This window comes from Triturus cristatus, chromosome 5_1, assembly GCF_964204655.1.
Source record: "Triturus cristatus chromosome 5_1, aTriCri1.1, whole genome shotgun sequence".
In the NCBI taxonomy this organism is placed as follows: domain Eukaryota; kingdom Metazoa; phylum Chordata; class Amphibia; order Caudata; family Salamandridae; genus Triturus; species Triturus cristatus.
In genome coordinates, this window is record NC_140587.1 from 981,583,510 (window position 1) to 981,655,598 (window position 72,089).

Here is a 72,089-nt window from a genome sequence, read left to right on the forward strand (position 1 = left end):
TCATAACCATAGGAACATGAGAGAGTATACAGTGTAAATAATACAAACATTTAAAGGAGATTCTGCAAATGTTGGAGTGAATGTTTTATTATGTTCACCCTTAAACCTTTGGCTCAGAGTATTGATTACAAAAGCGAACTGGGATCCATTTTGGATGCCCTCTAATTCCGTGATGGCACAAGATGGCGGTTAGGAAAGTTTCTATATTCCGCCCCCATGCTAATCAATCAACCATGTGCCGCCCCCACAGCCTTATGGCAGCAGGATCTTCATATCTGCATATGCATATGGCCAATATTATGAGTGCACACCAGCCCTACTGCAACCGAACCATCAACTACCACCCCATTTCTACCAGGTACACAGACAGATTCTACCTGTGAATAATGCCAGTGCTCCAAGTATCAGTAAGTGCACCCTGCCACGGGTCTTCAAGGGGAGTAAATGCCATCACCCATGGGCGTGCAAGCATGCACCCTCATGGAAGAAACACCTTCCACTACCTCTTCCTGGACACCCCCTGCTATGGCCCTGACAAGGACACCCAAAGCCCACTTCCCAGAGGCCAGACAATGGGGCATGTACAATTTTTACCCAAATATGACTTTAATTTGCACCTTTATGGCTGATTTAGTAAGTTTTCAATGAGTACCTGGATAACTTATACATGTTGGGCCTGATTCACAAAGAGCCTCTGCAGTTGTGGCGGAGGCTCCACAGTTGTGGCAGGGTCTACGAACTCGTGGCAGAATCTCTGCAATGAGAAGCCGCAGTGCAGAGAGTCTTCCACAAGTGCAGAGCCTCCGTCATGACTGCGGAGCCTCCACCAGGACTGTGGAGCATCCACCACAACTGCGGAGCCTCCACCATGACTTCGGAGCCTCCACCATGACTGCAGAACCTCCACCATGACTGCGGATCCTCCACCACAGCTACGGAGCCTCCACCACGACTGCAGATCCTCCACCATGAATGCAGAGTCTCCGTCATGACTACGGATCCTCCACCACGAATGCGGAGTCTCTGTCATGACTGTGGATCCTCCATCACGACTGCGGATCCTCCACCGCGACTGCGGATCCTCCACCACGACTGCGGAGTCTCCGTCATGACTGCGGATCCTCCACCACGAATGCGGAGTCTCTGTCATGACTGCGGATCCTCCACCACGACTGCGGAGCCTCCACCGCGACTGCGGATCCTCCGCCACGACTGCGGAGTCTCTGTCATGACTGCGGGGGCTCTTTGTGAATCGGGCCTGCTGTACTTTTCAAGCGTAAGACATTTGAATTCATGAAAAAGGCTGATTCATTCTGATTTTCATAACCTTAGGAGAATCTATTCTATTCACTGTATGCAGCAAGCACGCCTAAAGAAATATTTAATCAGTGCAAAAAGTTCAGAGTGCGCATGGTTAAGAGAACTACGGTATATGATTGTTTCCTTTTAATTCACTTTTTCCAACAATTACTTGTGACTTCAATTGGACCAGTTCCTCCACCCATCCGCTGGTCTGTTACACTTTCTCCAAACTTGCCACATCTGTTTTAACTGGACACGTCTTGGATATGCATTCACAGATATTTTTGAATCAACAAGAAACGCGTACTAAATATTGGTCAAAGGACTTGCCTAGGAATTGCATGCTTACTCCCATGAGACACCCACGCAATGCACTCTGGCGTTAATTAAGATAAAAACTGCCAGTGGGTAGGCTACGCGTGAGAACTGTATACGAGGCACTTGCGCATTGCATACATTTACGTATTGCTTTGTGAATCCAGCTTAAACTAGCACATAACGTTCAACTTTTTTCCAGTAGTGAGTGACAGTTTTGTCAGTAAAAATCATTTGCGAGTCTGCCTTATTGGGGCTAGGGTGTCGACGTCAATACAGGTCTTTAAGGGCACTGTTACGAGTCCTGAACTTATGTGTGCTATCCAAATGGATTCTAGGTGATGGAGTCTTGTTTTTTTCCCCAATTAACTCATTAAAGAAACTCACCTGAAAGCAATCATTTGTCTGTGAAAAGTTGAGGGTTGGAGACAATATCTGGAATGAAGTGGGCTCCCTAAAGAGGTAACAAATCAATTATGAAATCTCCACCTTAAAGTTTATTCCTCACTTTGAATATATTGCCAACCCTTTCTCCACAAAATTAAGATTTTCTTGGTTCTCCCTACCTGTCCGTGGCATTCCCAACACACGCATCTCCCACTACCGACCTCTTATAGCAAGGTTTATTTCTTCATAATATTACATCTTCGTGGTATAATATTATAAGGTAAATCAAATTACGAAATTCCTGGCATTTGTAAATCGAGTCTTTGCTCTTTTTCGAACAAGTCAAATGAGCATAAAAACATGGATTAATATGATTAATTCAACGTTTTTCTTCTCAGTTTGTGGTGTGTCTATACCTGAATAACCCTTTTTTCTGCTCATAATGTTTTTGGCACACCACTATAAAGAGTATTGAACTTGTTCCACGCTACTGGGGATTATGGGAAATTCGGACTGGCCGGAATGCACGGATTATGATTTTTGGTCGGTTGCCCTGACTGAAATACTCATGGGCATGGCATTAGAGCTCTGTAATTAACCTCTGCCAGCGCATTGGCTTGTACTGTAGCTGGACAGCCTCCCGTGGGCACGCTGCAGCCATGTCATCACTAATTGAGACAGCCCCGTCATGGTCTGGGTACTCCAGCAAACAACCTTGTTGGGTATGAGCACTGCCAAATATATAGATGCCATGAATGAATGTAGTGCAGAAAAATAAACTATTCAGGTGAGGAGTCTATGAGGCTTGAAATAGAGGTGGTGGAAGACATAGAGGCTCGCCGCCATGTTCACACATCTGTCATCTTTGCATTACGTGTCAGATAGAAGTGGTCAGCGGTCTCCTAAAATGCATATTATAAGCTAAAACGTTAAAGCTGCCTTCATTTATAAAATAATGTACCACACTAGTGAACACTATAAGTCACTGACAAGAATTAGGTCGCGTTATTCTTAAATTCTAGAGGCACACGTTTCTAAAAAAAAATCAAAATGAAAAGGAGTTATTATATCCTCATCACAGTCCTCACACCAATGGGGTATGTTTATTTAGCTATTTATGAAGCGCAAACTAATACCCAAAGGCATCTAGGCGCTGAAAACCAAGGGTGAAAACCAAAAACTAGCAGGACTCAATCCTCGCGTTATAGAAGATGGACTAACGGGAGAAAAGCCGGGTCTTAAAGCTCCTCCTAAAAGAAAGCAAGTCAAAGGAGTGTTTTCAATTGGTCGGGAGACAGTCCATAATCTAGAAGTGTTAGTAACAAAACTTTTGCCTTCCCCCCAGTTTACAAGCTTAAATCTACGAACCTCCATCAGCTTCAGAGACAATGACCGAGATTTCTCGGTGGAACATGCCAATGGAACTGGTCAGTGGCGTAGCTAGACCCATGGCAGCCCGTGGTGCCCCCTGCACTTGCCGCCCCATGGTTGAGTGTAAGAGCGGGGGAGTGCTGGAATTTCCTCTGCGGCGGCAGTTAAGAGTGGGGGGTGCTGGGCACCCAAAACTCGCGCCCCGTCCTTCCTTATTGCGCCACTGGAACTGGTGCTTTAGGTTTTCTGGTCCGTGGTTGTGGAGGGCTTTAAAAGCAAAATCAATCCTTTTCTCCACAGGGAGTCAGTGGAGAGATTTAAGAGCATGTTTAGCTGAATAATGTCTGGGAATCCCTAGTGGTAGTCGACTGGCTGCGTTCTGAAGAACCTGTAGTTTGTTAAGAAGACCCTTCTGTAAACTAACAAAGAGAGCGTTACAGTAGTCTAACTTAGATAAGATGAGCGCAGAGACAACCATTTTTTGAAGATCAAGAGATATAAAAGGAAACATTTTTTTTTAGAATTTTTAATGTCAAGAAAATAGATGTGGTAATGGCATTTACCTGATGTTTAAAAGACAAGGTTGTCACACATAACTCCCAGATTTTTTGCCTTTGTCACTGGAATAGGGAGCGACCATGAAGAGGTGTTACTACTGAAGAGCAATACTTTGAAGCTGTGTCCTGAATATTGTTTGTGACAGAAACAATAATCTACGTGTCATCAGCGTACGACACCATCGTGAAGCCAAATGATTTAATAAGCCTGGCCAGAGGGGTGAAATTTAGATTGAAAAGAGAAGAGCTCACTCATGTATTAGCCTGACCATAACTAACCCAAAACCTTTTAAGAAACAGTCCTTCTGAAGATACAACAACAAGGTATTAGAGGCAGAATCAGATAGACAAAGTATTAAATGTGCATTCCAAAACTACCTCACGGAAAACAAAACAGGAGATACATCGGATCTCACAAGATGGGTAGCACTAAAAAGCACTCTTAGCAGTGAGATCATTAAAATTAGGTCTGCCATGAACAAGAACACTAACAGTATTCTTGAAAAACTAGACAAAGAGGTTTCTACTCTGGAAGAAAAACATATCATAACTAGAGAAACGTCTGTTTTGAATGAATTAGTGAAAAAGAAATACGAGTATAATAAAATAATAGGCAAAAGGGCAGGGGTTTGGTTTAATAAGCAAAAAAGTATCAGACTGTGTGAGTCTAACAAGGCAGGAAAGGGCTCAGCCTTCTATTTAAAGTTTAAACTACAAAAAAATATGATTACGAACTTATTGGATCAGAAGGGAATAGCTCACTCTGACCCCGACAAAATAGCAGAAATCTTTAAGGACTTTTATAGCACATTGTATAGCAAAAATCAAGACCTGGGAACCGTCAAAGCCCAAGACTATCTAAACAAATGCAACTTACCTACCCTTTCAGAACCAGATAAAAATGAAATTAATGGCCCAATAACTGAAATCTAAATTGGCGACATGATAAAAGCCCTGTAAAGTAGGGAAGGCACCAGGGCCTGATGGTTTTAATGCTAAATTCTAGAAGTCATTCTCCTCGGCTTTGATTCCCCCTCTTCTAAGCATGTTTAACGATTTTAGTGAATCCGGCAAAATTAATGGAACACCTGCAGAGGCTATCATAGCTATGATACCAAAGGATGGGAAGGACCCGACATATCCTAAAAACTATCGACCTATATCACTGATTAACATAGACTGCAAAATCTATACAATGATCCTCTCTAAACGTTTCCAAATACATTTACCCAAACTTATTACCCCTTCACAATTTGGATTTTTAAAGAACAGCACTCTAGTGATAATACTTGTATTTAATGCCACGCAATGGAGACAGCCAAAATAACTAACTCACCAACAGTTGCAATCACGTTGGATGCAGAAAAGGCTTTCGACAAAATCGACTGGTCTTACCTTCAAGCAACACTCGATAAATTTAATCTAGGGGACAATTTTATCCGCATGATTATGGCACTGTATTTTAACCCTTTTGCTAGAGGTAGAGCAGAGGGTTGCCTCTCCTCCTCTTTTAAACTAGAACAGGGCACTAGGCAAGGATGTCCTCTTTTCCCCTTCTTGTTCCTGCTAGTGATAGAACCATTCCTTTATCAATTTAGGACCAACAAGCAGATTACTGGAGTACGCTTCAACAAATGCACTGTCAAAATAACAGCCTATGCTGATGACGTGTTAGTCATCTCCGAAAATGCGGTGGAATCCATAACTGCACTAATGACCTCAATAGAAGAGTTCTCTGCGGTTTCTGGTTATAAATTAAATAAAGACAAAACAGAAGTAAGACTCCTAAACAATTTTGGCAGCAAGGAAGTAATCGGTAACTCGAGCTTTGAAGGCAGCCAAACAGTATTAAATATCTAGGATTAGATTTTACAAGAGACCTAATTACAACCCTGTAGATGAATGAGAATGCTCTCATTAAAAAAAAATCATCGTTACTGGATGGCTGGTCACCAACATTTTTATACTGGTGGGGAAGAGCAGAGACATTAAAAATGATGATCACCCCACTAATCACCCCACACTTAGCCAGTGTGTTACCAATGACACTCTCTAATGATTTCTTGACCAAGATGTATAAACTGTTCAACTTGTTCCTTTGGCAAGGTAAGAGACCCAGAATTTCTTTGAAAAATCTTCAATTGACCAAAGAAAAAGGAGGTCTGGGCCTTACAAACTTCAGGAATGATCAAACTGCGTATCTTTGCAAACAAGGAGTAAACTGGCTACTTCCACACTACGACTACACTCCAGTACGGGTGGAGATAGAAAGATAAATCATTAACGAAATCCCGTTATCTGCTCTCCTAACCATGGATTTCTCTTCCATCCCCCATTCGAAATATATCTTTCAGAACACCAAGGGCCCGATTCACAGAATTATCTTAAGACAAAAATCCTAAACTTACTACTTTTGGTATTCACAGAATGCACTTACTACTTTTGGTATTCACAGAATGGATTTATGACTACTAACTTTACGTCCGCACTCGGGCCGGAGGTTCCGGCCCGGAGGTGGAACTTGCGGCCCGGAGGTGGGACTTCCGGCCCAGAGGTGGGGATTCCGGCCCGGAGGTGGGGATTCTGGCCCGGAGTTGGGGATTCCGGCCCAGAGTTGGGGATTCTGGCTGGTGGCGGAGATTTAGCCATGGCCAAAATCTCCACCTCTGGGCCTGAATCCCCACCTCCGGGCCTGAATCCCCACCTCTGGGCCGGAAGTTCCACCTCTGGGTCGAAAGTCCCACCTCCGGGCCGGAATCTCCGGCCCGAGTGCGGACCTAAAGTTAGTAGTAGTAAATCCATTCTGTGAATACTAAAAGTAGTAAGTGCATTTTGTGAATACCAAAAGTAGTAATTTTAGGATTTTGTCTTAAGTTAGTTCTGTGAATCAGGCCCCAAAAGAGCCCTGCTATGGCTGGATCAATTATCAGCGGTTAAAGTTAACAAATCCAACTTAATCTCTCTGTGGAAAAATCCGTACCTGAGAATTGATGGAATGATGTTTTTCTGGGAAAAATGGTCAAAAAATGGCATAAACCTAGTCAAAGACCTTTTTACAGGGAAACTATCTTTGCCTTTCTCCGAGCTTCAAACATGATTTGACCTAGATTCCCTAGATTTTTATACATTTTTAAAGCTAAAGTCACAACTCACGCTGTGTTCCATAAAACCTACCGACCCATCGATCCTCACAAGGATGCTACAGCTTCTAAAGTTAGGACACACCATTTCTAAAATCTACAAGCTTTTATCTCCTAAACCTCGCAAATCACACTTAAAGAATGGGATAAAATGGAAATCCGAATCTAACATCAGAGGCATCCCATTTGACTGCGTCAAGATACATATAACTCCCTTCTCAAACAAAATCAAAAAATCAATAAAAACAATTTGAAATAAAAAAAAAAAAGAGAAGAGCTAAGCAAAGAGCCCGGTGCAACCCCACATGGTAGTTGAAAGGCATGTGATGCATAGCTGTCAATTTCCAAAAATTGCTCATGCTCAGATAAAAAAGATTTATAAAGAGAAAGAGCTACACCGCCTATGCCAATTATTTGGAGACGACTTAGCAGTAAGCCATGGTCCACAGTATCATAAGCCGCTGAGCAGTCCTACAAGATCAGAGCAGCATTTCCTCCTTTGTCGACCGCGCGTCCAACCTCCTGCATAGCGGTATTGAAGACGAGTTTCATGCCGTGCTCACTCATGACCTGTACTGGGTAGAATCCAAGATATGATTATTGTTGATAAAACTAGTAAAGTTTTGATTTATTAATTTTTCCAGGATTTTTGCTGGCAAGGCCAACCGGAGGATCGGGCGGTAATTACTGAGGTTTAGGGAATACAGGCTGTCTTTTTTTTAACAAAGGCAGAATGGCAGACTTTTTCCAAATTTTAGGAAATATTCCTGTTTTTAAGACAAGATTGAATATTTCAGTGAGTTGCTGGGCAATAAGATCTGGAGCTAAGTAAGCTATTTTAGAAGGACAAGGATCCACCGGGTAGCCAGCTTAAGCTATGCCAAAAAGTTAAAGAACCTGACCATAGGAGGCAGGCTAGAAATTAGATAGCCAAGCTAAATTAGCTACTGATGGGCCATTTTATCCAGTTTGATTACCAACATCCCCTATGCTTTCATCCGAAGGACTGCAAATTTCTCAAGGAGGATGCATCGTAGATGCTACGTACATTTTCACAGAAAAAAGAAGCTAGAGTGTTACAAAAAATCTGGTCAATGGCCACATTTCTGATCTCTGGGGTTCTACTTAATTTCTGAACTGTGAAAAATATTTCTTTAGTACTATTATTTGCAGATTTTATTTTATCAGGAAAATAAATAGTTTTTGATTTGCGAATCAATTCTTTATATTCTGCGATCTACTTCCTAAATATTTCTTTCTCGGTGGTTGCATATATTTGTCTCCACCGCCGTTCTTGCCAGCGGCATCGCCTTGTTAGAAGCCTAAGTTCCTCTGAGAACCAGGGCTCAGCAGCAGTAGCTCTGTTTGCCGTAACAGTTTTTGAGGGCACTAGGTACTGTCCTGTTGAGCAAATCCAAGAGTAATAGTACAAGGATGTCGTCGCTGGATCGCAGGAAATAGCAGGTCTCCTATTTTCCAGTAGAGCATTGAATTCAATGGCATCAAAACTATGCTACTGGCACCGCTCGTACTTTCTGGTTGAAATGCTCATATTGCCAGAGGCACTGGGTATGGATAGAGTCAACAGAACAGCAGAGGGATCTGACCAGGGTAATTGAAGTACACTACTGGATTCTACAAATGGGCTGTCCATAAAGACGGCATCAAGCAGATGGCCTGCCCTATGAGTAGGGCCCCTAATAATCTGGTCTAACCCTACATTAGTCATCAAATCAATAAGGTCGCTTGATCTTTATCCTGCAGATTATCTAAATGGAAGTTGAATTTGCCTAACATAGAGCAGCCCTGAGAGTTGACCTTATACTCTAATAACTGGCCAAGAGTTTGTATAAAGTCTGCTCTTGTGCCCAGAGGGCGATAGATGAGAAACCTTGTGAAGGAATAGGTATGGATGAATTCAATTTTAAAAGAGAGCACCTCACAGTCGGGCTTAGATAAAATATCGGTGAAGATTGCCCTCAAATGATCTCGGTAGACTCTGGCTAATCCCCCTCCCTTTTTTCCCTCCCGATCTTTCCTAGCAATGGAGAAACCTGCCAGGATGGCGTCAATCATGTTTGGGCCAGATGCAGCATCTGCCACGATTTCCAGAACAAAAGCTAAGTCAAGAGCATGTGCCTCCACAAAATCTAGGATAGCCAGATTCCCACAATAGGCAACAAGTTACATTACCATAAACACATTTTTGATTGCTTAAAGAAAAGGCCATTATTCTCTTGTTATCTTATAAAAGGGGTCTCAACTACAGGTGCTATGTTGTCTGTCTCGTGCAAGGCAGGTGTCAGTCATTGGTATACACAGTTTAGTGTCAACACCAATTATATTTCCTACATGGCAGCAATGCCTGATTTGAGCCAGTGGTTGTCTGGAACTTTGTTCCGCTACAGATATTTACCGAGACCAAATGAGGGAAAAACATACATCGGAAAGACAGCAGAAAAGAAAAATGGAAAACCCATCACAAAGGGAGAAAACAGGGACCTATGATGGTGAGACAAATGGGTGGGAGTGTCTAGTAGTGGATAAAAGAGTGGTTTAAGACTGCCGGCCTTGGTATTCAGTGAGCCGATGTTTAATTTCACAAGCCGCAACTTCTTCTACGCAGAGCTTCGGCACTATCACTCTCTTTTACAAACTAAGCACAACATGGAAGCAACTGTGGTGGGACTCTCCTGGGAGTAGGATCAGCTGTCCTGACCTGTGAATGTCAGGGTGCTGATGTATTTCCTACTCAGAGTCATCACCACTATCAGGTAGACACCTAACTCCAACTTTCGCCCATGCCTTTCTGTTCATTGCAAACAATGTTGACTCTCCTTCAAGGTTGTACCACCTTCTTTAACAGTATATGTGGTTGAAGGATTCTATTAGCTGGCCTTATGCCATTTAGCGATGATATACCATTACCAAGCTATGTCGACTTTATCCATTCTCCCTCTTCTATAAATCACTACAAAAGTGCTTTGAAGCAGCCGCATGTGGTTTGAAGCACTTTACAAAACCCTGCAGTAACTTCTCATTAGAAAACCAACATGCAAGGTTTGCAAATGATGTAACTCGGAGCTGAGGACAGTCTTCATAGTAGAGAGTGCAATTCTTTTCTCTGTCATATGCAATGGTCAATGTGTATGTCTGCCTCAAGGATTTTTTATTAGCATTTTGTTGTCTTGTAGGCATAGGGGACTTTGGTAAAATGTAGTAATGAGTTATCCAGGGCTTGAACCCCTCCCAAGCGTGCAAGTTCACCTCTTCCTTATCAGTCATAACATGCATCATCCCCCTTCAAATCATTCAGGGGACCCAGTTTTTGGAGCATAAAGGCCGCAGTTAATTACAAAAACATGGATCATACATTTCGCAACTTACTGGTTGGTCATTTGTGACCCATGTTTGTTTGTTACATATTCCACTTCTCATTTAAACATTGTCCCAATGGTTCATCTCTATTTCCAGCTGACAGCACTGACCCGATGCAATGGCCCCTTCTGCAGTGTTTTGGTCTCTGCAGGTTCTAGGCTTACCTTGCTACCGACCTTGTGGGTGGCAGTCAGACCTGGCCAGGGCTGCAAGTGCCGTTTCGCTTCCCTGGACCCTTGCTGGCCACTCACCTGCTCCCCGAAGTCCCTGCCGCGTGGCATCCCAAGGACTATGATTGAGCAGCTCATCTTTTCTTGCTGTCATTGTGTGCTGTCATCTGCTCCCCCATGTCCCTTCCATGATTCATTCAAAGGGCACTGTTTGAGCAGCTCTTCTACCTAGGTTACTCTTTCTTCTGGGTCTCTTCCTGTGCCGCCTGTGCTCCACCTCGCCCTTCTCCACTGTCCCTATGGCTGTGACAACCACATTCCTTTTGGTGTGCATGGGTGGGTTCCAATGTGGTGAGGTAGTGGTCAATTGTGGCGAAGAGGGGCCCCTGCCCTCTTTTGACCTCTTTGGCCTCCTCGCCCTCCTGTCTCTATAGGGCGGTTCGCGGTTTCAAAAGTTGCTCCCAATCACTGCATGACTTTTTACGCTGGCTTGGCCCACAGTACTTTCAGTGTTCCCACTGCCAGTAGGGGTTCCCTGCGGGCCCTTATCAGGTCCAGCTTTACCTCCCCAGCCCGCTTCACGTCTCCTAGATTCATAGCAGGGAAAACAGGAGATCAGGTGCAGCTACATCTTTTGAGATGTTCTGTCCTTCACTTTTTTGTACCATCCCTAAAATGCATTCATCTCTACCACTGAGATCCAGCGGTGCTGCCTGTCAGGGCTCTTCTATTGATAGATATTTGAGAGAGAGTAGCCAAGTCACTGACTGAAAGCTATTGGTTCAGTGCCAATGCTCGTCTGTTTTCTTAACGATTTTGGGAGACTTTCGGAGGATGACAGGACATAGGTGAACGGAACTGTTTTCAGCTGAGAATATCTATCTCACTAAATATGACCTTAGTATGGGGCTCCATCTGCAGCACTTTTAACTCAAGTGCTTTGTGGACAATAGCTTAGATGAGCAAAAGGGAAAGCTTTCACATCCTTGACATCAATAGCCCTTTTATCTCTTGATGAGATAGCTTAATCGGGCTTCTTATCAGGATGCCAGCTAAGAAGGTGATCCGATGATAGATGAATTAAATAGACTGAAATTCCTACAATACAGTTCGTCCTTTGCCACACATTTGTGGTGCAGAATCACTTACTGATGCACATGTGATTTTGGTGCAGCACATGTATCTTTTATTGTGCATACTGCACTGAGGAAGAGGCTTAGATTCTCCCAATTTTCTTAATCTACTCACATACATTCTAGTGTACTCAACTCTCCTCCCTCTGTACGGCATATTGTCCAAGACTATCAAAGGTTGCTAAGGCCGAAGGGGGGGATTTGTGGCACAAGTGGCCCTACGGTGCAATAAGAGAGGCTGAAAGTTGATCACTCACCCACATTTGGATTATCTTTAATAAGCTATACTGGAAGCCTTGAATTTGAAGCCCATCATGGCAGCCTCAACCTTTTATCCTCTTAAGCAAGTAAATTCAGTACAATAAATTATGCAATACTAATATTGGTTATTTACTGTATTTGGCAAAAAGTGCAATATATAACACTATATAAAATCAATCATTATTACATTATTACGCGAAGGCTTGGGCACTTAAAAATCTTAAAAGAAGCTCTTGTATCTGAGAAAGGAATTTGAAATATATGCTGATTTTATAGCTCTATGGTGGAGTTGTATAGCATTAGAAAAAGAGAATTTCTGTAAGACAACAGAACATGTCTTTCCAGTCAACCATTCTTTGTTGTGTCAACAATAGTCATTCGAAAGTACATTGTGTAAATAGGGAGTAAAATAAAAATTAAGTCTATAGTTTGGCACAATGCGACGCAAAAAGTAGTGCCTATTTACTATCTAGCAAAATAGGCCCACGATCGCAGCTCAAAATTGCAAGGCACTGCCCAAGCGCTCATGCAAATGTTAGAAAATACACCCCAAATGCATATCCCCAAATCAAGGGCAGTAAATATTCTCAGGCCCGTTAATTAAAACAGGACTTTAGTTGTAAGTAAGTGACATTTTCAAGTAACTGTGGCTCAGTGTCATTTTACTTACTGGGAACATATTATCTGCCAAAAGTTGTCATTTGTACAGGAACAGTAAAACTCATAGCACAATACAAATACTTAGCATATACAACCTAGGCGACTACACCTAAAATAATCGTGAAGTCACACTATATATAGAATACTATTTATTCCCCAGTACACCATACATGCTTTATTCATCCCACAAACAATATAGTAAAATCAATGCAAATTGGTGAAACCCCGAGATGTTTTCATGATACAGTTTCAATTAACAGAAAAACTGAATAAATGCTGCATGCTTCAGGCATTTTTCTCTGAAGCCAAACTCCAAACCTTGTGCACCAGAGTGAAGGGTGAAAGTGGTCTCCAGTCTTGACATGTAACACACCTGATGTAGAACCAAGACTCCCAATTTAGTGAGCCAAAATGAGCTTGTTTTTTCTTTCACCCTTGTATAAATACCCCTACTTCAAAGTCAAGTTAATTAGGAAATTTAATGTCCCATAGTTTGTTCTCCAAATCTCCATTTTATAGGTGTCCAAATGATAGCATGAAGGGAGGAGGCACAGAAGAAAAGCTGCCCCATGTCTTTGGTATATCTAAAAATGAGGTTACTGATATCATGTGGACTAGGATAACCTTGAGGAATGCAGGGGAAGACAGGTCATGCTTCCTTGTAGCATATGTTATTAAAAAGAAGTTCAGTTTGGATTAATCAAGTTAAGCCTTAATATGTAACCCAAGGCCATATTAGTGAAGTGTGAGCAGAAGACATGTATCTTTCACTCTGAGATTTAGTGGGGTTATCTAGAGTTCTGCAAAGCGATGAACCATTAATAATTGACCTCCAAACCTTTAGTGTTCTCTATTTAGAAGTGGGGGAACTGCAGTTTCCACCAGTGGAATCCTTAGCTGCAGCTGGCCCACCAGGTCATATTGATGGCCCCGCTGCTCCTTTTAGGCTTGGCAGCCATTACTAGATTTCCCTGTCTGGGACCGCCATAACCAGGCAGGAAAATAGTAAATTTACCCCCAAAGCGTAGGGTGAGGACTCAATTTGTGTCAGTACCATTGTTTTTTCTGTTTCTCAAACTCCTACCTTGGGTATTTGTTTTTGAAAAAATGTCTTTGTTGGGGGGGGGGCAAAATAACATGCCCAGTTTAGTCATCTACTTCTTCAATTATTTGGGACAGTTTAATGAACCATTTGCCTCGGGAAAATTCTTGTGCGATGGCATGAAAGTTTCTGGCAAACCTGAATTGTCCCAGTCCTTCCGTTAGAGTCTCAGGGATTCATCAAATATTGTTGGCCTTCTGCAAATTTAGGTTCCACTGATATTTCATCTCTAGAACATTTTCAGAGCCACCTAATCTACAAGAAAGTCCTACTACACCAGCCATAAGCACAGGTCATCTATTTCTTAAAACCTTAAGTATATTGCGGGTACACCAAATGGAGAACACTCCCTTATAGGGACACTTTTTCAAGGGATTAGGGTGATTATTCCCCCTTCTGCCAAGAAAACGTCTTCTTGTTTGTTAACTTGGTCCTCAGCTTCTATGACTCTTAAGTTGATAATCATGGTCTTTCTTTGAATGCTCTCTCTACCAAACTGATCTTGCTGTTGTATTTTATTTCTTTAAGAAAAGTCAAAGCTTAGGATTTGTTGGCTAGACAATTCACTTTTTTCAGAGTCTTTTGCTCCATCTCTAGAAAAACTAAGAAACTCTCTTCCTCTATGGAGTATCCTGCTTTCCCTAAACATCCATAGCTTTGCATTGCCTAAAAGAATATGATTTACTCACTTCTTCACTTAGAATGCCTTCTGCTCAGCTCAGATGAGCTCCTTATTTTATTTGGGAAACTACATTGTCCAGTTTCTTCAACCCTCATAGTCAGATGGGTTAACAGGATAATACGCCAAGCCTAGCTTCACTCTCCTGGCTCATTCATTCAGGGGGGCAGCAGCTTTCAAAGCTTAAGGGGCTGGAGCTGGATTTAAAGGCATTCTAAGAGCTGCAGGTTAGTCCTCAGATTTGACTTTTAAACACATTTTTTTTTTCTGGTTTATATGCCTTAACATGTATGATGGGAGCCTCCATACTGTTTTCCAGATAATGTATGAAGGAAAGTCCTAGTTTAAATTGACATAGAGGTGAGTATTATTCCACCTCTGTTTTATTGTTCTAAGAGTTTCCAAATGCATTTGTATTCCCCCAAATGTGTTTAATAGTGTCCTATTTCTTTGAGTAGCACAATCTGCAATCTACTTGTTCGCTTTTATTACCTTTTTTCAGTCGTGTTTTTTCATTATGTTTCCATTCCTGCATGGTTACCACTATTGTTATTAATATAGAGAGGTAGGACCATGCTTGAGCTCATATTTGTAGGGGCCTGATGATGAATCCATGAGATGTAGGTTGTAGTTGTGCCCCTTGGATTGATGGGAGTAATAGGTTTTTCCAGGTTCAAGTGATGTGTTTCTACTCTTGCAATTTGTTGCTGCTATTAAAAATAAAAAGTAAGGGAGAATCTATAATTGTAGCCACCATTCTTAACATAAAATTGGCGCCTCTAAATGACTGTTGTCTTTCTTAGCTGCCCTAAATAGAACAATCATATACAGGTACACATACACACTAAAACCTGGTTCTCAGAGAATCTATTTGTCATTTACAAACATTGATGGACACTCATGGGTGCACACTGCCAGACAAAATCATTCTCTTTCAGTGTATGTATGAATTTGAGTGTCTGTAAATGCCTGTATGGTTAAGTCTGTATGTCTGGGTATCTAGGGGGCTGTGTTACTTGCGTGTGTGGGGGGACTGTATGGCATTTACTTTAGGTATGTGTTTCTAACACTAATTACGATTGTGTGCATTTGCTATGGGCTTTTCCTCTTAGTGCAGCCCTTGCTAATGGAACCATGTCATGATGTAGTCTCTTGACATAAAGTTGATATGATAATGCAGTGTTCACAGATATTAATAATGTGTCCCAGGTAAAGACATAGTAAAAGTACAGATCTGACTGCTCATCTGCAGTTGGGTGAATATGAGGCTGTGGAGGAAATATTTTTTATGGCAGCATCCATAGAGAGTTGTCATTCATTTTGACAGCACTGGACATCAGCATCTTAGTGCTCAATGCACCTGATGTGTCGTATACATGAGATGAAATATCCCATGATATGCATTATAAGTAAATAGCTGCACACTGAGGAGTTCTATGACCATATAGAAGAATGAGGTTGAAGACCAAATTACTTTATAAGGCAATGGAATTCCAAGCTGGCTTCTAATATCATTTTAATGTACAACAGAGGGTAGTTTATTCCTTATAGTACATGGTCACATCATCACCCTTCCCACAAACTGATTATATATGTTCCATAATCAGCCAATATAAAATGTCCTTTCCTCTGAATAACACAAAATGATAGTGTGTACATTACATCTCGTGCTGGAGAAACTTATCCCACCATTTGATGAGTTTACCCACCTAAATAAATGGCTGAATGATATCAAATGGCTTACAAACAGTATGTCTCTAGGAGGCAGTGGGGTCAGAAGGTGGCCCTTGAGTTTTTATCCACCATTTGTAAATTTGTGTAGTGCCTTCATCAGTTTGCCCAATGGTGACAGTTTTCAATATGAGGCGGAGATGTAAAAAGTTGAGTTGCTTGTACAAGGAGGAAATTTATTGTACACTGAACAATCACACAGAAATGCACTCTTCTGCAGTCACTTCACTACTACATCTAAATGTCTTACATTGTACAGTACTCTTCATCATTATGAAGCAGTGTCTTCATTCTCTACCTCCCTCTTTAGTGTACACTGATGTTTCTTGTAAACAGCCCTTCCTCATTAGTATGGTGAACAGCCCCATTTTTATGGCCCCCTTTCCTGTTCTTTTCTGTACACTTAGATATTCTGCAAAGCATACACGTCTGTACACCTGTATGATAGATACATTTATTGTTTGATTACTTAAAATCATTACAAAAACAACACAAAACAAACCCGCCCCCCTAAATAAATACCACATTGAACTAAAACCTTAATGTCCAAAGTAAAATTCACATCACTTATCAGTAGGATTCAAGTTAAAAACAAATAAGTTAATGGCTTTTGGATGGGACGACAGAGGAATAAGAACCCAAGGGGGTACTGGTGATCTCATTAAACTTAAGTTAATTAAGCTCTTCCTCAGCTTGCCGTAAAAGTCTGCAGACTAAGTTCATATATTTAGTTCCACGGCAAGCTAGTATCGACGAGGTACCCTCTAGCCAGCGAATCACTACTTGCCTGCTAGAGCGAATATTCAGCTCAATAAAAATTGATTTCAAATATTTTCTCCTTTGGTCTAAAGTGGCTATACATGCACATGTTAGATGGATTAATGATTCTTTTTTAAAGCCACATAGTCTGCAGGATTCCGTTTTGAATGGCGTTTTCCACTGGGGGTATAAATCCTTAGCCTCATGCACACCCATTCGGAATTTTTAAAAAACTCGTTTTTAGTTGTGAACTGAAATGGGCGGATAGATACGGTTGTGGCCTCAAGAATCCATATGTATTAATTACTGTCCACCCATGCCGCCGCTTAGAGAACTCTTGTTTGTCTGCCCATAGGGATTTCTTTTTAGCTGCGCTATTTACTGTTTTGCCAAAGCTTCCTCGATCCAGTCTTTTGTCCCATGCTGCTTGTAGAGCCAACTCAGCCAGGGACTCTCTCAGAAAGCTTCCCCAGGAGTTGATTGTTACATGATCCCCCTGGAGCTTAATTTCTTCCCAGCATAGGTTATTTAGAGAGTTCGTATCGGAGGAGCGGAGCATGTGGCACAGTTTGATAAAACAGCTCATTACTCGGAAATTCTGGTGCTGGAGGCCAAACTCCAGTCTGACCTGCGAGGGCAGACTGATTTAGGCAGGTCAAAAACTGCTTTATAGATCTTTGTCTGTAATGTGTTCAAAATGTGCACTTCTTTGCCACGCCATGGAGCCAGGCCGTAGGACAATTTAGGTAGTATTTGAGCGGCCATTACTTTGAGCAAATGAGAGAAATTTGGACTGTCCATCCTTTTGCGAAGTAATTTATATGCAAAGATTAAAGAATGCGCCTTTGCTGTTAGAGCCAGTTGTACACCTGTATGAGATTTACACACAAGGGTATATTCTGTTGACTGGTTGAACCAGTTATACTGTGGGGTGTTTTTCCACCCTTTTGAGGAGAATCTTATTCTGTGCACATATCTAAACACTGGAGATGGGATTAGAAAATGAAGGTCACTGACTACATATTGATGTCCAATTGATAATTTCTTTACAGTGCCAAGAATGCTAGGACATGTATTACATTTTCAGACATCAAAGTCACGGTCCTAGTTAGTGCTTAATTTGAGTCGGTGGTTCCAGGTGAGGCCCACTGGCATTCATATTAGGGACACTTTTTCTCCCTAGCAAAGAAAAAAACACAAAAGAGGAAAGAAAGGAAGAAGTTGAAATAGGAAAAAAACAATGAGAAAGCAGGAACCTGCCAGTGTGAGATAAAGGGGTAGGAAGAGTGTAATGGGTGGGTAAAAGAGGCATGAGGTGCAATCAAGACTATGCAACCTTGGGATTCAGCAGCCCTGGCATTCAATAGTGCCAACCACAGGGTTCTGAACAAAACTTTGGGCCCGGCACAGATTATTTTACAAATTACGCACTGGCACCTATTTATTGATGGATGAAATGCCAACCAAATACATATAGTCTTATTTGTAATCGTGGTTGGCCATTGTTGATATCCTACATTTGCTCATGAGATTTACTGATGAAGACACACATTTTCTTTTCCAAGTGTTAAATTCTTGGGAGTGCAGAGTTAAACTACCCTCGCAACAAAACCCTGAGTTACAAATTTTATTGCTGTAAGGGTCGAATATTTTGAGCCTGGCACCACAGCCATTGTTTATGAAAAAGCAAACAAAGAACTCAAATTCTTCTTTGTCCAAGAAACATTCACAACTCAAAAACGAATGGAATGCAACCTAAAGAAAGTGGTTATGTAATACCAGGCAGTAAGTCCTGAAATGCATCATTTGTCCATATAAGTGTGAGGTACCAGTAACATGCGAAACGTCTACTGCATTCCTACTAAATGTTTTCCAGTGAGTCACTTGTTGCACCCCCAATTTCCTAGTTCAATTTAATAATTTCGATTACAGTTGGAGGTTTGTGTCCTTCCATAAATTGATACATGAAAGGGAGTGTGGGAAGATTTGTGCCATTGTGGGAACTGAAATAATTTTCAGAGGCCATCCATGCAGTGTTTTATGACAGTTTACAATGGCATATAATTCTTATTATACAATGCACCTACTAGCTGGATATTGTTCTAGGTTCTAGGTTCAAAAGCGGTTATTTAACCTAGCCATATGTATCACAGCCAGTAGAGATTTCTGTTTCCTCTTCAGCTCTTCTAACAGTTCTGACCTTTTACTTTACATCATTGCATTCTGGTACTTGTTTTGCGGTTTCACCAATGTAATACCCAAGAGTAGTAGGTGAGAAATAAAGAGGCGGGGCCAGAAATCCTCCTCCAGACATGCACCAGTGCACCTGCTCCACTGTTGTGTAAAAATTGGATAAATTGTGCAGAATGTACTAAACACAATGAAACTATTTGTTATCACTGTTTTAACACAAAGTAATCATAAAATTGGAATATAAATATGTTTTATTCTTTTTTGCTACTATGAAAATATTTCAACATCACTGTTTGTAAAATACACATAATGCTGAGATGCAATGGAGCAAATAATTATAAAATTACTGTATCACATAAAGGTGGTGAATAGCCACACCAATCACCTCTGCTTCTCCCTGCCACATTTAAAGTGTGCGTGGAGATGTATTTTAAAATGGCAGAGCCACCACTAGTGCCGCCTTCAGCAACACTCTATTGGCAGGCCTGGTGCTTTTTCCCCTGGCATGCTTTATGTCCTGGTCTGACATCTAAACCACATTAAACCCCTACGCTTTCAGAGCAAACTCCATCCTGTTCAATAGGAACATTAGCTGCATGGTTCTTGAATATTGGCTTCTGCCGTCGAAAATCTATCGTCAAGATTTACATTAGCATAGACAGGTCATAATTACAGCATGTTATGGCGGACCTTCCTCCATGTATTATTTTTTGCCACCCAAAATGTAAATTGAGCAGTTTCAGAGTAAAATATCTAGAACAACTGCAGACTGCTTTCAGTTTGGCGACCTGGCTAGCATCATCCCCAAGACACTGCCTCCAATAACTTTGGATCGACTGTCAATCTATAAAATTCTAAATAAGGTCCTTCAACTAACCCTGTAATATAATAATCCTGAATTATGGTAACAAATTAGAAGTTTAAAGTTTAATAAATATTTTCATCAAATAAAATATTGTGGCGCTAAAAAGACGTTACTGTCCTATGGTAATAATTTGGTTCATAAAGAATAAAAAGTAAAGAGGGACACTATACTAAAACAGCCTTCTTAAAATGGAGTGGTGCAAATGTTTTGATGTCTGCTGGAATTCCTTCCCCGACACCCGGTCGGCTGTCCTGACCCCCTCATTAAGATGCGCCCGAACACTGTTTGGTCACATTCCTATATTTCACTATGGGAGCATGCATTACGGCTGTAAACCAGACGTATGCATGCTCCCATAGTGAAATGGGAGGTGCGGTTCATTCCTGCACCCCGTGGCAGGTGCCTGCCACAAGGTGCAGGCATCAACAGGGAGCACCTCGACCTCCAACCAGAGTCTGTGAACCAAAGGGGGTCTGCTGGGGGCCCCTACACATGCTTCCCGACATGGTTTCCATGTCAGACAGGCCGGCATGGAAACCATGTCGGAAACCATGCATTGTAATCTCAAGGGCGGAGAGGCCCGTCCTTGAGATCACTAGTCGGCTTCCGACTGCCGGACGGGCTCTCTGAGCCCATTGGAAGCCAGCCGGAAGGACCAGCCAGTTTCCTTTTTGATTGCCTCCATCATAATTAGGCACTCGGAAAGGAAACCGAGCGGCCCATAATGATGCAGCCGGGGGCTGCATTGTAATCAGCCCCAAAATGTGTATTTTAGAACATTTCAAGAAAATATTTGCATTAAAGTAAGGTGGAGTAATAAAAAATGGAGACAACAATAGGTATTAAAGATTAGATTTTTGTAAGTATGTGGACCAAGAGGCAGAAACAAAGGCCTGCATCCACGTTTTTTCCCATCGACTTTGATATTAACAAAGAAAAAAGTGATTTTGCACATGCAAGGATTCTGAAAACAAATCTGCCCAAAGGGCTTAGTGCAATTGCCTGCATTCTTAACATTGTTATGCTAATCCAATCAAATCAAATAGAGCTTGTAAGCCACACATGCTATGGTTCTGTTTGTTTCACAGAATAATTTGCCCAGCCCCGACAAAGGGTGTTCCACTGAAATTGCATATTTTGCGCAAACCTCTAGACATATGACCCCTAAAAAAGAAAATACTTGAATATAAAAGGTAATGAAGACTAGTGATCAAATTAATTTACAGAAAACTTGATGATATAAATTTGTGAAACAAGTGCTTTGTGAAGAAGACTTACAACCAAGAGAGTATTTGGGTCCTTGTTGATGCCACAGGCCGAGGAGGTTATTCCCTAGCATACTTTGTGGCATATTACAATGTAGGTGGGACCGACATCGACATGCCGTCGATTCCACCGACATTTCTAACCGCGGTCAGACCACTGCATTAGGATGCGGTCGGTCAGCTTCCCATAGGCTCAAGGAGCCAGTTGGGCAGTCGGTCCGATTGCATTCCCCACAATGGAGGTGCTGCCTTCTCAGGCACCGCCATGGAGATTACGATCAACCTTTCCGCCAGCCATTTCACTGAGATACTTCTGACATGAAAAGGCTGGAGGAAAGGTTTTTTTTGGGGCCCCTAGCAGGGCCCCTGGCCTGTGGCCTTCCACTATGCTCCCTTTACATCCTTGCATCTTGTGCAGAGAAATTTGAAAACATGACTCTTTGCATTGGGGCTTGTGCTGTGAACCTTTTCCGGGCCGCAGCACAAAGAGGCCTGTATCCGACTGCCTCCACGGAGTTCGGATCCTAATTTGTCAGGTGGGACCACCGACTACCTGCCTGGCGGTCCCGTTCCCGCAACAATGGCGGACAGAAGCTCATCTGACCGCCATCAAATTCGGCCCCTAAATTAGCAAACAGAGGCATAATTGGACATACTTAAGTGAGTGCAAGATGAATGTATGACATTACAATGCATACTAATACCACACATGCCATTACAACGCGGGTATTACTATACAAATCCCATTCTAACAAACTACCATTACAACGCAAACTTTTAGCATGCATATGCCTTTACCACACATGCCATTACACTACAAAGGTATGCGTGGTAAAGGCACACACGTGGTAAAAATGTTTATGGTAGGTAAAAACAAATATATATATATATATATATATGTGTGTGTGTGTGTATATACATATATATATCAAACCAAGCACTCACCTTTGAAGTTAAGCAAGCGGGACACAGCTCCGGGCACAAACAAAGAATTTATTGCAGAGAATTCACAGAATTCACAGCGCAGACCTTGCATTGCATGTCCCATTCAGGCAGACGCGTTTCTGGCCTCATTGGCCGTCATCAGTGCCGATCTCACAAGTTGAAAGGAATGTCTTGGGTTTGACTCGGAGACCACTCCCTCTAAAGCAGTCTCTCGACTCCTCCTCCTTAATGCAGGTGTGTTGCTTCTGCTTGTGATTGTTAGGTGAACTGCATGGTGGTTATCGTGGTCCATCGTGGTGCCTCATTAAGTAATGAGAGACTCCATACATCAGGTGATGCCCCGATTTACTGGCGTTAGACTATATTCCACCTCACAGCTCACAGGTAAGTTGTTCCAACTCTCTGAATATTACTTTGTTTGTGCCCTTGTCAGGCAGCCCGTGCTGCCTCCTCTCTCCCCTCGCTGCAAATAAACACCAGATGGCGATGACTTCGCTCGGGGGGGCGCCGCGTATGTACTCCTCGTACTGGAACCAAACTGTTGCTGATAATCGCGGTGCTCCAGACCGAGAGGGAGTGTCCCCGTCGGTTTCAGCGTACCAGACTATACATCAAACCAAGCGCTCACCTTTGAAGTTAAGCAAGCGGGACACAGCTCCGGGCACAAACAAATAATTTATTGCAGAGAATTCACAGAATTCACAGCGCAGACCTTGCATTGCATGTCCCATTCAGGCAGACGCGTTTCTGGCCTCATTGGCCGTCATCAGTGCCGATCTCACAAGTTGAAAGGAATGTCTTGGGTTTGACTCGGAGACCACTCCCTCTAAAGCAGTCTCTCGACTCCTCCTCCTTAATGCAGGTGTGTTGCTTCTGCTTGTGATTGTTAGGTGAACTGCATGGTGGTTATCGTGGTCCATCGTGGTGCCTCATTAAGTAATGAGAGACTCCATACATCAGGTGATGCCCCAATTTACTGGCGTTAGACTATATTCCACCTCACAGCTCACAGGTAAGTTGTTCCAACTCTCTGAATATTACTTTGTTTGTGCCCTTGTCAGGCAGCCCGTGCTGCCTCCTCTCTCCCCTCGCTGCAAATAAACACCAGATGGCGATGACTTCGCTCGGGGGGGCGCCACGTATGTACTCCTCGTACTGGAACCAAACTGTTGCTGATAATCGCGGTGCTCCAGACCGAGAGGGCGTGTCCCCGTCGGTTTCAGCGTACCCGACTATACATCAAACCAAGCGCTCACCTTTGAAGTTAAGCAAGCGGGACACAGCTCCGGGCACAAACAAAGAATTTATTGCAGAGAATTCACAGAATTCACAGCGCAGACCTTGCATTGCATGTCCCATTCAGGCAGACGCGTTTCTGGCCTCATTGGCCGTCATCAGTGCCGATCTCACAAGTTGAAAGGAATGTCTTGGGTTTGACTCGGAGACCACTCCCTCTAAAGCAGTCTCTCGACTCCTCCTCCTTAATGCAGGTGTGTTGCTTCTGCTTGTGATTGTTAGGTGAACTGCATGGTGGTTATCGTGGTCCATCGTGGTGCCTCATTAAGTAATGAGAGACTCCATACATCAGGTGATGCCCCAATTTACTGGCGTTAGACTATATTCCACCTCACAGCTCACAGGTAAGTTGTTCCAACTCTCTGAATATTACTTTGTTTGTGCCCTTGTCAGGCAGCCCGTGCTGCCTCCTCTCTCCCCTCGCTGCAAATAAACACCAGATGGCGATGACTTCGCTCGGGGGGGCGCCGCGTATGTACTCCTCGTACTGGAACCAAACTGTTGCTGATAATCGCGGTGCTCCAGACCGAGAGGGCGTGTCCCCGTCGGTTTCAGCGTACCCGACTATACATCAAACCAAGCGCTCACCTTTGAAGTTAAGCAAGCGGGACACAGCTCCGGGCACAAACAAAGAATTTATTGCAGAGAATTCACAGAATTCACAGCGCAGACCTTAAATTGCATGTCCCATTCAGGCAGACGCGTTTCTGGCCTCATTGGCCGTCATCAGTGCCGATCTCACAAGTTGAAAGGAATGTCTTGGGTTTGACTCGGAGACCACTCCCTCTAAAGCAGTCTCTCGACTCCTCCTCCTTAATGCAGGTGTGTTGCTTCTGCTTGTGATTGTTAGGTGAACTGCATGGTGGTTATCGTGGTCCATCGTGGTGCCTCATTAAGTAATGAGAGACTCCATACATCAGGTGATGCCCCAATTTACTGGCGTTAGACTATATTCCACCTCACAGCTCACAGGTAAGTTGTTCCAACTCTCTGAATATTACTTTGTTTGTGCCCTTGTCAGGCAGCCCGTGCTGCCTCCTCTCTCCCCTCGCTGCAAATAAACACCAGATGGCGATGACTTCGCTCGGGGGGGCGCCGCGTATGTACTCCTCGTACTGGAACCAAACTGTTGCTGATAATCGCGGTGCTCCAGACCGAGAGGGCGTGTCCCCGTCGGTTTCAGCGTACCCGACTATACATCAAACCAAACGCTCACCTTTGAAGTTAAGCAAGCGGGACACAGCTCCGGGCACAAACAAAGAATTTATTGCAGAGAATTCACAGAATTCACAGCGCAGACCTTGCATTGCATGTCCCATTCAGGCAGACGCGTTTCTGGCCTCATTGGCCGTCATCAGTGCCGATCTCACAAGTTGAAAGGAATGTCTTGGGTTTGACTCGGAGACCACTCCCTCTAAAGCAGTCTCTCGACTCCTCCTCCTTAATGCAGGTGTGTTGCTTCTGCTTGTGATTGTTAGGTGAACTGCATGGTGGTTATCGTGGTCCATCGTGGTGCCTCATTAAGTAATGAGAGACTCCATACATCAGGTGATGCCCCAATTTACTGGCGTTAGACTATATTCCACCTCACAGCTCACAGGTAAGTTGTTCCAACTCTCTGAATATTACTTTGTTTGTGCCCTTGTCAGGCAGCCCGTGCTGCCTCCTCTCTCCCCTCGCTGCAAATAAACACCAGATGGCGATGACTTCGCTCGGGGGGGCGCCGCGTATGTACTCCTCGTACTGGAACCAAACTGTTGCTGATAATCGCGGTGCTCCAGACCGAGAGGGCGTGTCCCCGTCGGTTTCAGCGTACCCGACTATACATCAAACCAAGCGCTCACCTTTGAAGTTAAGCAAGCGGGACACAGCTCCGGGCACAAACAAAGAATTTATTGCAGAGAATTCACAGAATTCACAGCGCAGACCTTGCATTGCATGTCCCATTCAGGCAGACGCGTTTCTGGCCTCATTGGCCGTCATCAGTGCCGATCTCACAAGTTGAAAGGAATGTCTTGGGTTTGACTCGGAGACCACTCCCTCTAAAGCAGTCTCTCGACTCCTCCTCCTTAATGCAGGTGTGTTGCTTCTGCTTGTGATTGTTAGGTGAACTGCATGGTGGTTATCGTGGTCCATCGTGGTGCCTCATTAAGTAATGAGAGACTCCATACATCAGGTGATGCCCCAATTTACTGGCGTTAGACTATATTCCACCTCACAGCTCACAGGTAAGTTGTTCCAACTCTCTGAATATTACTTTGTTTGTGCCCTTGTCAGGCAGCCCGTGCTGCCTCCTCTCTCCCCTCGCTGCAAATAAACACCAGATGGCGATGACTTCACTCGGGGGGGCGCCGCGTATGTACTCCTCGTACTGGAACCAAACTGTTGCTGATAATCGCGGTGCTCCAGACCGAGAGGGCGTGTCCCCGTCGGTTTCAGCGTACCCGACTATACATCAAACCAAGCGCTCACCTTTGAAGTTAAGCAAGCGGGACACAGCTCCGGGCACAAACAAAGAATTTATTGCAGAGAATTCACAGAATTCACAGCGCAGACCTTGCATTGCATGTCCCATTCAGGCAGACGCGTTTCTGGCCTCATTGGCCGTCATCAGTGCCGATCTCACAAGTTGAAAGGAATGTCTTGGGTTTGACTCGGAGACCACTCCCTCTAAAGCAGTCTCTCGACTCCTCCTCCTTAATGCAGGTGTGTTGCTTCTGCTTGTGATTGTTAGGTGAACTGCATGGTGGTTATCGTGGTCCATCGTGGTGCCTCATTAAGTAATGAGAGACTCCATACATCAGGTGATGCCCCAATTTACTGGCGTTAGACTATATTCCACCTCACAGCTCACAGGTAAGTTGTTCCAACTCTCTGAATATTACTTTGTTTGTGCCCTTGTCAGGCAGCCCGTGCTGCCTCCTCTCTCCCCTCGCTGCAAATAAACACCAGATGGCGATGACTTCGCTCGGGGGGGCGCCGCGTATGTACTCCTCGTACTGGAACCAAACTGTTGCTGATAATCGCGGTGCTCCAGACCGAGAGGGCGTGTCCCCGTCGGTTTCAGCGTACCCGACTATACATCAAACCAAGCGCTCACCTTTGAAGTTAAGCAAGCGGGACACAGCTCCGGGCACAAACAAAGAATTTATTGCAGAGAATTCACAGAATTTACAGCGCAGACCTTGCATTGCATGTCCCATTCAGGCAGACGCGTTTCTGGCCTCATTGGCCGTCATCAGTGCCGATCTCACAAGTTGAAAGGAATGTCTTGGGTTTGACTCGGAGACCACTCCCTCTAAAGCAGTCTCTCGACTCCTCCTCCTTAATGCAGGTGTGTTGCTTCTGCTTGTGATTGTTAGGTGAACTGCATGGTGGTTATCGTGGTCCATCGTGGTGCCTCATTAAGTAATGTGAGACTCCATACATCAGGTGATGCCCCAATTTACTGGCGTTAGACTATATTCCACCTCACAGCTCACAGGTAAGTTGTTCCAACTCTCTGAATATTACTTTGTTTGTGCCCTTGTCAGGCAGCCCGTGCTGCCTCCTCTCTCCCCTCGCTGCAAATAAACACCAGATGGCGATGACTTCGCTCGGGGGGGCGCCGCGTATGTACTCCTCGTACTGGAACCAAACTGTTGCTGATAATCGCGGTGCTCCAGACCGAGAGGGCGTGTCCCCGTCGGTTTCAGCGTACCCGACTATACATTAAACCAAGCGCTCACCTTTGAAGTTAAGCAAGCGGGACACAGCTCCGGGCACAAACAAAGAATTTATTGCAGAGAATTCACAGAATTCACAGCGCAGACCTTGCATTGCATGTCCCATTCAGGCAGACGCGTTTCTGGCCTCATTGGCCGTCATCAGTGCCGATCTCACAAGTTGAAAGGAATGTCTTGGGTTTGACTCGGAGACCACTCCCTCTAAAGCAGTCTCTCGACTCCTCCTCCTTAATGCAGGTGTGTTGCTTCTGCTTGTGATTGTTAGGTGAACTGCATGGTGGTTATCGTGGTCCATCGTGGTGCCTCATTAAGTAATGAGAGACTCCATACATCAGGTGATGCCCCAATTTACTGGCGTTAGACTATATTCCACCTCACAGCTCACAGGTAAGTTGTTCCAACTCTCTGAATATTACTTTGTTTGTGCCCTTGTCAGGCAGCCCGTGCTGCCTCCTCTCTCCCCTCGCTGCAAATAAACACCAGATGGCGATGACTTCGCTCGGGGGGGCGCCACGTATGTACTCCTCGTACTGGAACCAAACTGTTGCTGATAATCGCGGTGCTCCAGACCGAGAGGGCGTGTCCCCGTCGGTTTCAGCGTACCCGACTATACATCAAACCAAGCGCTCACCTTTGAAGTTAAGCAAGCGGGACACAGCTCCGGGCACAAACAAAGAATTTATTGCAGAGAATTCACAGAATTCACAGCGCAGACCTTGCATTGCATGTCCCATTCAGGCAGACGCGTTTCTGGCCTCATTGGCCGTCATCAGTGCCGATCTCACAAGTTGAAAGGAATGTCTTGGGTTTGACTCGGAGACCACTCCCTCTAAAGCAGTCTCTCGACTCCTCCTCCTTAATGCAGGTGTGTTGCTTCTGCTTGTGATTGTTAGGTGAACTGCATGGTGGTTATCGTGGTCCATCGTGGTGCCTCATTAAGTAATGAGAGACTCCATACATCAGGTGATGCCCCAATTTACTGGCGTTAGACTATATTCCACCTCACAGCTCACAGGTAAGTTGTTCCAACTCTCTGAATATTACTTTGTTTGTGCCCTTGTCAGGCAGCCCGTGCTGCCTCCTCTCTCCCCTCGCTGCAAATAAACACCAGATGGCGATGACTTCGCTCGGGGGGGCGCCGCGTATGTACTCCTCGTACTGGAACCAAACTGTTGCTGATAATCGCGGTGCTCCAGACCGAGAGGGCGTGTCCCCGTCGGTTTCAGCGTACCCGACTATACATCAAACCAAGCGCTCACCTTTGAAGTTAAGCAAGCAGGACACAGCTCCGGGCACAAACAAAGAATTTATTGCAGAGAATTCACAGAATTCACAGCGCAGACCTTGCATTGCATGTCCCATTCAGGCAGACGCGTTTCTGGCCTCATTGGCCGTCATCAGTGCCGATCTCACAAGTTGAAAGGAATGTCTTGGGTTTGACTCGGAGACCACTCCCTCTAAAGCAGTCTCTCGACTCCTCCTCCTTAATGCAGGTGTGTTGCTTCTGCTTGTGATTGTTAGGTGAACTGCATGGTGGTTATCGTGGTCCATCGTGGTGCCTCATTAAGTAATGAGAGACTCCATACATCAGGTGATGCCCCAATTTACTGGCGTTAGACTATATTCCACCTCACAGCTCACAGGTAAGTTGTTCCAACTCTCTGAATATTACTTTGTTTGTGCCCTTGTCAGGCAGCCCGTGCTGCCTCCTCTCTCCCCTCGCTGCAAATAAACACCAGATGGCGATGACTTCGCTCGGGGGGGCGCCGCGTATGTACTCCTCGTACTGGAACCAAACTGTTGCTGATAATCGCGGTGCTCCAGACCGAGAGGGCGTGTCCCCGTCGGTTTCAGCGTACCCGACTATACATCAAACCAAGCGCTCACCTTTGAAGTTAAGCAAGCGGGACACAGCTCCGGGCACAAACAAAGAATTTATTGCAGAGAATTCACAGAATTCACAGCGTAGACCTTGCATTGCATGTCCCATTCAGGCAGACGCGTTTCTGGCCTCATTGGCCGTCATCAGTGCCGATCTCACAAGTTGAAAGGAATGTCTTGGGTTTGACTCGGAGACCACTCCCTCTAAAGCAGTCTCTCGACTCCTCCTCCTTAATGCAGGTGTGTTGCTTCTGCTTGTGATTGTTAGGTGAACTGCATGGTGGTTATCGTGGTCCATCGTGGTGCCTCATTAAGTAATGTGAGACTCCATACATCAGGTGATGCCCCAATTTACTGGCGTTAGACTATATTCCACCTCACAGCTCACAGGTAAGTTGTTCCAACTCTCTGAATATTACTTTGTTTGTGCCCTTGTCAGGCAGCCCGTGCTGCCTCCTCTCTCCCCTCGCTGCAAATAAACACCAGATGGCGATGACTTCGCTCGGGGGGGCGCCGCGTATGTACTCCTCGTACTGGAACCAAACTGTTGCTGATAATCGCGGTGCTCCAGACCGAGAGGGCGTGTCCCCGTCGGTTTCAGCGTACCCGACTATACATCAAACCAAGCGCTCACCTTTGAAGTTAAGCAAGCGGGACACAGCTCCGGGCACAAACAAAGAATTTATTGCAGAGAATTGACAGAATTCACAGCGCAGACCTTGCATTGCATGTCCCATTCAGGCAGACGCGTTTCTGGCCTCATTGGCCGTCATCAGTGCCGATCTCACAAGTTGAAAGGAATGTCTTGGGTTTGACTCGGAGACCACTCCCTCTAAAGCAGTCTCTCGACTCCTCCTCCTTAATGCAGGTGTGTTGCTTCTGCTTGTGATTGTTAGGTGAACTGCATGGTGGTTATCGTGGTCCATCGTGGTGCCTCATTAAGTAATGAGAGACTCCATACATCAGGTGATGCCCCAATTTACTGGCGTTAGACTATATTCCACCTCACAGCTCACAGGTAAGTTGTTCCAACTCTCTGAATATTACTTTGTTTGTGCCCTTGTCAGGCAGCCCGTGCTGCCTCCTCTCTCCCCTCGCTGCAAATACACACCAGATGGCGATGACTTCGCTCGGGGGGGCGCCACGTATGTACTCCTCGTACTGGAACCAAACTGTTGCTGATAATCGCGGTGCTCCAGACCGAGAGGGCGTGTCCCCGTCGGTTTCAGCGTACCCGACTATACATCAAACCAAGCGCTCACCTTTGAAGTTAAGCAAGCGGGACACAGCTCCGGGCACAAACAAAGAATTTATTGCAGAGAATTCACAGAATTCACAGCGCAGACCTTGCATTGCATGTCCCATTCAGGCAGACGCGTTTCTGGCCTCATTGGCCGTCATCAGTGCCGATCTCACAAGTTGAAAGGAATGTCTTGGGTTTGACTCGGAGACCACTCCCTCTAAAGCAGTCTCTCGACTCCTCCTCCTTAATGCAGGTGTGTTGCTTCTGCTTGTGATTGTTAGGTGAACTGCATGGTGGTTATCGTGGTCCATCGTGGTGCCTCATTAAGTAATGAGAGACTCCATACATCAGGTGATGCCCCAATTTACTGGCGTTAGACTATATTCCACCTCACAGCTCACAGGTAAGTTGTTCCAACTCTCTGAATATTACTTTGTTTGTGCCCTTGTCAGGCAGCCCGTGCTGCCTCCTCTCTCCCCTCGCTGCAAATAAACACCAGATGGCGATGACTTCGCTCGGGGGGGCGCCGCGTATGTACTCCTCGTACTGGAACCAAACTGTTGCTGATAATCGCGGTGCTCCAGACCGAGAGGGCGTGTCCCCGTCGGTTTCAGCGTACCCGACTATACATCAAACCAAGCGCTCACCTTTGAAGTTAAGCAAGCGGGACACAGCTCTGGGCACAAACAAAGAATTTATTGCAGAGAATTCACAGAATTCACAGCGCAGACCTTGCATTGCATGTCCCATTCAGGCAGACGCGTTTCTGGCCTCATTGGCCGTCATCAGTGCCGATCTCACAAGTTGAAAGGAATGTCTTGGGTTTGACTCGGAGACCACTCCCTCTAAAGCAGTCTCTCGACTCCTCCTCCTTAATGCAGGTGTGTTGCTTCTGCTTGTGATTGTTAGGTGAACTGCATGGTGGTTATCGTGGTCCATCGTGGTGCCTCATTAAGTAATGAGAGACTCCATACATCAGGTGATGCCCCAATTTACTGGCGTTAGACTATATTCCACCTCACAGCTCACAGGTAAGTTGTTCCAACTCTCTGAATATTACTTTGTTTGTGCCCTTGTCAGGCAGCCCGTGCTGCCTCCTCTCTCCCCTCGCTGCAAATAAACACCAGATGGCGATGACTTCGCTCGGGGGGGCGCCGCGTATGTACTCCTCGTACTGGAACCAAACTGTTGCTGATAATCGCGGTGCTCCAGACCGAGAGGGCGTGTCCCCGTCGGTTTCAGCGTACCCGACTATACATCAAACCAAGCGCTCACCTTTGAAGTTAAGCAAGCGGGACACAGCTCCGGGCACAAACAAAGAATTTATTGCAGAGAATTCACAGAATTCACAGTGCAGACCTTGCATTGCATGTCCCATTCAGGCAGACGCGTTTCTGGCCTCATTGGCCGTCATCAGTGCCGATCTCACAAGTTGAAAGGAATGTCTTGGGTTTGACTCGGAGACCACTCCCTCTAAAGCAGTCTCTCGACTCCTCCTCCTTAATCCAGGTGTGTTGCTTCTGCTTGTGATTGTTAGGTGAACTGCATGGTGGTTATCGTGGTCCATCGTGGTGCCTCATTAAGTAATGAGAGACTCCATACATCAGGTGATGCCCCAATTTACTGGCGTTAGACTATATTCCACCTCACAGCTCACAGGTAAGTTGTTCCAACTCTCTGAATATTACTTTGTTTGTGCCCTTGTCAGGCAGCCCGTGCTGCCTCCTCTCTCCCCTCGCTGCAAATAAACACCAGATGGCGATGACTTCGCTCGGGGGGGCGCCGCGTATGTACTCCTCGTACTGGAACCAAACTGTTGCTGATAATCGCGGTGCTCCAGACCGAGAGGCCTGTCCCCGTCGGTTTCAGCGTACCCGACTATATATCAAACCAAGCGCTCACCTTTGAAGTTAAGCAAGCGGGACACAGCTCCGGGCACAAACAAAGAATTTATTGCAGAGAATTCACAGAATTCACAGCACAGACCTTGCATTGCATGTCCCATTCAGGCAGACGCGTTTCTGGCCTCATTGGCCGTCATCAGTGCCGATCTCACAAGTTGAAAGGAATGTCTTGGGTTTGACTCGGAGACCACTCCCTCTAAAGCAGTCTCTCGACTCTTCCTCCTTAATGCAGGTGTGTTGCTTCTGCTTGTGATTGTTAGGTGAACTGCATGGTGGTTATCGTGGTCCATCGTGGTGCCTCATTAAGTAATGAGAGACTCCATACATCAGGTGATGCCCCAATTTACTGGCGTTAGACTATATTCCACCTCACAGCTCACAGGTAAGTTGTTCCAACTCTCTGAATATTACTTTGTTTGTGCCCTTGTCAGGCAGCCCGTGCTGCCTCCTCTCTCCCCTCGCTGCAAATAAACACCAGATGGCGATGACTTCACTCGGGGGGGCGCCGCGTATGTACTCCTCGTACTGGAACCAAACTGTTGCTGATAATCGCGGTGCTCCAGACCGAGAGGGCGTGTCCCCGTCGGTTTCAGCGTACCCGACTATACATCAAACCAAGCGCTCACCTTTGAAGTTAAGCAAGCGGGACACAGCTCCGGGCACAAACAAAGAATTTATTGCAGAGAATTCACAGAATTCACAGCGCAGACCTTGCATTGCATGTCCCATTCAGGCAGACGCGTTTCTGGCCTCATTGGCCGTCATCAGTGCCGATCTCACAAGTTGAAAGGAATGTCTTGGGTTTGACTCGGAGACCACTCCCTCTAAAGCAGTCTCTCGACTCCTCCTCCTTAATGCAGGTGTGTTGCTTCTGCTTGTGATTGTTAGGTGAACTGCATGGTGGTTATCGTGGTCCATCGTGGTGCCTCATTAAGTAATGAGAGACTCCATACATCAGGTGATGCCCCAATTTACTGGCGTTAGACTATATTCCACCTCACAGCTCACAGGTAAGTTGTTCCAACTCTCTGAATATTACTTTGTTTGTGCCCTTGTCAGGCAGCCCGTGCTGCCTCCTCTCTCCCCTCGCTGCAAATAAACACCAGATGGCGATGACTTTGCTCGGGGGGGCGCCGCGTATGTACTCCTCGTACTGGAACCAAACTGTTGCTGATAATCGCGGTGCTCCAGACCGAGAGGGCGTGTCCCCGTCGGTTTCAGCGTACCCGACTATACATCAAACCAAGCGCTCACCTTTGAAGTTAAGCAAGCGGGACACAGCTCCGGGCACAAACAAAGAATTTATTGCAGAGAATTCACAGAATTCACAGCGCAGACCTTGCATTGCATGTCCCATTCAGGCAGACGCGTTTCTGGCCTCATTGGCCGTCATCAGTGCCGATCTCACAAGTTGAAAGGAATGTCTTGGGTTTGACTCGGAGACCACTCCCTCTAAAGCAGTCTCTCGACTCCTCCTCCTTAATGCAGGTGTGTTGCTTCTGCTTGTGATTGTTAGGTGAACTGCATGGTGGTTATCGTGGTCCATCGTGGTGCCTCATTAAGTAATGTGAGACTCCATACATCAGGTGATGCCCCAATTTACTGGCGTTAGACTATATTCCACCTCACAGCTCACAGGTAAGTTGTTCCAACTCTCTGAATATTACTTTGTTTGTGCCCTTGTCAGGCAGCCCGTGCTGCCTCCTCTCTCCCCTCGCTGCAAATAAACACCAGATGGCGATGACTTCGCTCGGGGGGGCGCCGCGTATGTACTCCTCGTACTGGAACCAAACTGTTGCTGATAATCGCGGTGCTCCAGACCGAGAGGGCGTGTCCCCGTCGGTTTCAGCGTACCCGACTATACATCAAACCAAGCGCTCACCTTTGAAGTTAAGCAAGCGGGACACAGCTCCGGGCACAAACAAAGAATTTATTGCAGAGAATTCACAGAATTCACAGCGCAGACCTTGCATTGCATGTCCCATTCAGGCAGACGCGTTTCTGGCCTCATTGGCCGGCATCAGTGCCGATCTCACAAGTTGAAAGGAATGTCTTGGGTTTGACTCGGAGACCACTCCCTCTAAAGCAGTCTCTCGACTCCTCCTCCTTAATGCAGGTGTGTTGCTTCTGCTTGTGATTGTTAGGTGAACTGCATGGTGGTTATCGTGGTCCATCGTGGGGCCTCATTAAGTAAATATATATATGTAAATGTTTACATATATATGTGAGTGTGTATATATATATAGTCACTGAACAAACCATAGGTTTCAGGGACGTTATAGTTAGTTGGTCATTACACTCGTACAAAAACAGAGAAATTCAAACGTTATATTTAGTAGAGCTAACTATAACTCGTGCCCCCGCAACGCACTGCTGATGATGTCACATATTACATCATTCATGACATGATCACTGATGATATCGCTGATGACATCTCAAATGACATCACTGATGACATCATCCAGTGAATGTGTGTTTTTGTAAAGTTTAAATATATTTTACATATGTTAATGCCAAGGTGTATTGAAGAACGAGATGGTGTATAAGTGTCTGGGTGGAGGATTTAATAGGTCTGAGACTGACTGTATAAGTTAGTGATTAAATGTCTCTTACAGAATGCATGGGTTAGTGACTAAACTGTTTGAATGTCTGCATCAGTCTCTCAGTTGTTGTATAAGCTGCTGCTTGGATTGATGATTAGGTACATGACTGTCTATATGGATTACTTATTGGTAGCAAAAGTATTTGTATGGGTGGCTCAGTGTTAGTGTGTGTAGGTGGGTGGGCGTTGGGTGACTTTCTGCCTACATGTGTGAGTGGCAAATTTATTGGGTGTATGGGTTCAATAGTGCATGTGGAAATAGCTGTTTCGGTGAGTGAGTGTGTGTATCAGTGTGTTGGTGAGTGAATGTATATCTCACTGGTATATGTGTGAGTAACTACATATGTGAAAGGCACTATTTGTGAGTGTTGGATTATATAAATTACTATATGTGATAGTGAGTAATATTGAGAGTGGCTGTATAAATGAGTGTGTGCTTGTGTCAGTGATTGTATAAGAGAGTAAGTATATGTATCTGTATGAGTAGGTTAGATAGTGAATGAATAACTGTATAGGTGAGTAAACGGCAGTGTTATATATTCTTTACATGACTAGCTAGGTGTGTCAATATCTCTATGGTAAGTGACGGTGTATGAGTGTTTGTATAGATGTATGAGTGCATATAATAGTGCTGTATCGGTGAGTGAGTGTGTGTATCTGTGTGTTGGTGAGTGAATGTATATCTCACTGGTATATGTGTGAGTAACTACATATGTGAAAGGCACTATTTGTGAGTTTTGGATTATATAAATTACTATATGTGATAGTGAGTAATATTGAGAGTGGCTGTATAAATGAGTGTGTGCTTGTGTCAGTGATTGTATAAGAGAGTAAGTATATGTATCTGTATGAGTAGGTTAGATAGTGAATGTATAACTGTATAGGTGAGTAAACGGCAGTGTTATATATTCTTTACATGACTATCTAGGTGTGTCAATATCTCTATGGTAAGTGACGGTGTATGAGTGTTTGTATAGATGTATGAGTGCATATAATAGTGCTGTATTGATGAGTGACTGCATGTATGAGTTACTGTATGGGTGAATGAATGAATGTGTGTGTATAACTAGGAAGTAGTCAGTGGGTATATAGTAACTGCTATTGATTTGTCTATGGTTTAGAAAATGGCAGTCAGTATTTTAGAGTGGGTGTATCAAAGGTTATATTAGGGTGTGAAGAGGTGCATCAGAATATCACGTGGATGATGTCATCAGTGATGTCATCAGTGATGTCACTGACCATGTCATGAGTGATGTAATATGTGACGTCATCAGCAGTGCATTGCGGGGGCGCGAGTTATAGTTAGCTCTACTAACTATAACGTTCGAATTTCTCTGTTTTTGTACGAGTGAAATGACCAACTAACTATAACTGAAACCTATGGTTTTTGCAGTGATTTTCAAAGGCTTTTTAAATGCTAATTTCTAACTATAACATCCCTGAAACCTATGTTTTTTTCAGTGAATTTCAAAGGTTTTATAAATGTTAATTTCTAATTATAATGTTCATTAAACCTATAGTTTTTTCCAGTGATTTTAAATTATCATTCCATTCCAACCTGGTTAAAACAGCCGATTTTCCAGCAATAGCTCCCGCCCCCAAAAATTGCCACAAATGACAAATGAGAGCAACAACTAACGCAAATAATATGTAGAGTAGGCATTCCTGTCCAAAAATAACACGAAAACACCACTTCTCGATATTTGCAACGAGCAGCCAAATCTGCGGTGCGTTCCAAAAACAGGCGATAAGCTGCACTAGCAGTAGGAATGTAACATCTGCCTTTTACTGGTGTAAAGTAGGACTACTACCTACAGTGTGAAAGGGAGGCCAGCCCACAATCACATCTGAAGACCAACACATGTCATAGAGCTACTGATCATGCACCTCTGACACCCAAGAAGGCCATAAAACCCACTGCCACCACCCTTAGGACCTCCCCCTGGACCATCCCCCCTACAACCACCGAGGCAGTGTACAACAGGACAGCGGACCTTCCAAAAATGGCATGGCCCCTCAGCCACAAAATAGCTGAATGTAGCGAGATGTGGCAACCAAACATGTGTGAAGAACGCAAGTCACCCACCAATAATAATGCACACAATACCAAGAGTACAGGGTGACACATTGGCGCTTGCGGCACGGGTGGCGTCAGCACTACAACAGGGACACCCGCATCAATTGATTCCTCATACAGCCCAGGATGGAACCACACCCAGAGCTCCGGAGTCATTGTTCACAGCCTTAAGGAGGACTGGCATACGCCAGGCCAGCCCAATTCGTTTACACATACAGGAAGGGACAACAATGCTACATGGCCCAGCTTTTCATTGTAGTGATCTGTTGCTCACAGGTCTAGTTGTCAGTATGCCACAGCCATTCCCTGATGGCTGGTTTACACCCACACCACACCCATCAAGCACAGGCATCACAGAACACATGACCCTGCCAATAAAAACGAACGGACGCACGTGCTCCACGCCATTTTCATTTCAGACTTGGTGCACCAGATGCACTGTGGCTGGCACAGGCACACCGCCACGGAACGGTGAATTTTGGTCCACTGCGGTAGGGGCATTGTAAGTGCCGAGCGGGGGTGCAGCCTGCGATGATGCCCCGTCACGGTGGTCCGAACAGCTCATGTTTTGTGTGCCCTGCTGGACCGCAGTGTAGGCCTGAGCCATCGAACAGCGGGAGCCTACTGCCACATGCGTGGCCTCACTGGTCACTGAGTTAGTGGCACCGCAAGGGCTAAGCAGGTGGGCAACCTGTGATGATGGTGGGTGCACTGGTATGTCCTCTGCCATGGCAAAATCAAGACGCAGTACCAAATGTAAGACCTGTTGGCCTGCTGAGCGGGGCTGCATGATGTGGACTGTGCCCTGTCTGCGAAAATGTGAGCAATGAGGCCTGGGTGCGCAGGGGCGGGCAGACACCTCTGGGCGGCGGGAGTGGATGGGGTGCAGCAGCCTCGGTGCACAGCGGCGGGCAGACACCTCTGGGCAGTGGAAGTGGATGATGTGCTGCAGCCTGGATGCACAAAGGCAGGACAGCGATTTAGGCGTGCGCAGTCGTATATACTCTGCCATTACTGATTCTGTACTATGTTTCAGATGTGGGAGCTTGAGGGCTCCAGTAGGTCCCGGCACGTGGTTGGAGACACAGCATTGGCGTAAAGGTGAGCTGTGAGGGCTTTGTCCACAGTGTGGGCACTCTCTCTCTCACTCTTTTTCTCTCTCTTTCTCTCTCTCTCTCACTCTACCTCTGTTTCTCTCTTCCTCTTTCTCACACTCTTTCTCTCTTTCTCTCTCTCTTCCTTTCTCTCACTGTTTCTCTCTCGCTTCATCTCTCTCACTCTTTCTCTCTTTCTCTCTGTCTTCCTCTCACTCTTTCTTTCTTTTTCTCTCTCTCTTCATCTCACTCTCACTGTTTCTCTCTTTCTCTCTATCTTCCTCTCACTCCTTTTTTCTCTCTCTCTTCCTCTCTCATATTGTTTCTGTCTCTCTCTCCTTTGATGGACGCATGACGCACAATCTTATCTTGCTTTTTGTCTAACAGGCTGTGATTCACGGATTGACGTCCCCCCCCAACATGGATCTCCCGCCACTCAGTGCCACCAGAGCTGAATGAGTGTGCAGCCTGCGATGATGCGTGGCCATCCTGACAATCAACACTCAGTATAAATTGTGAGCTCTGCTTTACCGTGTGTACGCAACGCCTGAGAAGGTTGCTTCGGCACTTGGTGCACCCTCTTACACACACGCCGGTGGCGGAGGGTGAGCAGAGAGGTTTGTTTCTGCAGCAGCGGGCAGTCACCTCTGAGCAGTGGGAGTGGATAGTCAGCAGCAGCCTGGGTGCACAAGAGCGGACAGACACCTCTGGGCACTGGGAGTGGATGGGGTGCAGCAGCCTGGATGTGCAGGATCGGGCAGTCACCTCCGGGCAGTGAGAGTGGATGGGGTGCAGCAGCCTGGGAGCACAGCAGCGGGCAGACACCTCTGGGCAGTGGGAGTGGATGGGGTCCAGCAGCCTGGGTGCCCAGATGCAGGCAGACACCTCTGGGCATCAGGAGTCGATGGTGTGCAACAGCCTGAGTGTGCAAGCCGGACAGACATCTCTAAATGACGGGAGTCGATGGGGAGCAGCAGCCGGAGTGTGCAGGGGCGAAACAGAGAATTACACATGTGCAGTTGTATGTACTCTGCCATTACTGATTCTATAATATATTTCAGATGACTAAACTTGAGGGCTGCATTATGTCCCGGCACGTGGTTGGAGACACACCAGTGGCAGAAAGGTGAGCTGTGAAGATTTTCTCCACAGTGTCAACACTCACTCTCCCTCTCCATCTCTTCCTTTCTGTCACTCACACTCTTTCTCTCTCTTATTCTCTATCTCTTCCTTTCTCTCTCTCACACTTTCTCTCTTTCTCTGTCTCTTCCTCTCTCTCTCATTCTTTCTTTCTCTCTCTTCCTCATTCTCTCTCTCTCTTCCTCTCTGTCACACTGTTTCTCTCTTTCTCTCTTCCTTGTATCTCACTCTTTCTCTCTTTCTCTCTCACTCTCTCTCTTTCTCTGTCTTCCTCACTCTTTCTTTCTTTCTCTCTCTCTTCCTCTCTCTCACTCTTTCTCTCTCTCTCTCTCTCTCTCTCCTGTGCTGGACGCATGACACACCATCTTATCTTTCTTTTTGTCTTGCAGGCTGTGATTCACAAATTGTTGAGGGATGACACGCCATACCTGTACCTACTTTTACTTTGTTCTTTTGTTTAAATAAAATGTTTTATATGTAAATCCATACATGACTAAGATTCTTATTTGTCCAACCTCACAAGCATCTTCTTATTAATAATTGTACGACATTAGCCAATTTTTTACGTTCCAGATTCCCTAACGTGACTGTCACATTTGTTTGTGGGGGGTGGGGGTGAGGGGGGATGGCGGACAAGGAGCTGCTGCTGGAGGGTGTCAGAGCAGAGTTGGGTGTCCGACCTGCATGATCGTTGGCTCCATTGCATCTGTTCTCAGAGACTTGCAAGCCAGCAGGCTGGCTCGTAGATGAAGAGCTGCGAGCCGACTGACTGACCAATAGGTGAATCATCAAAGTCTGATCTGAGTGAATCAGAGCAGAACAAAGAGAATGTGAGTACCTTGTTGGATATATTCCTGTCCAGAGTGGACTCATCTGGTTACAAATGCCAGGGAGCGCGAGGTCTGAGATTTCAATACTCATTGTTGAGATTTTGCTGAGAGTTTGTGGTATTGAAGCAAATGCATTTCTGTCATTGACAGCTTTGTTCCCACCAAGGCTAAGTGGTTTACAGACTTTGATTTTGGAAGACATCAATCTCCCAAGCTTTGGAGAACCACTGTCTCCTTAAGAGATTGCAGCACTGAGAGCTGAACTGTTACAACGTGTCATTGAGGAGATTGGCTCTGACCTGATTAGGGATGTGAACTGAACTTTGAACTGTAACTAATTGTTTGAAGATGATAACCTAGGCGCGAGTGGAAGAAGAAAAAACGTAAGGGTTTTCACCTAGAAGAAGAAGTAGTTGAAAGAGTGCTAAGGAGGTCTTCCATGCTGCATAAATACTGTAAAACAGATACATTTTGAAAAAGAACTTTCCAAGATTTCAAAGGCTGCTCGAGAACTTTGTAATAAGTGAAGAAGGCGAAGGAAAGATGTGTTAAGTGTTGATACTCTTTCGAACTGTGATCCGAGCTACTTAAAGTTGGAGTCTGGAAATGTAAATCATAGGCACAAATGTATTGTAGGTGCACTCATTGTAGGGGTAGTAATAGTAATAGCTGTAGTCATTATGGAATACATTTTGAGTTTATCTCAAAACAAGGAGCAAGGGTGAAGGTACAAGGGACCCCTGACCCTGTTTGCAGGTTGGGTCACTCCCCTGCTGCCGCACAGCTCCACCTGTGTGCCAGCGCCTCCCTCGCTGCCGCTGCTCCTCCTCCGTGAGTTCAATACTGCTGTCTGTTGTGCCCCATCTGATTTAGTGCCTGACTTGTGATTCTGTACTGTACTGTTGCTCCTTTGATTCAGTGCGTGTTTTCTTTTTGTGATTCTGTACTGTACTGTTGCCCTCGCTTCCAGCTCGTTCCCCTCTCCCCCTCTTCTCTTCTGCTTCCCCTCAGCCCATTCCCTGCCACTGCTCCCCTGTGGCCCCGCCCCCTCGCCGCCCCGCTCCCGCCTCCCAGCTGCTCCTCCCTCCCTCCCCGCCTTAAATGGGCCAAAGGCGCGCCAGAGGAAAGCCCGTCTGCGCCCATCCGTGCCTGGATCGCGCCCAGCGCCAGAACCCATGGACCCCGTGCACACCACGACGCCAGACTCCGATACGACGCCAGCACTCTCCTCGCACTCAACACCAGCCATGGCAACCACTGCTTCCATGCCGCCCGAAGCACACCCACAGACCTTTTTCTTGCCGCACCTGCAACTTCACCTGCAACAGAACCACCAAACCTCCAAGGACCGGACCCAACCACCTTCGCTGCATCCTCCTCAACACCCACTCCGCACTCAAACACACCGTCGAGCTCTGGGACCTGCTCGACACCTCCGCCCCAGACGTTGCCTTCCTGACCGAGACTTGGTGGAACGATTCCTTGGCGCCCGACATTGCCATAGCCATCCCGGACAGCTACAAGATCACCGGCAGGGATCGCGCAAACGGAATTGGAGGAGGTCTAGCCATCGTCCACAAGTCCACCTTCCAGTGCTACACCCACGCAGACGACACCCTCAACACCGCCGAACACCTGCACTTCCGGATCGACATCGACCCCAACACCACCCTCAGAGGAACACTCATCTACAGACCCCCCGGACCCCGAGCTCAGTTCTGCGACTCCATTGCCGACCTCGCCAGCACATACGCACTCGCCTCCACGGACTACATCCTCCTCGGGGACCTGAACTTCCACTTCGAGAACAACAACGACGCCAACTCCGCCACCCTCATTGACAACCTCACCAACCTCGGCCTCAGACAACTCGTCACCGCACCCACCCACACCGCCGGCCACACGCTTGACCCCGTCTTCACCACAAGCACCCACGTCGCCTTCAACCACACCACCGAACTCCACTGGACCGACCACCGCTGCATCCATTTCACCTTCCAGAAACCAACCACCACACCCGCCGCTGATGGAGCAAAGTCACCGAAGACCAGCTGACCTCCACCCTCGCCCAGAACCCTCCCACCAACCTCACTGACCCAGACGCCGCCGCCAGCAACCTCAGACAGTGGATTGACGACTGCGCCAACACCCTCGCCCCGCTCAAGAAACCCTCCAACAACCACACTAGCAAGAAAGCCACATGGTTCACCGAGGAGCTCCAGACCTCCAAACGCACATGCCGGAAACTGGAGAAGAAATGGCTCCACGAACGTACACCGGACAGCCAGGCAGCCCACAAGGACACCATCCGCAGACATCACCACTGCATCAGAACAGCCAAAAGATCCTCCTTCAAAGCCCGCCTGGACAACAACGCACACAACAGCAAAGAGCTATTCAACATAGTGAATGAACTCTCCAACCCCAGCGCCAACACCAACGACATCCCGCCCTCACAAGATCTGTGCGACTCACTGGCCACCTTCTTCCACCACAAGTTAGCCGACATCTGCGACAGCTTCAACACCACGACCGCCCCGACAACGCCAGACTCCAACACCCCCTCGAACACCACCAGCACCAACCACCTGACCTTCTGATCCAACGTCAACAACGACGAGATGTGCACGGCCATGAACTCCATCCACTCAGGATCACTATCGGACCCCTGCCCACACCACGTATTCAACAAAGCGGACGCAGCCATCGCACCCAACTACGGAAGGTCATCAACATCTCCTTCGAAACAGCGACATTCCTGGAAAGCTGGAAGCACGCCAAAATCAACGCCCTCCTCAAGAAGCCCAAGGCGGACTCCAAGGACCTCAAGAACTTCTGGCCGATCTCCCTGCTCCCCTTCCCGGCGAAGGTCATTGTGAAAATCGCCAACATGCAACTGACCCGCCACCTTGAGGACAACAACATCTTAGACCCGTCCCAGTCCGGATTCAGACGAAACCACAGCACCGAGACAGCCCTCATCGCCGCCACAGACGACATCAGGCACCAACTTGACAACGGCGAGACATCAGCCCTCATCCTCCTGGACCTGTCCGCTGCCTTTGACACGGTCTGCCACCGCACACTAAAGACACGCCACCAAGAAGCCGGAATCCGAGAGAAGGCCCTGGACTGGACCACGTCCTTCCTCTCCGGCAGAACCCAGAGAGTCCGCCTCCCACCCTTCTGATCTGAAGCCACCGACATCATCTGCGGGATACCCTAGGGCTCATCCCTCAGCCCGACCCTGTTCAACGTCTACATGGCCCCCCTCGCACAAGTGGCCCGCCAGCACGACCCCAACATCATTTCCTACGTTCACGACACTCAGCTCATCCTCTCCCTCACCAAGGACCCGCACACTGCCAAAACCAACCTCCATGAGGGAATGAAGGCCGTCGCCGAGTGGATGAGGAGCAGCCTCATCCTCGGCCCCACCCCCTCTGCCTGGGATGACTCCTGGTGGCCGACCACACTGGGAACAGCACCGACACCCAGGGACCACGCACGCAACCTAGGATTCATCCTCGACTCCTCCCTCTCCATGTCAAAGCAGGTCAACGCCATCTCCTCAGCCTGCTACAACCCCCTCCACATGCTCCGCAGGATCTACAAATGGATCCCGACCGAAACAAGAAGAACGGTGACCCAAGCCCTCGTCAGCAGCATGCTGGACTACGGCAACGCACTCTACGCAGGAATCCCTGCCAAACACCTACGATGACTACAACGCATCCCAAACGCCTCCGCTCGACTGATCCTCAACATCCCTCGTCACAGCCACATCACCCCCCACCTGAGACACCTGCACTGGCTCCCCGTCAACAAGAGGATCACCTTCAAGCTTCTCACCCACGCACACAAAGCACTCCACAACACCGGACCAGCCTACCTGAACAGCAGACTCTGCTTCTACACCCCCACCCGCCAGCTCCGCTCCGCCAGCCTCGCCCTTGCAGCCGTCCCCCGCATCCAACGAACAACCTCTGGCGGCAGATCCTTCTCCTTCCTCGCCGCCAAGACCTGGAACACCCTCCCTACCCACCTGCGACAGACCCAAGACCTGCTCACCTTCAAAAGACTCCTCAAGACCTGGCTCTTCGAGCAGTAGCAGCACCCCCCTCCCCTCAGCGCCTTGAGACCCTCACGGGTAAGTAGTGCGCTTTACAAGTGACTGATTGTTTGATTGATTGATTGATTGATTGATTGATTGATTGACATCCACACCTACCACTGCTGCCTCAAAAGAGGGTACACTAGGATCTGAGAAAGGTTTAGTAGAGCAAACTAATCACTTTCTTCATGTAGACCTATCTAAGGGTGCTTATACACTGAATGAGCATGTTGACACTATGGAAGAGAGAGGTTGTTATGTATGCATGTAATTGCCTGCCTCAGTCAAGGAGGGACTCTGTTACCATCACTTACCCTTGACTTCTGGCATTAGTTGTAGTTTACTCCTTATTATGTCGTATGTAAAAGGCCATTATGAGTACTACTTTTCAAACTATGATGTGGTACTTTTAGAAATTTCTGTATCTAATAATCCGAATAAATACAATTAGTATAAGAGAGTACGAAGAAAGGAAAATTACTTCTTACCAACAGTAACACTAGACACTGATTACGCGCACAGACATAACCTAACATGCATACTATCAGACATAGAAAAGAAATTTGTAGCTCAAGTAGAAGATAGAGGTAGGGGGTTAGTTGTTAGTACTGACAACAAGGATAAGAATTCTGAGTGTGCCAAGGAGGTATTAACTCATAAGGCTAAGGGACGTTCTGGTCCTATATCTTTAGGTTGGCAACATTGAGAAAAGCTTTGCGTACGTCAAGCTGAGAGTCAATATGATACAGTATTCGTGGGGCTGAGTGTTTGTAATCATATCTTGTCAATCAATAGTGCTTAGAAGATGTTTTTGTAAGAGTCAGTTCAAATGGTGCCAGGAGTATTTTTTGTGTGTGGAAAAAATGTGCATGTTCGGTTACCATGCAAATGGTATGGTACATGCTATTGGGCAATTGTGTTTCCGAAAATATACCATGTGGATGATCTAGAGAGCTTGGAAGGATAATCGAACAGTAGGGAAAAATGTGGATTGAGTGCAGGAGAGGTTGTGGGAGATATATTTGGAGAGATAATATCTAGTTTGGGAGTGGTGTTGAATGACGACAATATTAGAAGGCTGTCTACAATTGTGAATAAGTTATCTGTTAACACACCTCAGTCTTAATTACTCCTCGATGGTGAGATGGTCTCAATAAGGGCGATGGTGGTGCAGAACCATCTTGCATTAGATGTACTACTGGCAAAAGAAGGCAGAGTCTGTCAGCTGTTAAAGGTCCAACAGTGTTGTACTTATATCCCTGACAGAAGTGAAGATCTGAGGGGATGTATTAATAACATCACTGATATATATCATGAGGTATAGGACATGGCAGCTCAAGGAGTTTGGGATAAGGTTGAAAAGGGATTTAACGCAGTTGAAAAATGTTTTGCAAATCTGGGAAGTGGAATATTTGGACACATCTTGAAACCAATATTGATTGGTATAATCTGTATTATTATCTTGGTAGGGATGATAAGAGCATACAAGTGGCACAAAGCAAAGCAGTTGGAGAACTCCTTAGAGGGAAGAGAGAGCAGGATAGTCACTATGAGAAATTGAAGCAAATGGAGGAGTTCAGACAGAGAAGACTAACTACGACATCTGTTTAGATTGGTCTACTCTGCAGGGATTTTTTGAAAGGTTTTATAATGACCCAACATCATCAGAGGGAGGAACTGATGGACCAGAAATTTCATTTTATTTGTACGGGTGCATTATAATCAAGAGAAGATCGTATCCGCATATAATCTTGCACCTGTGTTAATATGAGGTGTTGGAATTTTGAAACGTATTAGTGCAACTCTGTGACATGCTCTAGATTATGGAAAAGTGTCATGGAGAATTCATGTAGGAAATCAATGCAACTAGCAGAACACGTTAGCATGTGAAACTCGTGCTGTGAATCTGACACTACTCACATATTAGATGTGTTTGGCACATGATTTCCTATTGGTAGGTAAATGTATTAATGTAAATGCTAATAATGATTATGCAAATTGTATTGCTGAAAGAGATCCGTTCTTATGGTAGCCAAAGTTATAGGCCTGAAATGCAAGTCCCTGATAACTCTTGCTTTAGAATTAATAGTTGAATTTCATGTGCAGTTTAGATTCTGTTCTTTCTTATGTTTACATTGCAGGTGGAGAAGCATTCTTTAGGAAAAGTAATGTCTTTGTTTTAGTAAGCTAGGCAAGGAGAGAAGAAGTTACAATTACATGGGTTGGTGGTGATAAAGGCAAAGACGGTTTCACACACGAAAAGGCATGGGAGCCAAGGACAAACTGTTGCAAAGAAAGCTTATCGACAACACCGTGGAAAAGTACAGCCAGAACTGCACCCATAGTGGATGGCGGGATGTGAGGTGCATCATGGGAATGTTACCTGTGGATAACTGATTATTGGAACTTGGGAAAGTGCCCACATCAGAACGAGCTCTTTCTACTGATAGTGGCTTTATGCTACTTGACCCATAGATAGTGGGGAGGCTTCTTAGGAAGACTCCACGCACTGACACCTTTTACCTTTCTATCGAAAATGCTTATGTAGGGCTTTCACCTTAGAGCTAGTGTAGGGATAGATTGATGCTTTTTACTTATTAACCCTCGATGCAGGGAAATTTGGACTCATGCTTTTTGATTCTCTGTATCCTACTTCTTGAATTAATAGTTCTGTTCATGGTGCACCATCTAAATTGGATGCATAGATTTAGATTCATGCTAATTCCTTTGTATTAATAGACCTTCGAGTTAAGGTGTCGCTGTGTCCAGTTATTTTTGGCTTTGTAGTAAATTAACTAACTTTATCTAGTTGTCCGTGGATCATTATGTGGTAAGAAGAATTGTTGATTAATTGGCTGTGTATTAACGTTTCTCTCTTTTACACTTTCTTGCTGCAAAAAGAGAAACATCGGTTTTGTGTCTCTAGAACAGGTCTAGAACTAATGGTCCCGTCCCTTTCACTGTTTATGCCTCGGTGTGACAGAGAATATGCACATAAAACTTCCAAAGCATGAATTTCAACATACCAAGGATCACTTATCATCGCTCCACTATGACACTTGTATTTCAATTTTCTTGGAACCTGGTAATCAGGAGCAAGGTAGGCAGTAATATGCTGTATTATGTTATTTTATTTTGTTTACTTCGCCACTAGAATTGGTGCCGATGTCGTTTGCGAGTTTCATATGAGATGTAATTTGTAAAACCAAGAACGACTCACTGGTATTTGGAGGGACAAATGCTGTAATTTTAACCGTAAAGTTACTTTAAATGAGACTTTTCAAAACCTACATTTAAAAAAAAAAATCCGGACTAATGCTAATAACTCCAAGATCCGTGTAGGGATAACATAGTTCTTCCACATGCACTTTCACATGGAAACATTTCCACATACTGTAAGATGCATGTTTGGCTATTTTCATATTTTCCAGTCGACTATTTTTGGCAACTAATAGTTCCCTAGGGATGTCGCTTGTGTACACACCAAGCTTCCAAAAAGATGGTGTATGTCGTGCTTAATATTGAACAAAATTAATCGGGAATCTGTTTCACCAAAGAAGTGTAATTGCCTTTTAAGTTCTTTCATTGAGGAAGCGACGAGAAAATATTTGCGTGTGGCTTTTTCTTCCAGACGTGATGGACTGTGTGCTACTGTACGGCGCTGGCTAAGCTCTTTTTTCTGTAATGAGGCTGTCATCCACAGGGGAATTTTCATAGTGGAAGCTGCTCTGCAAGTTTTTTTACTCCCTGTGGCTTACTGCTACAAAGAATTTTGCAGCTCCTGAAATTCTCAGACAGCTAATTAAAGCGTCCACTCAGTGAAAGCCGCCCAGCTCACTAAACAGAGGATTAATTGTGCTTTTCATGGCTGATCCACTGGATTTTAACTCTGACCTCTCTGGCAGCAGAATACAGAGATCCTATTGTATTCAGAAAAAGACGGAAACAAGTAATAACGCTTTAAAAATGTTGTAGCTTCTTTCTTGGGTAGTCTGTGGGGTCTGAACTGCCTCTGAGGACTTCTCGGTGCTTTGGCGTCTGTTATACTGTTGCATGGGGTTGCAGGACCAAGGTGATGGAAGGTCAGATTAAGAAGTACAAAAGCTTGACTGGGGTTGTCTTTTTTTCGCCATCATCTTGATAGCGCCCTGTGATGCCCATGGCCCTCATTTCCAAAACCTCACAAGGGCCACATGCAATTACATGACTCTTTCATGGGAAAACATTCAGAGCTCTGATGTTTTTGTGAAGACTTATATGTGTGATAAATCGTATAAATAGAAAAAAGAGCATGAGTAACTGTGTGTGTTCTTGCTCAGATCTAGCATTCTGCTAAATGGCGTTGAGTTTCTCTCCAAATTCCCCACCTTGAACAAAGTTTGTGAAAAGTGGCATGATAAATAAATGACATTGTTAAAGACAACAGACCTGGGTTTAATATCACTACACACGCATGCACAAATGTGGTATGCTTGCATCAGGCACAGTATAGAATAAAAGTGCTCAGCTTAACCATTGCTTTGTATATCAGTAATAACTGAATCCAGAGATATTCAATTCATGCTTCGGAGAACATGCTGTACCATCCCCCTGATAACCACTGACCCAAAATCTCTCAGACCCTGTACAGTAGTATTAAAATAAACATGTTGGCTTTTACATGGTGCATGGGGCTCCCCTCCCTTTATTACTTCAGGGAGGATGAAGTTCTTTTTGAAGTTGGGAAATGGGAGAATTTATGACTTCTGCAACACTTATATTTACCGCAATCCTGTAAGGCATTACCTGATGTTTTAATGACTCAGGCTCAAGTCCTTGAATGATCTTTCGAAGGAGTACAACATACTAGGAACCCGATTCACCAAGGTACTAGTGTGTAGTAAAGTTACGAGTGCGAAGTCTCCACACTCATAGTGGAATCTCCGCACTCAGGGTGGAATCTCTGCACTTGGTACTGCAGTGTAGAAATTTCGCTCTTAGGGGCTCATTACGATGTCGGGCGGAAAGCCTCCGCCCGACACTGACTCTTAATCTAGACCGACCTATTTGCGGTCGGCGGTTTGGACCACTGGATTATGCTGTGACCGAACACTGTTTAATCAGAGTCCCATTGTTCACTATGGGAGCTCGTGTTCTGCCCGACAACCGACCATAACACAGGCTCCTATGAGAAAATGGGGTGTTTGCGGGAAACCCCATGGCGACTGCCATACAGTGCAGAGTTTTACAGGGGGGTCCCTTAGGTCCCCTCTTGGCCATCAACTGTAGGCCCCAGGGCCTAGGGGCCCTGGTAGGGTCCAACAAAGTCACTTTCCGACAGTCTTTCCGTGTCAGACAGGCCGACGCAGAAAGGCTATTGGAAATCGATATTGTAATCCCTAGGGAGAAAATGTTGTCCATAGGGGTGTACGATGAGTTTCCGACCGACACGAATACTCCACGAGTAGCTCGGAACCGATTCGGAATGACCATGCGGTTTACATTCTGATCGCAAACATCGTAATCGGGCGGTCGGAATGTAAACCGACTGAGTCGGTCGGAAGGGCTCTGACGCGGTCGAAGAGATTCCAACTGTCGGGAGGAGGCTTTACACCCGACATCGTAATGAGCCCCTCAGTGCGGTGAGTACGCACTCGTAACTTTACTGTAAGTAAGTACTTTCGTGAATTGGGCCCTACATGTGTATGATGAGTCAGACAGAAGTCGTTTCTGGAGTTGATCATATTTCTGCTAGAGGCCCCATGTATGTCTCAAATTAAAAAAATAGCACTGAGCCCTAAACCTCGGGACACCAAACAATTATGAACAGAGTAAACCCACTTGAATGTCTTATTTCATTGAAGGTGAAATGGAACAATGGAAAACAACTTCGGTGTGTTTTTCAACATGATGTGCCATAGGTTGGGCTCGGGTTCAACCAACAAACCTTGTGTTTTCTCTATTCTTAATAATCTAATAAAAGTCTAATAAGGTTTGCCTCTTTTTATTGGTTCAATAAATATGCCAATGCTGGGTTACAATAGTGGTAGTCATCATCATGGCACTAAGTGCAGTTGCTGGATATCCCAGAGAATCACCTTAAGACGCCTTAATAGTTTTATGTTTTAACAGTCACTGGTATTTAGAAAGTGCATTTAGTCTAAACATGGAGTACCTCTTGAGTTGTTTGATGCTGCCAGGAACTCTAAGTATAAAAGGCTAGTAGTCTAGTGTTTTGATGGAACCACAATGTGTTTTAGAGAAAGTACATTATTAGCAAAAACATATGCAGAGTGTGTTAAAAGGAACATGTGACAATTCTTTCACTATGGTACATTATCATGTTACTAGATATTCCTGAGTCTGGAGCAAGTCTTTGAAGTTTTGTTTCCACAAAGATGCCGCACAGCTATCTATTACTGGATATGCCTTTCTAAATGAGGCTGAAGTACCTTAGGCCATCACTAGAAGACCCATGGGTGTCTCTAGTTCAAAGAAAAACCACTTGCTCCATCAAACTAATCATACCTGAGAACTGTGGACAGAGAAAACCTGAACATCTCCTTTTGTTAAAAGTTGACTAGAACAAAGGAAAAACTGGATTGTGCTTTTGAACAAGGCCGATCAGAGAGAGAGAGAGTTTATTCTACATATAAATGTGCATGATCAATTTTACCGTCTGATTTTTGCTTTTTTTGTGGGCTAATTAAATGTGTCTCAATTGGGCTATGGCAATCATTATGGCAACTTTCGGTGCACCTTCTCTGTATTTCAGAAGGAGTAGATGAAGACACCATCATATTTGTTTGCATTATCAATTAATGCTACTTAAAACATGTATTTATTCTGTACATGGTGAAACCCTTTATCTATTTGAAATTGCCTGAAGTTTAAAAAATATATAAGCACTTACCTGATATTTTTAACCAGGCCACACCAAGCCAGCGAGGGACTCCAATACTACCCAAAACATGTGCCATTTGAAGAGTGTCTCAAAAAGGTGTAATACTCAAAGCCCATAAATGGTGGAAATAGAGATTCCCCACATGTCTACATGCTGTAATCTCAGAGTCCATAAGACAAAAAGTGGATAAAAACTTCTATACGACTGCTACAAATGGTTATTTGCTAAATTTCATCCAATCTTCCTTAGTGCTAAGACCTTTCCTCACCGTATCTAAGATGCAGATATACCATTGCTCCCTAGTCTTACGTTTTAGTTCAAGGTCTCCACCCCTTCGACTGCCTTTTATTTTTTCATTAAACCACCTAAAATCAGTAAAGTTGTGTCCTATTTCTCTAAAATGGTCAGCCAATGGAGCATTTTTCTTGTTGTTCTTAAGGGCTGATTTATGTTTAGAGAGGCACACTCTAAGTTCATGACCTGTCTCTCCTACATAGCCTAATCCGCAAGGACATATTAGAAAGTAAACAATATTGCTACTTCTACAATTATAAGGATCTTTCACTGTTAGTGTGCGGCCATTATGTATAATTGTTTTTTCCACTATGCACTGATCACAAACGGCACAACTGCCACATTTGTAGTTACCCACAGTTCTCCCCCCTAATAGAGTGAGCTGTTCCAAAGGTTTCGCTTCTCTGTATGTATGAACTAAAGCATTTCTCAAATTGTTGTTCAGTTTAAAAGTAAACAGTGGTTTCTCTCGCTTCCTCTCCTCATTGTCATTTAAAATGTTCCAGTTAGAATTAATAATATTTTTAATCCTGTTGCTAGTTCCTGAGAATTGACTAACAAAGACAATTATTTCATTAGCCTTTTTCTTTTCCTTCTTTGTATTGGTATTTGTCAACATACTCTCTCTATCTTCAAACCGAGCTCTTTTAAACCCATTAGTAATCAATTTCCTTCGATAACCTTTACCTTTCAACTTGGTTTTGGGATTGTCTTAGTAATTATATAAATCTTCTAATGATGAACGATTCCACTGGAGCTGAAGGAATTGTCTGAAGGGAATATTGTCTATTTAGGCTCTAGGGTGGTAACCTGTATAGTGGAGGAGGGTATTCTTATCAGTGTGCTTCACAAAATGTCCCACCTCTAAAATCCCTTGTACATTTTTAATACAAAGGTCCAGAAAGTTCACATTCTGGTTACTATACTGTGTGTAAATCTCAGGTTAGGGTCACCTAAATGTAACCGTTCTAGGAACTCACTGAGTTGTTCATGGGAACAGTTTCAGATGAACATAATGTCATCTATGAACCAATACCACTTAGAGATATTTTCAAAACATGGGGAAACGTCATAAAAAAGCACGTCTTTCCTCTAAGTGCCCTACATAGAGGCACACCAAGCTCGGGACACAGGTGGCCCCCATGCTGGATCCCTTTGCATTGGAGATACAGAACTACTTTGAACAAAAACATGTTATTTTTTAACACTAAAGTCACACACTCAATGATGAAGTCTTTGCTGGCTCCGCTAGTGTCTGCTTCACTTAAGGTCCTTTTAATAACATTAATGGTATTGTCCTGAGGTATGCTGGTATATAAGGACTTTATATCGAGGGTTTCAACAGTACATGGGAGTTCTAATTTAAGTTGGTACCCTCGATAATAGAGATCATGTGTTCAGAGTCTTTTATATAAGATTTTTGCCTCAGCACTAAAGGCTTTAAAAATCTGTCCACATACTTACTCAATGGTTCCAATATGGACCCAATACAACTCACAATAGGTCTTAGAGGAGGATTGTTTTCACTCTTATGAATTTTAGGGAGCCCGTAAATGGCTGGTATCCAAGCTCTATCATTATTAAGGAACCTAAATTCATCCTCCACAATCCAGTCCTTCTCTTAGTCATTTCAAGGAGAATAGTTATCTCTGTTTTCAAGGAGTCCATCTTCCTAGTGGGTACTCTCATATAATGTTCCTCTACTTCTAATAGGCCCATGACCCTATAATCATAATCTACAGTGTCAAAGATCACCACCCTACCCCACTTGTTGGTGGGTTTGATGGTGATGTTCGAGTTCCTTATGTATGTTATTTATATCAGGGAAAGGTTCCTTGGCCAGTTGTTAAAACTTTAATTCCACAACTCGCTCAAAGGTATCTACATTTTTACTAACCTGACTGATTATAGGTGTAAATGTGGATTTTGGTTTTAAACCAAAAATGTTTTCCTTACTGACATATTCTCTATTCTCAAAAAATCTATTTAATCTAATTTTCCTGAAGAAAGCCTTAATGTTATTTTCTAGAGTGAATATGTTAACTTTTGAAGTGGGAGCAAAACTAAAGCCCTTCTCTAAAACTTCTCTCTCCCACCTATACAGTTTCCTACTCAATATGTTAATGATGGGAAATGTATTTAGCACCAATATTTCTGATTCCTCGTTTTGAGATAATCTTCCTGTGGGGGATTTCTCATATATTTACCCCTCCCCTGGTTTCGGGTGGTTCTTTGACCCCTTCTTGGGCGCTGTTCTAAAAAATATCCATACTCATGATTCTGGGGATGTCCACTATGTTCCAATCTAGAAAGTCCCTCATCTTCACTTCTGGAACCTGAGGTTTCTGAAAACGTAACTTGTATCCCACCTCCTCTAGAGTAGATGGGTCTCTGATAATATGGTTTATCTACTCCTTGCTCTTTTCTCTGTTGATAGTAGTCTTTGTTCAGGTAGGGTTAAGTTAACTCCACACTATATTTATTTATATCCTTTCTCAACTTGATAGTTTTTTATTGATTAGATACTCTTTATATCCGTAAACCTCTGGAATAAATTCCTCAAGTTTTCTCTTTGCTTCTTCAAGGGCTGTATTATTTCTCATATCTAGTTCTAACTGTTCAATCTCTTGTTTTTCCAATATAATGATTTCCTCAGCTGTCTCTATAATGAACAGAATCCAGTCCCTTCTGCATCTGGTTGCTATCTGTGTCCATGTCTCTAAGAATTTCCTGTTCTCTACAAATAGTCCAGGCTCATTCTTAATCTGGAGTCCAATGGGGATGACTCCTGATTTAACATATTCAATCAGGTCGGCGTGTAATTCTGTCCTGTTTAATTTTTTCTTTAAATTCAGGATTTTTCCCCATTTGTCATTATTAACCGAAAGTACTGTCAATTTATTCCAACTTTTGGTATTCATATTAATAATCGTGTTGATCTGTTCTTCACTGAACCCGAATGTCTTAATTGGGTCCATAGTCTTCCCCAGGTCTAAAAAGACTTCTTATGGGGTGATAGTTTTAAACAAAATAAGTTTGAGAAAAATCTCTCCAACCCGAAGATGTACACACTGTCTTAATAAAAAGAGAGAAGCTCCACTACTCCAAGAAACAGGGTTCCTTGTATATTCAATGCAGTATATATACAAATAAAATATCCCTCTAAGCGATTATGCAGTTTTCGCCTATACAAAAGCAGAACATATATCAGAATGGGTTCTTATAATTATCAATTAATTTGGATATTTACTAAATTGTTTTAATAGTTTTTTATTTATTTAGGACTTTTGGAATCATTTTGGTTCTAAACTTTATCGGTTTATTATTATCAGGATATAGCCACACCTACGGAAATAACGCGTCTCAGGGGGGTGTGGTGGACCTTAATGAATTTCAGGCTTAGGTCATTAGCATTTCTATTCTCTAGAGTACTGATACCCGGGTCCCGGGTTCTCTTCCTTGTGACAATATAGGAACGTAGGGCTATATACCATTGTACAACCCACGTAACGAGTACGTGAGATTCAACTACAGAGGCCCCTAATGACTTCGGGAGCCATAGTTTTATACAGATCTAGGTATACTTTTTTCATTACCTTCATTTAACTCCTATCTGGGCTATCAATACCAATCTGGAAGGATGGTTACATCTAGGACTAATAATTTACCTTCTTTTTCCTTTGTTTTATATTATAAATCAAGGACATATCTGGAACGACCAGCCCCTGTTCATCCTCAGTGTGCCTCACCCTAATTTGTTATAGGTGAGTTTTACTAATTTTTATTTTCGAATGTATAAGTGACAGAACCCTGTGAAGTGAAAAGTGGGAGTGAGTATTCTGTTTCCAGTCTCTGCTCGGACCCGCTGGACAATTATGGATTAGATTATGATACTACTGTGACAATAATATTCTGTTTTTAAAAAAAATTATGTTCTGGGAGAGAGGATTGAGACAATAAATGTAATAAAACCAGACAAATGTTTTGTAAAAGTATCTTTTATTATTAAAATATTGTTTTTGTTTGGTTTCAAATACCTTTGAATGTGTTCGATAATTTTAAGAACCCTTTCTGACATATTTTCTGTCTTTTAAATAGGCGAACACTGCATAATCGCTTAAAGAGATAGTTTATTTGTTATTTGTTGTTGTCATGAAGAAGGTGATTTTGTCCTGTCACCCCACTGAAATGCATCAACACACTCCTTGTTTTCTTATTAAATTTGAGGAGCAATGTATTAGAAGTGGAATAATGTTTAGTAATTACTTTTATTGATTCCTTCACATTAACATAGTTTTAATGACAGATGTGTATGTCTTGGGATGGCCCTTGATATAGCATACTGGTGATATTTGTGCAAAACTTTTATAATAAACCCAGACTGTTGGTTTTTTAGAAAATTTAAATTAAATGTATGAATTTTATATAATTGTATAATTGTTTTTTTAATGAATGATTCTATTAATCAAATTTTCTATATTTTCCTATTGGGTCCGTCTAAGAATATTATTGAGGAATGTTTGTGCGTGGAAGTAGTGGAGTGTGGTACAATCGCATGTGTGGATTTCTCCAAGAGATTTACTTTGTTGATATATTTTTAGATGAGACTACATGCTGTCTGAGGGATTCAGAAGTATTTAAACAGATGGAGATGACTCCCCATTAAGACGGCTGCCATGAACTTGTGCAAGATGACAGCTTTTGATGTTGATCTTATGAGACTTTGGGGTACTAATTTTTGGACAAGTCATCCGAATCTGCAAAACAACAGTCAATCAGAAGGCCTACTTATGGGCACGCTCAAACTTGAATCCTGGCCCATATATTTAAAAAAACTTTTGAAACACGGAAAGCAATTGATATGCTATAATGTACTAAAATGTGAGTAAATAAATGCTAAGACAAGGAAAGGTGAATTGTTGTATCTCTATTCTTTTAAAACTTTCTCCACAAACAGCTTAATTTGGTAAAGCTGTGAAATTTTGTAAAATGTGATTAATCAGGTGGTTCATTTTTCACTGATGTACAAACTAAATCAACACAAATTTTTAAATGGTTTAAAAGTGGTTCTTTAAATAGTCTGTGCATGATAAAGATATAGAAATATAGTGATAGCTTAACAGGTCCCTGGACAAAATATTCAGTTTTTTGTGGAGCAAGCATATTTTCCAAGATGGTTTCTACAGTTTACAAATAGCCCAAGCAGCATGATGAAAACTATGCAACTCAAGCACTGCAATAGGACTCTCAGGGAGGCATCCAAATACACCAAATGGACAATAGTAAATTGTATCAGATGTTTACCCATCTTAAAAAAGTAATGAAAAAAAAGCTCTGGCAGGCAGGTGGTCCTAAAATGGGGTAAGGTTCATATTTAGGCAGATGTAGTAGAGGACTGAAACACAAAAAAATATGACTTAGTGCATTGAATTGAAATTCAAATTCTTTTGAGGATACAATTCACACCGCATTGACATAGTAAGGGAAGAATGGGCATGGTAAATGTGATGCTATCTACCATTTGGCCATAGGCTTCTGAGTAAAGAGAATGGAACTTTATAAACAGAGATTTTGTTTATAAAAACACAAATGTGTAAACATATTAGTGGTGATTTAAAGATTCATAATTGATACACGAAGTATCCACAATATATTTACTTGCACACAAACATTTTGTTATCATGACTGCATAAGAATGTGGTTGGAAATAAAGTCCAGATAAATAATGTTGAGATGTACCGTCTTTACATATACACATGTAGTCAACAAGTGCAGGCAAAGCAAATAGGCAAGACTATTCTAAAAAATTGAAGTTCTAATTCAGTGATTGACAAGTTTGTGTGGGGGGTGTTAATGGGTGGGGGAACGAAAGCAAAACATTAGTTCATGGGTGGATCAAGTAGAGAGAGACCAAGTACACAGATCATTATTGAATGAGTAAATGTACACATCTATGGATGAATGGGTGAAAATGTGGGCAAATGGTTGAGTATAGGAGCGCATGGATGGATGAGTGGGTGAATGTAAGAATGGATAAAAAAGTGAATGTGTGCATGAAATTGTGCAGTCAGGTTACACCAGGGGTCTTCAACCTTTTCTGTTAAAGGAGCTACTTATGTTCAATGAAAAGTATTCTGCGGTACATATAGTATTATTGTTGTCATAGTGACCACATAAGAAAAGATTCCGTTATTGATCATCTCATGCAGAATTACCATCAGTGATCACTCAGTGCATCAGGCAGCATTGGCATCAGTAATGCAAAAAAGTATTTGGCAATTTTGAATCTCTTTTTTATGAGTACTACACAGCAGCCATAGCTACAATGCTCCATACACCAAGGTAATAACAGTAATAAGTCTCCCCAGCACCAAATGATTTGTCACTTAAATATCAGCTTTAAAAAATACTTTGGAAATTGAACCATTTTTCTCCAAACATCAGCCTATGAGTTCTGAAAATACACACATTTACGTCTCCAATCACACTTTTTATTTTTGGTATTCATATATTATTTAATTCAGCCTAACAGACGCTTCTAATTTAGTGGGCTGTCCTGCAAATAGGAGGGCTACTTAAAGACAGCTGAAGAGCTACCAGTAGCTCATGAGCTACTTGTTGGAGAAGCCTGGATTATACAAAGCTTAGAACCTGAGGCCTGAGACAGCAGTAGTGAGAATGTGAGAAAAATTACAAGAATTACCAATATTATACAAGTGTAAGCAGTCAGTGAATACACCTCTTCTAAAACTGGATAATGCCAGTTCATTCAAGCCTAACCATTCATATATAGAACCATAAATACACATACTCATCTGCACACACATTCCTACAATCCAATGATGTTCGTTCTGATGTTAGTTTTATATGGACATTCTTTGCATATAGCCAAAACTTGATACAACTTATCTGCCCTGACTTAATAAGCTTGTTTTAACTCATAGGGACTTCCCAGTGCTGGTTTTAGCACCAAGCTAAAGGTTGGATTTAGAATTTCGGTGCTGGTTACTCTATTACAACATGACAGATAGCCGAGCAGCATTGACAAGTGCATTATATCCTATGGCAGTTGTAATAAGATGGACAGGATATTAGGGGTGGGCGGAATTTGCGAAATCCACTTCCGCAAATTATCGCGAAAATGTTTAAAATTATCGCAAACAAGCGGAAATATCGCGAAGATGCGGAATTTTTTTTCCCGCATGTTCGCGAGATTTTCTGCATGGTTGCGGGTCGCCAACTTACCCATGTGGTTGCTCGCGGGCGCGGCCATCTTGTTTTGAGTTGTCTCGCGGTGCATGATCGCGAGAAGAAAGACGTGATCGCGCGACGCATGACGTCACTGCGGGCGCAAACTGTCGCGAGACAGCGCAAATGGCTAAAAACAATACAACGTCTCATGGAGAACGCGACCGGATCAAGAAAACTTGTCGGCGAACGCATGGATTCAGGTAAGGCGATCGCGCGCGCGCGAGAATGTATTATTTTACAGCCCGAGCAAGAAACAAATTATCGCCAAGCTGCGGAAAGGGGAAATTTTGACATTTTCGCGCTCTCCGCGGAACGCAAAAATGTCAAATTATCGCAATTTCCGCAAACGGAACTAAATTTTCGCCCAGGCCTACAGGATATCCATCATCTTTGGGACTGAGAAGCCCGTCCACCAGACACGAAATAAGGCCCACATTCCAGCTAATCCTCAAGAAATCATGTGATGTTTTATTAAATTAATGGTATCCCCAGTGAAGGGACCATACTCTCTGTGCCAATACTAGTCAAGCATTTGATTACTACCTTTGTAAATGTAGAACCTTCAGCCTCATTTTATTATTGGTGCTTGCATTAAATATTGACTTTAGTTTTTACTTGCCTAAGCCCACTCACAGACTAAGACAATAGTCACTTGAGTTTAATTTTTCCAATAATATTCATAAATTAGTTAGTCCTCACATAAACAAGGGCAGACTGGCCGAAGAAGGCATCAGGTGTCTACTGTTTCCCCAAAAGGCTAGAAGGGTGGGGGTCTGCTTTTGTTACTGGGGGCTGGTTTTGTAGCAGTGCATCAGTTTTGAAAGCACTGCACTATTCCTTGTATGTCCAACATTTTTCAGGTAACAATAAAAGTGGCATGATAACTCTGGTGGGTAATGTACATGCTGGAGAGAAATCAGAGTTTTGTCTAGTGGCAGTTGTAACTCATCTAAGGCAGCGCAGAAGGTTAGTATGCCTGCTGTAAAGATTGTGTACAATCGTAATCTAGGTTAGAATGGTATGTTTTTTTTCCAGTCTTTCATTATCCTAATTTTGCCAAAAAGAGTTTGTTTGAGTAGAAATATTCCTACATGTAAAGTCAACCCTAACCACTGTGTTATGTTCTGAATCCTGAGTTTGTGCTTCCCTAAACTAAGGAATCTTAAAGCACGCCTACCAAAATGGGTGATATGTAATTCCTACACATCATGGTCCCCCTTTGTCTTATGTAACATTTTCTATATACTAATTTACACACGTATGATTCAATGTCTCTGCATGCGTTTGTGATGTAAAATGCTCCAACACCCAACACTTGGAAGAGAAGCGCTATAAAGCAAATGAAATACATGTGAGAGAGGGGCTATGGAGAGATGAGAGGCACCTTTGGAAGGTGATAGTGAGGGAATCCTTGAAGAGCCCTAAACAAGATTACCATATCCTGGTGCACTGTAAGGTCGTCATTTCCAATGCTTTAAAAACGAATACAAGTTATATATAATGAAAAATGTGTTGTAGAATGCACCATTTTTGCAATTTTTTCCCAAATTATGTTAGGGGAAGAACTCCCCTAAACCTCCTTCTAATCGATCATTCTCACTCGTGCACTTGATCGCTAAGCAACATTTGGGGGCTGGTTTGACAAAATTGGCCAGGGCTGCTTTGGGTACCCAGTCCAGCTCTGCGCATAAATAGCACTTTCCCCAACCTTCTTCAACCAAAATTATCCTCAGAAAATATGTTCAGAAATTTGAACTCAAAATAAACAAAAAAAAATCCACATACCAGGGAATTGTATTTCAATGCAAATCAATGCATTTTTCAAGCCTTTCAGAGAAATGTTAAAACCCAAAGTAGCAGGGAAGAATGTGGCAATCAAACCAATTCGTGGCCCATTTGCAAAATCTGGCCCAGGAGGTCTCAGGCAAATCAGAAATTAAAAGGCCACATTTGTGTCAATTGGATTCTTTAATCTCTGTGCCGACATCCTTTAAAATACATTTTTCAGCTCCTTCCAATCAGCCTACTGACTTTGACAAGAGCAAATCCATGACATTGAGGTCCCCTCCTGCCTGTGGAGTCACTATATTTAAATAAATAAATCAATGAAATATTCTTTATTCTGATAACAATTTAAACCATAATAGATGAAAAAATCAGATGCAATTATTGTTAAATACAAATTTTGAAATAGATACGTTACAAGGTAATAATTCTCAAAATTGATAATAATTTAAAAAAGAATTGATCCTTCATATTATTCATACAAATTCCCTTCAAGTCATGGCAACTGGTAATATAATAAGCCACACACTAGTAAGGAAAATTGATTAGTAGCATTCAACATCCATTACAGTTCCTTAAAACTAATCGTTACTTTAAAAAGAACATCTGATTTTTCTAACTTGCCATAAAAACTTTGCTAAAGAAAAACAGATAAAATGGGTGTGAAGTTATTGCAGATACTACAAAGCTGTCTTACATTGGGTAAAGTTCAGCTGTTTCAGCAGTGGGATGATTAGTCTTTTGCTTTGGATGGGTTAACATAAAAGTCACAGAAAAATAGCAGATGTAAAGAGTTTTGTTTAGAGTGGTTATCACATGAGTAAAATGGTAAAGAATCCTCAAAATCGTACTTCATGGGAAAAGACACCAAAAGATTTATTTTTAAATCATATTATATTGATTTTCTCTTAAGCACTAAGCAAGCACAACAAGGCAGGATGGAGCATGCAAAAGAGTCCCCTTCTCAGTGGCAAAGCAAGGGGAGGTTGTATCCAGGATGTCATGAGTTGTACCTGTGGTCATGTGAGGCGGTCGTTGCGGGAATTGCCAGCACCCCCCTGTCTAGGTACGCCACTGCCCCATCTGCTTTTCTCGTTTACAGTTATCTGAGCAGTACAGGATGCACTCGGCACTCAACCAAAAGTACAACAGTGTCCAAATATCAATAACAATTTGTGTATAATAATCACCCTCTCATTGGGCCTTTCCAGGCAAAAGACCTTAACAGAAGCAGGAACCATTCCCCCCCCTTATTCATGTCCCTGTGTTGTCCACCTTCCCACCCAAACAACAATGCAGGAAAAGTATGTGAAATAAGGTGTTGTCTCTTTTATCGACTGACTGGACTCTTCTGGGTGCTCTAAGCTGTGGTTAATTTCTGTCTGCTGTTTAATGGATGACCTGGTGATGGGAAATTGTCAAATCTGAGACCTTAGAGCCTGTCTGCTGGGGTGGTGGGCATGAGGATGCTAAATCCAAAGAAGTGTCCTCATCGTCCCTCCTTTTCATTGCATCTACTAATAGGCTCTAGTAAAGTCTATTGTCCCATTAGGCATATAGGCTTCCCTGAGTAAGGTGCCTCCATCCCAGGTGGTCCAGTTAAAAAGGTACGTTTTCCACTTTTCCCATGAGGTCCGGCTAGCACCAGCAACATATCAATAAGTCGGGACATCAGCTTGTTTTTGGCCAGACGAGGATAAATTCCAAGTAGGTACATCTTAGGGGTTAGATAGCGGGATCTATCCATAATATTGTGCAGCATGTCTGAACCTTCCAGCTGGTATCTAGGACATTCATGTGATATATGGGTAAAGAATGTGTTATGTTGTTTAGGGGTAAGGTATGCTCGATGCAAGGCATAGTAATGAATGGGTTTTAAGCATGCATTGTGGGATAATTCCAGGACCAGTTCTAGCATTTTAGTCCAATCCCTGTCAGATATGATCTCACCAAAATCTGCTTCCCACTTGTCGTTCAGTTGGGTAAGCAGTAAGGTCATGTCCCACCCGGAATGTGCTATAGAGTCCTGAAACTAGTCTGTAAGTGTTCTCAGATGAGCAGAGGAACTGGCAACCTTGGTGTATTGGGGGTTTTGAGCCCCGTCTCCTCCAATAATTTCATAGTGCCATATAGTAGGAACAGCCCTATAAGTATGCTGTTCTCCTCACGTAGGTCTTCGAGGGAGAGTAGCTCCCTGTTCCTCTACAGTGAACCCACCGCTTCAACATCTGTGTCAAACTTGTCTTGTAATTGTCCACTCTCTACTCCCTGTGTGTGGTGCTTAACGAATTTCAGGTCCTTCCTGCCGGCAGCAGCTGCCTATCTAGAAACTAGCATTAGGGTCCATAGCACAGTTGGGGCTGTGTGTCAGGGCGGGCCCCCTGTGCCCCGATGTTCCCGTACCCATAACATATACCAGTGCAGCTGAACTGCCAGATAGTAAGTTTCAAAATCAGTGGCAGTCAGTCCCCGATCTGTGGACAGATGCTGCAATTTAGTTAAGGCTACCTGTCGCCAGCCCTTTACCCAGATCAGGTGTGTCAGTATCATGTTGCGGTCTCAGAAGATACCTCAGGGAACAATCATGGGAAATGTGGTAGAATAATATAGAATGTGAGGCAGTGCAACTACCTTATTGATTGCTACTTTCCCAGTCAATGATATTGGGAGTGTTTTCAAAAATGCCGTGCTGGCTCTGAAGGCCACGTCAGCTGCGCCTATACTACCCTTAGGATGTCAGTGTTCGTTCTGGATATGTGAACTCCCAGATATTTCAGCAATGTGGATTCCCACTGCATTCCGTGTGTATCTGGTGTATCGCACAAGGCCTCCCTGGTGGGATACAGGCTGGTTCCAGGCTAGTTAATTGCATCTCCAAATTGATTAAGGAGTTATATCACTCTTCCCCGATCCAACTGCATATCGCCAAGGTGGGGTATCATATCTGTTGTGATCTCTGTAGAAAGACACCTGGAGCTAGGAGGTATTCTTAAGCCATCTTTATTCAGTCTCCAGTTCTGGTTACATCTGTCTCTACTCCAGCCAGCCTAGTGTGGTACCAGCCCCACCAGGAGCAGCCTCCCTAGCTGCTCAGCCCATCTTCAACTGCCAACACTCATCCACTCAGACACCCAGGCATTCCATGCATCACAGGCACACCAACATTCTATGACCATCTCACGCTCTGGCTGAGCAGCTAGTGGCAGCAGGGCTGGACTACAAGTTATTCAATTAAGTAGGATATAACATTATCCCTTTTTCTTCAACGAAAACAAACATGCAAATGATAAAGCATCAAAGAAAAACTATCCACAAGAAAAAATGAATAATGGTACAAGTCCCACGGATGCAAACATAAAATTAAAACATCGCAGGAGAAAGAACCATTATACAAAGAACGGATAAGATAAAAACATTTGATAAACAATATCTCCCATCCCTTCCTTAAAGAAATAAAAACATTATGAAGCAAGAATAACATTACCCGAAATACATTTGAAGCATTTTGCATTAAACACTGTGACATAATGCACTACAACGGAAAGGGTAAAAGACCCCACCCAACCAATGCCCAAAATAATAACCTAGAGTAGCACTAAAGATAGCATACTCTACTACTACAATCCCAAAAGAAAGGGAACCAAACATGTATATGGGTCGTCACCCATAGAAACTCCCATGAAGGGACATACATTAGTACTGCGCGCAACTATAACTCAACCCTGTGTGCAACAATAACTCAACCCAGTGTGAGGGTTAACCTAGGTACTACAAACCCCTTATAGAGGTTACAAACGAGCTCTTGACCCCCTCGTGGAGGTTACGTACCCCATATGGGAATAACAAACATAACTAGTCAAAGGGGCTGTTACCCAAAACCTTCCCTCGTGTATGGGAACAACGTGACGACCACCCACAGGAAAATCACTGTTAAATAGAAGACCCATCCTCAAACTATACACCTGTGGCATCACGACTTTTTTATGTTACATTACTAGAACAGTAGTGCACTGTGCCCCACGCCGGTGAGCGATATCTCACCCGATTTGTGAAAGGTCTGGTCCCCTACTTAAATCACACAAATCATCACACCACTGTGGGGACACAAAAACAATGTACACCACCAGAAATCATGACCAGTACACAAGCAAAAACACTTTACATATCAAGAACTTCAGTTTTTGACAGCCCTACATGTTCACTCTGTGGCATATACAAGTTACATAACACCTTAGAATCCATAGCTTAATGAAACCAAAACAATACAGTGAGCAAACAATGGAGCTTTACCACTGGTCCAGGCAAGATGAGATCACACATCAGCCATTACGTCCAGTGAAACAAAAGATTACACTCTGAGGTTGTCCAGACGGCGACATAATGACTTGTTACATCACTGTATACCTGAATACAAGTAAGTATTAATACTCCACACTAACTCTAAATAGTCTTCTCAGAATACAGTCTTGCATAGCTTCTCATACCTCTTGTCCTTTGTACTCTGAACATGCCAGGAAGCCGCCAAACGTCTCGTTAATTTTCCAAACCTTACGCGTCTACAGAGTACAATTTACCCAAAAAACTCGACACCATGAAGGAGGATGTAGAAGTAAAAGTCATGCAGACACCGCGTAGTCCCTGACCCTCATGCCGACTTGCAGAAAACTTTATTGAAAAGAAACGCTAACATCGTGGTTGGCACTAACGAAGGCACATAGTCTGCAAGTCTGTCGCAAACAGGAACTGCCAAAAGGCAACACACAATAGCGGCCGCCAACCAGAAAATGGCGGCACGCTGTTTACGTCGATGCAGAGTGGCTCACGGTGCGTATATGCTCGAAAAGCATACTGTACGAAGAACGAACGTCACAGAGGATCCCACGATGAAGATCGCGTCATGCAGGATCCCATGAGGAAACATCAGGTGAGGTTGCGCGCGCTGTTTGCGACTCGCGCCCAGTATTTGAATTACAATAGAGCAGTTAGACTAACCGTTAAGCGCTGCCATAAACGACAAATACATAACAATGGTTCACCTCAGAAATTGCCGAAAAGTGTGTACTACGGCCATTTCTTCTGTTTCTTGCCGCATAATACGTAGACAAAGTTCCTCCCAGTGCAGCGTCGTGTAAACAGCAGGAACGTGTGTAGGCACCGTAGTTTTCCAAACTGTGCACCAACTCCAATACGCTGCAAAAACTTGTGCTTGCTCCAAAGTAAACAGGAGCCATCGAGTAGACACCCAAAAGTGCCCCAAAGACATGAAGCAGGCACCTCGCCTCAAGAGTAGACATCCAGAGATTGGCAAATCCGGGGCAAGACCATTTTTCCTTTGAACAGATTGTTGCATCGTAGCACTTTGGTTGGTTTAAAATCCATGTCAGAAATAACACATTGCCCCTCTGTGCTACAATTGGACGCAATTCATTGACACTGCCCTTGCTTGTGTGACCAGAATTGAGCATACCACAAGACCGCTAAGCCCAAAACTTGTGATTATCCAACAGTGTACCACCATATATGCCATTTTCCTTAATGTCACTGTGGTTCAAGTAAGACGAAGTGAGACACTGTGGTTTTGGAACCCCCTTAAATCGCTGCAACTGTCACTGTGGTTTTGGAGGCCTTCCAAATCGCTGCAACTGTCAATTAAGGACCATTTTGAACAAGATATAGACCATGTGTACAGCCACTGCACACTTTCCGTTTTTACATCAATTAAATTGACTTTTTCTTCTTTCTGTGGCTAGAACACCATATTCAGTTGTAGTTTGACTACTCCTCCAACTCACTGCAATCCTTTTGTGGCTAATGTTGTGGCTGGAACACCAGATGCGGTCGTAGTTGAACTACTCCTCCAACTCACTGCAATCCTTTAGGTTAGTAGTAGTATTCCCAGGCTGTAGTGTCCTTTTGATGACACTTCTCTGTGGGCTGTCCAATGGGAAGGACACTGGTGGGGCTGGCGCTGGCTTTCCTGGGAATTCATTCTTTATAGATGTAGTAGCTTGTAGGATCTCTTGGTTTCTCCTTGTTTCCTTTGTAGTTCCTTTGTTTCAGTGGTTCACCAAGAGTCTCTAGGGTTCAATCCCATCCTCGTCGCCAAAATAAATGTTGTGATCTCTGTAGAAAGACACCTGGAGCTAGGAGGTATTCTTAAGCCATCTTTATTCAGTCTCCAGTTCTGGTTACATCTGTCTCTACTCCAGCCAGCCTAGTGTGGTACCAGCCCCACCAGGAGCAGCCTCCCTAGCTGCTCAGCCCATCTTCAACTGCCAACACTCATCCACTCAGACACCCAGGCATTCCATGCATCACAGGCACACCAACATTCTATGACCATCTCACGCTCTGGCTGAGCAGCTAGTGGCAGCAGGGCTGGACTACAAGTTATTCAATTAAGTAGGATATAACAATATCATCGACATATAAGGAAATATAGTGGGTTACGCATATGGTAAAGTATCCCTGTATAATGGGTGCCCAAGCAAGCTCTACCGGCCAGCGGTTCTACGACTATGGTGAACAGTAGCGTAGATAGTGGGCATCCAGGCCTGGTGCCTCTTCCCACAGTGCCATCCTCCGATATCACCCAGCCCGCACAGACCCTCTCATTGGGAGAGGAATACAACAGCTTCTAAAAATCCCATCCCAATTCCAGAAAAGCCATCACAATATAAACGTAATCCCACTTCAGACTATCAAAGGCTTTCTCAATGTTTACAATCAAAAGCCCAGCTCTCTTTTAGGTGTTTGGGTTATCCATTAAAAGAGCTAGCAACCTCTGAATGTTCAGTGTCATATTAAGTCTAGTGATAAATCCTGAATGATCAGGGTGAATAAGGCTCTGCATGTGGGACAAGAGTCTCTTGGAAAGCATTCCACTAAGTATTTTATAAAGATCTGTATGCCTCCACCTCCGTGACAGGTTTCCCTGTCTTAAGAAGAGGGATTATTAATGTCTTCCTCAAAGAGGGTGCAAGGGCGTGGGTGTCCCAGGCTTCCTGATACAAGTTGGCCAATCAGGGGGTTAGGAATTCTATGTATGTAGCATAGAATTCCACCGGAAGGCCATCCTTTCTCTTGACTTTTACCCGAGCAATTTTCCGCACCCCAACCTTACTCTCTTTTACTCTGATATCGCTCACAAGGATCTCTGCTTTATCGAGCGGGAGTCGCTACAGGTGCAGACCTTCTAGGAACTGGGGGATATGGGCTTCTCTATCTCCTCTGTTAGTAGTATATAGCATGGCATAATATTTACCAATGGTCTGATTCATGTTGTCTTGTTTATAGACCCTAACTCTTCTGTCTATTTCTATTAATAGGATTTACGCTCCATATGGTGCATTACCCACTCTTTAGCCTCTAGTAGATCGTGCTGCAGGTCTGGCCTACCGGGTCTGTCCTGTTTTAGTGTCCTAAGTACTTTATCTTGTGTTGAGATCTCAGACAATAGAGTCCTGCAAACTACTGTCGATTACAATCCACACTGACCCCTAATAGTTACCTTGAATGCATCCAATACAGTAAGTGCAGAATCTGTCATGCCTTTGTTGTCAACAAAATACTTTCTGATGCCTTCCTCAAGGGTCTTCCGGTATATCGGGTCCTCTAGGCTTTCTATTTTCAATTTCCAGCTCGCGATACAAATGTGTGGTCTTTCCCAGGACAGGGACAGGAGGAGAGGGTTAAGATTGGCCAGGTAGTCCATGTCTGTAATGGATTCTAGGGCATCCGGCAAGCACAGGAATGTGTACAGTCATACATGCAATTCATGTAGGGTAGTAAAATATTATTAATCCCGGTCTATTCGGTGCAAATGTCTTCAAACATCCCTGGTCTCCCAATTGTTTTGCCATACAGAACATTTCCTGGCTAGGCGAGTGGTGGGAGAGTGTCTGAGTTGGAGGTGGGAGCGCTCCAGGTCAGTATCTACCACAGAGTTGAAATCCCCCTCCGGTAGGGATCATCTGTGCCATGTGGGGGGGACATGGTGTGGGAGAGAGTGTCAAGGAATGTGCTCTGGTCTGTGTTCTGTAACCTCATTTTCAATGATGACTTGAAAGGGTACTCCTCGGTTTCACCCATATGAGTGTCCCCCTATGCAAAATCTGAATATGTGTTGTATACTATGTTATCCCTCCAGCGTCGATGCAAAACCAACCATTACTGGTTATTCAAGTGCGTCTCCTGTAGGAGGGCTATCTGTACCCCCTATGTTTTTGGTACAAAATGGACTTTGTAGGGCTTGGTCATATTATTAAGGCCTAGGACATTCCAGAATAATATTTTATATATTTAGGCCTCACCTGACATCCCAAAGTGCGACTGACCATCCACGTGGGAATCCTTATCCCTTCAGTTGTGTTATAAACATGACGTGTAAACAGCCACAAGAACCCTAAAGTGTAAATCCCAACTCACCATCCCCAAGACAGAAAGGCAACATCCCCCATCCAAGCAGTGCTTAATTTGTGACGGTGCTTTCCGGTGCTTAGCACCAGCACTTTTTTATCAGGGCCGAGTCTACACCTGACATCAATGACTGCACGTCGTGTGTCACACAAATATAATGAACTGCAGTGTTCACACTCTGTCTCCCGAGTCCCCGGTAAAGAGTGCTGCTTTGCCGATAATAAATTCATTCCAATTTGCCTTTAATCAGTGCTGCTGGTGGGTGGCCCACTGATTTGGCTGGATTAGGTCCTGTGGGGCTGCAGCAGCCCCAGCAGCATGTGTAGCTTTTTTTAAAGGACACACCCTGCCCCCGGCACACACGCACGAGTTACAATGCACGGGCAGTTCAGCACAATGTCGATTGCAGGCCCTCTTCTTAATAAAGGCAGTAACCCAGTAAGTAATTAAACCAATGATGCTTTTTTCTTTTGTGTGGTCACGTGGTGCGTGGTTGGTAAACTTGTAATGAACTAACTCGGACTCCGAGTCCGAGCAATCATGGTGGTGGCGCCAGGGTCCATGTGCAATCCTCCGGGCCGGGAGACTGGAAGGGCAGGGCCTTCATCCCTTTCTGTCAGTATTATTTTCTTTCTATTCATTGACTTACATCAGAAGTGCTGTTTATCTGTGCACTGTTTCATCTCTTTCAGATGTACTTTGGTATTTTAATACATGGTTTCCCTATAGTGACGTCGGGAGCCGTCATGTTGCTGGTTGTCTAGGCTGCCTGCTCCACTTCCCTGGCAGTCTCCTCTCGGGGGTGGTCGCACACTGCTGGTGGGGCCATAGCAGAGACTGGCTGCTCTGGGTTAGATGTGCGCTTGGACCCGGGAATGAGTGAGTGTCTGCCGAGGCTGCAAGCAGCATTTATCGTAACCCTGGGCAAGTGGTTGGCACTCAACATGGAAATGGAAAAGAGCAACATTTGCCTTTTTTTCTTGATAAAACTGCAAGGCGGGTCTAGAAAATCAGTAATATTGCCCTCCCCCCATCTTCCCCAGTAAAGCATTTCTGTTGGTTAACCACACACTGCAGAGGTGTCATCAGAATATGCAGGATATCTTACTCTGTCACCCATTTTGCTGTAGCTGACGGGGGTAAAATATCAATACCCGTAGACCTATGCGAAGTTCATTACTTAACCAATAGATAAGGCTTTTGTGTTGCAGGTGTATTTTGTTTCCAATGTTTAGTTTTAATTCAAATTTACTTTTTCATGCAGTCAGTGCTAACAGTGCCATTGATTTACCTAGGATACATTCTCGAGTTTGTTACTTTCTTGGGCCATATTTTGTCGATCAAAGAGCTTGGTAAAGACTATAGAATATTTGTGTTTCGGTGTGAGGTTGACAGTACTACATACAACTGATTGGATGCACGAGACTGTAACAAACTACCATTCTTTATGCTCCGTTGTTACCCCATTCTCACGACATGGAAACTATTACTTTCCCATTCTAAGATGGCGGCCACGCTTCGTTATCCATCACGAGAGCGTAGTTTGATCCTACGGGCCATATTGATATATCTTCATATCCTCCTACATAAGATCCTGTGGAGGTCAGATATTCCCTACTCTGTATCGCTGATAAATAGGGCAAGTACACGTATTGGCTTTCTTAGTATCTTAGAGATAGGGAGAATATATATAGAATCCACCCTCATAATAACCATTCCAAGATGGAGCCGTAGGCTGCGTAGCCATCCATCTGTTGGCAGCGCGAGCCGTCGCGCCGCGTATCACGTCATAATGCTTTGCAAGTGCCCCGCATTAGAGAATTCTCGTCAGCACCGTCGAGAATATAAGAAGGTAAAATCATTTTCGGCATCTTAGCGGAGCCGGTTGTACGTTGGGACTGCTGAATGTGAGATACATGTCATCCTCTCAAGGTAAGGTACCCACTGGAGGGAATGCGTAGATACTAGCTCCTTGGTTTAGTTGAGACTTATCTCAAATAGTTTTGTGGTAATTCTAAGACACATGTTTTGCTAACTGAGAACTCTTTATAACATTTATGAGGCATCTCCCCACAGCAGGCGACTAGACAGTATTGAGGTCAATATGAGAGAGTTCTTTACTAACCCTAATAAGAACGAATAAATTAGGGACCCCTTTATTTCTGTCCTGTATGGCACGCAACTAAGTATGGCATATTACTCATTCTGAGCGGCAATATTCAACAGTTAACAGATGTCGTTCACGAAGAGAGCCTAGCACTACTCTTGTGTACATTTAATGTTCTCTTGAACAATGACCCCCCCGAGTGTGAAAATCTAATCTTTCCCTATACCGCTGTCAGGACTATCAAAAAGGAGGACATCACTGACCCCCACGAAGATACTTGTAACGCTGTGGCCCATAAAGGAAAGGAAAAAAGAAAAAGAACATAAGGAGGAGCGTAAAGGATACCCACAGGACCAAGTAGGTTATTCAAAACATACTGATTCCTCATATATAAAACAAACAGCCTTCTTTGAATTACCTCATTACTCTATCTAAATTAAGGAAATAAGTAGTGTCACCTAACTCCCAACAAAAACAAAAATAAGTTTTAATTTTTATCGTTACATGCAGATACGAGATGATAATATGAAGGTTGGTGCCCTTAGCTGCATTTTTTGAGACAGGATCCAGAACACCCACTGTGTGACAAACCAACTTCTTTGAATTCTGGGATTTAGAATCAGTCCTATTAAGGTATATACTGCATATGCGAGATTGGGATACATAAGATACTAATACAACTGAAAATCATATGTCAAAGAATTCGCTTAAACAGTGGTCATTTGTACTTCTTCACAGTGCTGGGCAGATTATGACAGCAGCAGTGATCACATGAATGTAACCATAGAAAGTAATTATCGTGACCAGAATACCGACATACAACAGGTAGATAGTATTGCTTTCTTTTTTTGGAATCAACATTAGTGATGACACGTCATTCACAATGAATAGGATGAATGAGTATACCAGGAAGGATATTATTAACTCGTATAGACCGACAATGTTCCCGGGTACACACGAGATGCCTGTTTTAGAACTGTGGCTGTTAGTAACCTATATCTCTCTCTCACTCATTCACGATTTTCTTGATGTTTTCCCACGGGTATGGTTCTATCCCATTCAGTGAGAGCACAAATTAGTGGCACAATTGTTACTTTGATAGTACGGGAAATTCTTTTTAGTCATTTATATTGGAGACAATGTGAAAACTCTCCTGTGGGTTGTAAACATGGTAATACTATAGCCTTATAGCCCGCCGTAGCGGGCTATACCGGCTGTTAAAGGCCCGCTGC